The sequence below is a fragment of the Carya illinoinensis genome, chromosome 11 (assembly GCF_018687715.1).
Source record: "Carya illinoinensis cultivar Pawnee chromosome 11, C.illinoinensisPawnee_v1, whole genome shotgun sequence".
Lineage (NCBI taxonomy): Eukaryota > Viridiplantae > Streptophyta > Magnoliopsida > Fagales > Juglandaceae > Carya > Carya illinoinensis.
The window spans coordinates 28640730-28712818 of record NC_056762.1 but is presented as its reverse complement, the minus strand read 5'-3'; the positions used below and the strand labels follow the sequence as shown (position 1 = coordinate 28712818).

The 72089-nt window shown below is 34.4% G+C and overlaps 3 protein-coding genes across 19 annotated transcripts; all 3 read right to left on the bottom strand.

The window, feature by feature from the left end:
* Positions 1–33758: 33758 nt before the first annotated feature.
* LOC122282355 (transcription elongation factor TFIIS-like) lies at positions 33759–34427 on the bottom strand. Its single transcript, XM_043094314.1, has one exon. The coding sequence runs from the start codon at positions 34425–34427 to the stop codon at positions 33759–33761; it is 669 nt and encodes a 222-aa protein (XP_042950248.1).
* A 2584-nt stretch (positions 34428–37011) lies between these two features.
* On the bottom strand, positions 37012–48624 carry LOC122281155 (type I inositol polyphosphate 5-phosphatase 2-like). Of its 14 annotated transcripts, none has more exons than XR_006230166.1 (14): positions 48429–48624; positions 47320–47483; positions 47113–47218; positions 46919–47032; positions 46268–46355; positions 46076–46180; positions 44601–44639; positions 43685–44516; positions 42997–43181; positions 41312–41420; positions 40651–40796; positions 39392–39618; positions 37885–37994; positions 37012–37396 (listed from the first exon to the last, which is right to left on the bottom strand). XR_006230166.1 is itself a non-coding variant. In XM_043092458.1 (12 exons), exons 1-11 carry the CDS (start codon positions 47347–47349, stop codon positions 39417–39419), a joined length of 1956 nt encoding a protein of 651 aa, XP_042948392.1. In that variant the 5' UTR covers positions 47350–48414; the 3' UTR covers positions 37012–37396; positions 39392–39416. The 14 variants fall into 14 exon arrangements, 1 of the variants encoding a protein (XP_042948392.1); XR_006230168.1 differs by having other exon boundaries at positions 47320–47442; XR_006230170.1 differs by having other exon boundaries at positions 47320–47418.
* Positions 48625–55716: 7092 nt separating this feature from the next.
* Positions 55717–66105, bottom strand: LOC122281650 (tobamovirus multiplication protein 2A). Of its 4 annotated transcripts, none has more exons than XM_043093351.1 (8): positions 65961–66105; positions 65406–65520; positions 64998–65299; positions 59083–59182; positions 58757–58837; positions 58576–58680; positions 57088–57297; positions 55717–56136 (listed from the first exon to the last, which is right to left on the bottom strand). In XM_043093351.1, the coding sequence occupies exons 3-8, from the start codon at positions 65234–65236 to the stop codon at positions 56029–56031; spliced, it is 843 nt and encodes a 280-aa protein (XP_042949285.1). In that variant the 5' UTR covers positions 65237–65299; positions 65406–65520; positions 65961–66105; the 3' UTR covers positions 55717–56028. The 4 variants fall into 4 exon arrangements, with proteins under 4 accessions (XP_042949285.1, XP_042949288.1, XP_042949287.1 ...); XM_043093354.1 differs by having other exon boundaries at positions 65406–65441; positions 65961–66076; XM_043093353.1 differs by lacking the exon at positions 65961–66105 and adding an exon at positions 65677–65911.
* Between the last annotated feature and the right edge of the window lie 5984 nt (positions 66106–72089).

Genomic DNA, 72089 nt, shown 5'->3' with positions numbered 1-72089 from the left:
GTTTAGATTTTATTGCTTATGCCAAAATATATCATTCCAGATTCCATCATTAATTAAAATTATATAAATTAAAACTTTTAAAAATTAAATTAATATTATTTTATTATTTTATAATAAAAAAATAAATAATCTAATATGAGATTTGATGTAAATGGAATAGCCAAAATCTCCATTCACATCAAATTCATCTCATATTAGCTAAAACAAGAGTTTGGCTTTGGTTATTTCAATGAGTATGCTCTTAGACCTCGTTTTGTTACTCAATTTAAATAAGATGTGATGAGATATTTTGAATAGTAGTGAGATTTTTAAATTAAGATAAGATGAGATAGTTTGTAAAAAAATATGTATTTGGATAGTGAAATAAGATGAGATAATTTAACTTTTTTTGAAATTTGATAAAGTGGTGGGTCCCACCAATTTATTGAAAAATATTTTTAATTATTGTGTGAAAAATATTATGAATATATTAAAAATAAGTAATATATATTATTAATTTAAAAACTCATAAATATTTTGACTTTCCCAAAATATATTTTTATTTTATTATTTTATGACCTATTTACTACACTATATTTTATAAAATTCGAAATATATTTTTCTAATTATATCTTACAATAAAATAAAATAAAAAAACTTCTAATAGAGAATTATATATATTAAAAATATGGTAGTTAGCATTATTGTGGTGTTACTGTAGTGTTAGGTGAAAAATTAGATATGAGATAATTTGCATCTCATCTGAGCATCCAAATCTTACCTTATAGTTTATCTTTAGCCTGGAAAGACATGGAAAATTAACCATGTCATTTAAAATTTTCAAAATTTAGAACTTGCTTATTTTAGAATTCGTTTGGAGAGTTAGATCATCTCATAATTTTATAAATAGTAGTAAAATAATGAGAAAAAAATTCAATAAAAAAATATTATAGTGTTAAAAATTGTTTGTATATAATTTTTTATTTTTATTTTAAACTTTGTAAAAAGTTGTATTGATTTTCATGTTAGAATAATGATTAAATGAAAAAGTTAAAAATTTGATATTGAAAAATATTTTGTATTTAAGCGATATTTGATAATAAAATTATGAGAATGTTTGAGAATTCTGTGAGTGTCCAAACAAGCCCTTAGTCTCAATCTGAAATTAAAAACTATTTCACTCTCACATTTTGCACATTCATAATAGTTGTCCCTCAACCCGCGCCACCATGTAAAGCCCCTGTGCACCGCTTTGTAGTCATTGATAGATTTCATCATTGTTCAAAAACTCTCTAAAACTACTCTACAATGCCGCTTGCAACTCCAACGTTACTTAAAGAGTAATATTATATACAGTTATAGAGTGCGTAAGTGCTGTATAATCATTTCAAAAATAAATAGATCCATTATTAAAAAATTAATTTTTTTTCATATGGATCCTGTATTTACTCACTCTTTTCAAAAAGATTACACGGTACTTGCACACTCCACAATTGTAAATATCCTTTCTCTTACTAAAAATGATATATAGTCACCATGAAAAGGATGGCGTTAAGATGCATGATATCAAGGGATAAAGGTAAGGACGATAGCTAGTGGAGGTAACGATGTACAAAAATGTCAAACAATTGATGCAACATGATAATACAATTTTGAAAGAAAGTGAATTTTGAAATATGAATGGGTTTGCTGCATCTGATATGCTAGGGGCAGCGACAAGGTGCGTGGAAGGGTCCACCCTGCTCCACACCATGCTAGTAGCACCCTTCATTATTAGTACTACAAGTAGATCAAGTGATGTGCTCGCACAAAGTTAAAACAAGCAGATAAAATTGATAATCGTAACTCGATAAAATTTGACCGGGCCCAACCGAACTGAAACTTGAAAAACCAAAACTTTCTATTTTCAGTCCCACAAAATGTTTAAAATCAAATCTAATTAGATCCAATCAGGTTTAGCCTACACTCATCTTTCAATATGTCCTCTTATTTTATTATATTAGAAGGAACACTTTAGTTACAAAGTGATTAAACAAAAATAATCTTACAAACTGACGTGATTTAATATGATTTGTCAGATTGAAAGTTATTGTTATTCTAAAATAGATCTAATAGATCACATGAAGTCATGTTAATTTGAAAATTATTTTAATATAATTTCTTTTGTGGATATAGCAATTCCCTTACATTAGGAGTTTGAGAAGCCCTTTTTCTCTTTGTTTGACAAAAGTGACACCAAACTCTTCTCCCCAAAAAATGTCACAAAGCTTCTTGCTTGGTTTTAATTAAACTCTACAACAAAAATTTAAAATGAAATGATACGATTTTAACATGTTACATCACTTAATATTATATATTTTTTAAAAAAAAAAATTAGAAACTTTTTATACTCAATGCATGAACTTTTTATCATTATCATTAAAATACATTTATAACATTTATACTATTTTAAGCCTTATTTTATTTTTATTTTTAAAAATGTAACAAAAAACTTATAATTTTTGTGGCCTTACTCTTTGGGGCCTTAGCCTAACCTTTTAGCCAGCAATGATCCTCTTACTTTATTATATTTGGGAAAAGAAAAAATTTGTTTGCAGTCTCTCAGTGAGGACTACATTTGCACGCCCATTTAATGAAACGATGTGTTTAATTGAATGGAAAAAATGCACCATTTTGAGGAAAGCAAATACCACTGTCTTTTTGCTCTCTTCAAAATCGAAATGCTCTGGATCCCCTATCTATATTGACATGGTCAACTTGGTCCCTGATGCCTATCCCTACTTTTTTCAACCCTCTCCCATTGCTACAATTTGAGGTTTTTGTCTACTATTGGTCAAAATATTAAACCAAACATTCTGGTCACTATCAGAAGGGTGTCCAATTTATGCACCGTTAGGTTTTTTGTACAACTTCAACATTTGGATTTTATGTTTGGCCCTCAAAGTTTGAATTTTTGAACTGGGTTTTGTGTTATGGTCTGGAAGTGAGTTTCGTATTAGCGAGATAAGGTTTGTTTCTTCATTTTTGCTTACACATTCGGTTGTCATTTTGTTTTATCTCTATTTGGTTGCCGGGAAACCATGGTAAAGGAAAGTGGATTAATCGAAAAGTGCAATAGTTATCGAAGGGCAGAGATGAATTGCTTGAGAGGGGAAAAATAGACTCAGGGGCATTTTTGACGTTTGATCAAAATTCTAGATGAAATTTTAAGACCCATTTTGTGCGCATGCAGGCCGCCAACGAAGGATTGTACGTAGAATGACTCTTGGGAAAATGCTTAAAATATGTCCTCCTCCCTTTGAACGACAAAGCCGACTCTAAACATGTATGGAAAAAAGTGACACAAAACTTCTCATCCTCCTTAAGTAGCTCCAACCCTTTCTTTTGAATATGTCCTCTTATCTTATTATATTTGTCAATAGGGTGATATTAAACATATTGGATTTGATTACCATTTTGGCCTCCAATATAATATGTTGCGTTTACGAAATATTAGGGAAAAAGTTGATGACATTAAACATATTTCCTTTCACTTTAGAGTAAAATAAGTTATTGTGCTTTCATGTACTTGTAAACCTGAATTTTATTAATCTAATCATTGGGGGTATGTTTTCCTGTTATAGCTTTTTGTAATTAATCAACTCTCTCTTCCCAACTCCACTTAAAGTTACTAACATTGAGGTTACCACTTACATTGCGTTTGTTTCCCCTTAATCATATAATAATTTCCATAAATAACTTAGCTAACCTTGACAAAGTGATACAAAGGTCTCCCCCTTAATATTATATCAGTGTATTTGCTATACGACAAAAACTTTAATGCGACACATTCATACTACTTTTATTATTAAAAATTCTTTTACTAAAAATATTATTTGCAGCAAACAATGTTGTGAAAACGATACAATAAAAGTAAAGTAAAACAAAAAATCAATCATACGACATAAAGATTTATGTGATTCAGCAACTTGCCTACATCCACGGAGTTGCAAAGAATTTTATTATCTTGAGGAATGAAAAAATACGCTTTGGGGAAAAATTCACTATTTCAAATGGTCATACTGTTCATAATAAACATATATATATAGGGTTATATGACTGAAATCCTAATTTCACAATTATTGGGTTATTCGCTTGAGCGAGGAATTGAGCAAATCTTGAGCGAACTTTCTGCTTGAGCTTCGCTCGAGTGACTTGCCATGCAAACATCAAACGAACTTTCTATCTGGTGATTTCTGAGTCACAAATCACATTAAAAAGTCTTTCCAGGGGCTCATCGGCCCAAGCCTACACTCCATGGCCCAAGCCTCATTGAAAACCCGTAACAAATTCTCATCGAATTTAGTCTTCAAATCAAGCCGCCACAAGAATAAATTAAGCTCTACAAACCCAACAATTCTCCCACTTGAAGATTGGTATAGTGAACACATCATCATCTACCCCCAAAACTAAAATCCTCCACCTTTGCAACTCATGGCCCCTATCTTCAAACTAGAAGAACAACTGAACTTGTGCACAACTTCAACTTCTCAAATGTAATACTCTTTGTCAACATATCATCAAGGTTCTTACTTCCACAGATTTGCTCAAGTATCAGCTGGCAATCATCAAATAGAGATCAAATGAAATGATACCCAATCTGAATATGTTTGTTTCTAGAATGAAATGCAGGATTCTTGGCGACGAATATAGCACTCTGACTATCATTATGGAGAGTGTCGTTCTAGTTTTTTTGCCCAACTCCTCCAACAAACTTTGTAACCAAATCATCTCTTTTGAAACTTTTGACATGGCAACATACTCAGCTTCTTTGGTAGACAGCAAACTGTCTTTTACAAGTTTGAGCCCCAAAACATAACAGTATCACCCAGAGTATATATAAACTATGATACTCTCCCCTCTATCAGTGTTACCATTGAAGTCAACATTAACATAACCATGTAGTTGCAGATCTGCTCTAGTGAGAGACATTTATGAAGAGTCTCTCAAGCACTGCATAATCCATTCCTTTGCCTTCTAATGCTATCATTTGGGTTGCTCATGTGCTTACTCACAACTCCCACTGCATGAGCAATATCTAGTCTCGTGCAAACCATAACATACATGAGTGAACCAATAGTTGAGGTATAGGGAACCTTACTCATATAGTCATGCTCATCCTCTAACTTGGATGACTGATCCTTGCTAAGTCATAAGTGATTGCCCACGGGTTTTCCCATTGGTTTGGCCTTGTCATGTTGGATATGCTAAGTACTCTTTTCACATACTCTGCTTGTGATAATCTTAGTGTGCCTTTGGCTCTCTCTTCGAGTATTGTCATACCAAATGTTTGCTTCATAGCTCCCAAATCCTTCATTGCAAATTTCTTTGACTAATGCCTTTTTAGATTATTAGTCTTCTCAATGCTGGACCTTGCAATAGGTATATCATCCACATATAGCAACAAGATGATATAGGAGTTGTCAAAGTACCTAACATAGAAGCAATGGTTTGTCTGACATCTAATGTATTCTGAACTACACATAAATCTATTAAATTTCTTGTATCACTGCCTAGGAGCTTGTTTCAAACCATACAAGCTCTTCCTCAGTTTACAAACTAGGCTCTCCTTCCCTTGTACTATGAATCCCTCTAGTTGGTGCATGTAGATTTCTTTTTCTAAGTCTCCAGGATGAAAAGATGTCTTAATATATAACTACTTAAGATGTAAATCTTCTGTAGTCACCATTCTAAGTACTAGCCTAATAGTCATGATTCTCATCACTGGGGAGAAAATCTCAGAGTAATCAATGCCTTTTTTCTACTAAAATCCTTTTACAACCAATCTTCATTTGTACCTCTAGTTGCCATCGTACTTAGTCTTCACTCGGTTTGTGCAACACTTTCTTTCTTATTGGAAGTTCTATTGCCATCCATGTCTGACACCCTAACAGGGAATCCATCTTGTCCTTCATAACTGACTTCCACTTACTTAAGTTCTCATCTTGCAAGGTTTTCTCATAACTTTACAACTCACCACCATCAATTAGTAGAATGTAATTCAAGGTGGGTAAGAACTGCTACAGGGTTTGATGGTCCTGGTAAACCTACGAACTACAACTATAGGTGTGGATAGCTCTAGATCTGTCTACAGAATAATAGGAACAGCGTGCTGCGCCTACTCTCCCCAAACTCAAGAGAAGTGAAAACTATGCAATAAAAGTAAACTAAAACAAGAAATCAATCACACAACATAAAGATTTATGTGGTTCCGCAATATGTCTATGTCCACTAAGTTACAAAGGATTTTATTATCTTGAGGAATGACAAAATAAACTTTGGAGTGAAATACATTGTTCCAGATAACCATACTGTTTATAATAAATACATATATAGGGTTGTACGACTAAAACCCTAGTTTTACAAGTACTGATCTATTCTCTAAAGCAAAGTGTTGAGCGAGTCTCAAGTGAACTCTATGTCTGATGTTCGTTCTAGCGACATGTCGAGCAAGGATAAACTATTTGACATCCATTTTTAAGCTTGGCCAATAGAAGTTCCTCTTAACCTGGGGAATGGTCTTATCAAACCCTGCATCCACTGTGACGCCTCCAAATTCCGTTTGGGATCGAACGGACATTTGAAGCGTCGAGACATGCAACATAAGGTTACCTGCCCCCGTTCATGACATATAAGATGCAATGTTCCTAACATGCATCTAACAATATGCAATATTTGCAGCGGATAAATTTTTTCTTTAGCAATACTATGCACCAAATTGAAAATATCCCAAATGCTTAAAACATACTTCATACATAAAAACCTATTGAACAACTAAGATCACAACACTAGTCCAAAATAGTTATGATCCAAAAGTACTGGAGATGCAACTCCATCGTACAAGTAGTAATTTAACTACTATATTAACATTAACGACGCACAGTCATTCAGTCGACTGTGTGTGACGCCCCCAAATTCCGTTTGGGATCGGACGAACATTTGAAGCGTCGAGACATGCAACACAAGGTTACCTGCCCCCGTTCATGACATATAAGATGCAATATTCCTAACATGCATCTAACAATATGCAATATTCGCAGCGGATAAATTTTTTCTTTAGCAATACTATGCACCAAATTGAAAATATCCCAAATGCTTAAAACATACTTCATACATAAAAATCCATTGAACAACTAAGATCACAACACTAGTCCAAAATGGTTATGATCCAAAAAGTACTAGAGATGCAACTCAATCGTACAAGTAGTAATTTACGTTAATTACTATATTAACATTTATGTCGCACCGTCGCTTAGTCAAATATGTCTAGTTGATCAGCTTCTGATTCTCCTTCAGATCCTGTAACAAGATCTACCATTCGGGGGGAATGGTAGTTGGGACTACCGAAGTGAGATTTGATTACAAATCTCAGTAAGTTAACAAAAAACTTCCACACAAGCTAATAACGCATGGATGACAGTAAAAGTATAAATGCATAATCAAATTCATAAGTAATTAAAGTATAACTTGGCGTACAACATAGCATAATTGACATAACTTAAATTGAAACATGAACTGAACTTAACTTGACATGAACTTGATCTGAAACTTGACTTAGCATGAGCTTGCTTTGAAACTTGAATTAACATGAAAAATACATACTCCACAGTTGTTGTGGCCCCATGTATTCTACGTGTAAATACATACTCCACAGTTGTTGTGGCCCCATGTATTATACACAAACTTGACTTAACATGAAAAATACATACTCCACAGTTGTTGTGGCCCCATGTATTCTACGTGTAAATACATACTCCACAGTTGTTGTGGCCCCATGTATTCTACGGAAACTTATTTTTTAACTACTTAAATACATACTCCACAGTTGTTGTGGCCCCATGTATTCTACGTGTCATAATTGCTGTGTCTCACGTAGTGTATGCGCCACAATTGCTGTGACCCCATACATAAGTAATCAAAATGAAACGTGACTGGAATACGAAATAACTGAAGCCCTGACGTAACATAACTTGACTTGAACATAACTTGAAATACATGACTAACTTGAGATAGAAACATTTCGTAACATGGCATAACATATAATAGACAACATATTTAACATGACATACTTGCAACAGTGAATATTACATGACTTGACATACATGTAATAGATGGCATACTTAGCATGACGTACTTGTAAGGTACAGTAATACATGACAGAATATATTATGTAACAGATAAAAATTTGATGACAGAATAAATTCTGTATAATAGACAATTACGTGATAACTTGGCATGGCATGACATATATGATAACACACATACATACACTGTAGTTCCTTTACTTAGCACACATACACAGTAGACTGCTAGTAAGTTAAAAGCTAACTTACCTCGATCTCCGCTTTTCTTATAAAACTTCAAGTGCGATCACGAGGAACTGTAATTAGTAATTCTAAAAGTTAGAACTAAATCACTAATAATTTGAAATATGAAAAATACTAACTTAAAGAGTAAAATTTTTATTTTACTCTCTACATGTGGAAAAATGACCGTTTTACCCATCACATGGTTTAAAAAGATGTCCTAAAACATATATAAGCTTCTAATTCAAGATCACATGGTTAGAAATTAACCAAAACATAAATTTAGTCAAGAATATCCACACTTTGGCTTATCTGAATATCTCTTTGCATAAAATTTCATATCTTTAAAACTAACATCAAATACTTTCAAAATAATAATATAACATGTATATAAGATGCTTAGGATCCTCCAATAAAATTATCAAAGTCATTAGAATAGGTTTAGACCACCAAAGAGTTAAACTTTCTCAAAACAGAAACTGTTTTTCTTCTTCCAGTTTCTAGGTTTCTAAATCTAAGAAAATCTTTCATCAAAACCTTTAATCATGCAAAAATCCTCAACCAATAGTCACATATACATGTTAACAATACTCCATAAAAATTTCGGACCAATATCTATCCATTAGCTTGGTCAAAAACTCCAAACTATAACATATTCTCCAGTTTATCTCTTAGAATGACCTTTTTATAGTTTATATAATATTTGACTGACCAAATGATCTTTAAGTGGGGCAAATAAGATATACATGTAAACTAGACTAAAAAAGGAACAACTTATATGAAGGAGACTTTATGATAAAACACTTACAAAAGCTTCAAAATGGGCATGCAAAAAAACTTCTAAAAGCTGTCCGAGAGAAAGTATTTGATATTCTTTTAAAGGAACGTGTAAATGAAGATAAGTTTGTAGGTGATGGCTGAAGCTACTTATGGACGAGATAAGGAAGATGATAAGGCTGGAGTTGAGAGTTGAGTGTAGTTTTCTCCTACCCAAAATATCTATAAAAGATTATCTCATAATATTCTATCCAATAATATCTACAAAAAATCAACTTAAGATATTTTTATCTAATAATATCTATAAAAATCAATTCAAAATATTTTTACCCAATAATATTCACGAAAATTACCTCAAGATATTTCTTTTTATTTTTATTTTTATCCAATAATATCCACAAAATCAGCTTAGGCTATTTTCCAAAAGTGGAGAGTATACTTGGAAGAGTAAGGTGGCTAAAATCTTTCCATGTGTCCTATTAAAACTTTCTAACTATCTCCAATAATCAAAAACATATTTCTGATATCATAGTGAGTAATAACATTAACTATACGATTAATAGATTAGTGAAAACTTATCGGGTCTTCACGAGATTCCTAAAGCTAATAGAAATTTCACCGTTAAATTTCTAGCGGGCTGTTACAACCTCCCCAAATTTCTAGCGGGTTTGATGGTCCTGGTAAACCTACGAACTACAACTATAGGTGTGGATAGCTCTAGATCTGTCTACAGAATAATAGGAACAGCGTGTTGCGCCTACTCTCCCCAAACTCAAGAGAAGTGAAAACGATGCAATAAAACTAAAACAAGAAATCAATCACACAACATAAAGATTTATGTGGTTCCGCAATATGTCTATGTCCACTAAGTTACAAAGGATTTTATTATCTTGAGGAATGACAAAATAAACTTTGGAGTGAAATACATTGTTCCAGATAACCATACTGTTTATAATAAATACATATATAGGGTTGTACGACTAAAACCCTAGTTTTACAAGTATTGATCTATTCTCTAAAGAAAAGTGTTGAGCGAGTCTCAAGTGAACTCTATGTCTGATGTTCGTTCGAGCGACATGTCGAGCAAGGATAAACTATTTGACATCCATTTTTAAGCTTGGCCAATAGAAGTTCCTCTTAACCTGGGGAATGGTCTTGTCAAACCCTGCATCCATTGTGACGCCCCCAAATTTCGTTTGGGATCGAACGGACATTTGAAGCGTCGAGACATGCAACACAAGGTTACCTGCCCCCGTTCATGACATATAAGATGCAATGTTCCTAACATGCATATAACAATATGCAATATTTGCAGCGGATAAATTTTTTCTTTAGCAATACTATGCACCAAATTGAAAATATCCCAAATGCTTAAAACATACTTCATACATAAAAACCTATTGAACAACTAAGATCACAACACTAGTCCAAAATAGTTATGATCCAAAAGTACTGGAGATGCAACTCCATCGTACAAGTAGTAATTTAACTACTATATTAACATTAACGACGCACCGTCGTTCAGTCGACTGTGTGTGACGCCCCCAAATTCCGTTTGGGATCGAACGGACATTTGAAGCGTCGAGACATGCAACATAAGGTTACCTGCCCCCGTTCATGACATATAAGATGCAATGTTCCTAACATGCATCTAACAATATGCAATATTCACAGCGGATAAATTTTTTCTTTAGCAATACTATGCACCAAATTGAAAATATCTCAAATGCTTAAAACATACTTCATACATAAAAACCTATTGAACAACTAAGATCACAACACTAGTCCAAAATAGTTATGATCCAAAAGTACTGGAGATGCAACTCCATCGTACAAGTAGTAATTTAACTACTATATTAACATTAACGACGCACCGTTGTTCAGTCGACTGTGTCTAGTTGGTCAGCTCCTGATCCTCCTAGTAAGTTAAAAGCTAACTTATCTCGATCTCCGCGTTTCTTATAAAACTTCAAGTGCGATCACGAGGAACTGTAATTAGTGATTCTAAAAGTTAGAACTAAATCACTAATAATTTGAAATATGGAAAATACTAACTTAAAGAGTAAAATTTTCATCTTACTCTCTACATGTGGGAAAATGACCGTTTTACCCATAACTTAAGGATTTTGCATACTAACTCCAGAAGTTTCCAAAATTTACATTCCTCATGTAAATTTTATCCTAAACTTAAATATCAACTCAGAAAAATTTAAAACAAAACACAACTATGAAAAACACACTATGGCCGAAATATCCATAGGCCATTTCCCTTGATTTTTGTTGTAATTCCTTCCAACTTCAAAACTCATGCTTAAACCAAAATTTTGGAACAAACATCTTCCAATCCTAAGTTCAAAACCATACTTAAAACATCCATTTAGAAAAAGCTAATAATTAACACCAAACTTTTTTTTTGTAAAAAGATCCAAGCACTTGAATCACAAGTTTTGACCTTAAATCAAAACATCTCCAAAAATTTCAAAAAATCAAATCTTACTTCTAACATATTCATAATATCATTCTAACATCAACCATGCTTTAAATCATCAAACTAAAGTTACCAAAATCACAAAATAACATTTGGAGTTTTTGGTTTTACACTTAGTCTAAAAACATAAACTTTTTCATCAACTAGTTTTTATAAATCTCTTGATCTATGACTTATAAATATATGATCTTCAAACCAAACCATCACATGGTTTAAAAAGATGTCCTAAAACATATATAAGCTTCTAATTCAAGATCACATGGTTAGAAATTAACCAAAACATAAATTTAGTCAAGAATATCCACACTTTGGCTTATCTGAATATCTCTTTGCATAAAATTTCATATTTTTGAAACTAACATCAACTATTTTCAAAATAATAATATAACATGTATATAAGATGCTTAGAATCCTCCAATAAAATTATCAAAGTCATTAGAATAGGTTTAGACCACCAAAGAGTTAAACTTTCTCAAAACAGAAACTGTTTTTCTTCTTCCAATTTCTAAGTTTCTAAATCTAAGAAAATCTTTCATCAAAACCTTTAATCATGCAAAAATCCTCAACCAATAGACACATATACATGTTAACAATACTCCATAAAAATTTCGGACCAATATCTATCTATTAGCTTGGTCAAAAACTCCAAACTATAACATATTCTCCAGTTTATCTCCCATAATGACCTTTTTATAGTTTATATAACATTTGACTAACCAAATGATCTTCAAATGGGGAAAATAAGATATTCATGTAAACTAGACTAAAAAAGGAACAACTTATATGAAGGAGACTTTATGATAAAACACTTACAAAAACTTCGAAATGGGCATGCAAAAGAACTCCTAAAAGCTGTCCGAGAGAAAGTATTTGATATTCTTTTAAAGGAACGTGTAAATGAAGATAAGTTTGTAGGTGATGGCTGAAGCTACTTATGGACGAGATAAGGAAGATGATAAGGCTGGAGTTGAGAGTTGAGTGTAGTTTTCTCCTACCCAAAATATCTATAAAAGATTATCTCATAATATTCTATCCAATAATATCTACAAAAAATTAACTTAAGATATTTTTATCTAATAATATCTATAAAAATCAACTCAAAATATTTTTACCCAATAATATTCACGAAAATTACCTCAAGATATTTATTTTTATTTATTTTTATCCAATAATATCCACAAAATCAGCTTAGGCTATTTTCCAAAAGTGGAGAGTATACTTGGAAGAGTAAGGTGACTAAAATCTTTCCATGTGTCCTATTAAAACTTTCTAACTATCTCCATTAATCAAAAACATACTTCTGATACCATAGTGAGTAATAACATCAACTATACGATTAATAGATTAGTGAAAATTTATCGGGTCTTCACGAGATTCCTAAAGCCAATAGAAATTTCACCGTTAAATTTCTAGCGGGCTGTTACATCCACCCCCCCCCCCCCCCCCGGGAGGGAGCTGGCATGAGTTACAGCACCTTACTTTTGAAAGTTTCTTGGTTGGGAATGTAAAGCCTATTCTTCCTTTCATAGAAATATCACCGCGTGGGGGTGGGGGGATTAGTTGCTTCTCCTTAAACTATGATATTAAGCCTTGGAATTGGTCATCCTTGTCATAGGCTGCATTCAATTCCCCATCCAATCCTTAGTGGGAAAGGATATTAGGGTGAATACACACTCATCTTCATTGTCTTTTCTAGATAGGGAATCGGCCACCCTGTTTTCTGAACCTTTCTTATATTCAAGCACAAAGTTATAACCCAATAGTTTAGTAACCCATTTTTTCTGGACAGGAGTGCCCACCTTCTAATCCAACTAATATTTCAATCTCTGCTGGCTAGTTTTGATTACAAAAAATTGCCCCAACAAGTAAAGCCTCCATTTTTGCACTGCTGAAAGCATTCCAAAATATTCATTTTCATATGTAGACATAACCTAGCCCTACCTTTTAGAACTTTGTTGAAAATTGCTAAGGGTCTTCCCCTTTGTGTTAGGGCTGCCAATAGCTATACCTGAAGCATCACACTCTATTGTGAAGTGTAAGGAAAAATCAAGTAAGGCAAGGACTAAAGGCTGCATAAATATTTTCTTCAGTCCACTAAAAGTTCTCTTTCTTAAGCATTTTGGTAAGTGGGACAGAAATTCCCTCATAACCCTTGATGAACCTCCAGTAATGCCCTGTTAACCCCAAAAAACCCTTTAGACCCTTGAAGGAATTAAGTGCATTCCTTCATGGCTTGCAATTTTTTTGGGGCTGCATTTACTCCTCAGGCAAAAATTATGTAATCCAAGTAAGCAACTTTCATACTCCCAAATTTACACTTAATCCTATTGGCAAAGAGTTGGTGTAGCCTTAATACCTCAAGGGTTACCCTTAGGTGATCTAAGTGCTCTTGCTCACTCTTGCTATATACCAACATGTTGACAAAAAACCCCAGCATGAATCTCTTTAGATATGGCTTGAAAATCTCATTCATGATACTTGGGAAGGTAGAGGGGGCATTAGTTACCCCAAAGGACATCACCAAGAACTCATACCGTCTCTCATGAGTTCTAAAACCTATTTTTTGAACATCTTTGGGCTTAACCCAAATTTGGTGGTAACCTAACCTTAAGTCCAACTTAGAAAATATTTTAGCCTCGAATAGCTCATCCATCAGCTCTTCTACTACAAGAATAGAGAACCTATCTTTGATTATGATACTATTGAGTCCCTTATAGTCCACACAAAGGCACCAAGTTTCACTTACTTTTCTTACTAAGATAATAGAATATGAAAATGGGCTTTGGCTGGGCTGTATGACTCCTGAAGCCAAGAGTTCCTTTACAACCTTCTCTATTTCATCCTTTTAGAAGTATGAGTATAGATATGGCCTAATAGAGATGATTTTGATCTCGGAAATCAAGTTAATTTCATGATCATTTGCCCAGGAAGGCGGTAATCCTTTAGGTTCACTTAGAATATTAGAGTATGAGCCCTAAGTCCCTAAACCATTGGACACCCATGACCATATCACAACCAGCCAGAGTTAACACATGGACATCTAAGAGAAACTTCACATTCTGTATCCACACCCCAACCCCTTCACTTTACCTTCACTAAGAAACAATTCCCCATTAGCCACCCTTACTTTTCTTCACAATTGCAAGGTCTAAAATATTATAGGTTGAACTCTGGTCAATCAAAATTCTAATCCATGCAGGGTCTACTTTTCCCTTCACCCTCATGATCTTAGGGTTGTGGGACCCCATAATGGCGTGTAGGGAAATTTCTAGGCTCTCCTAAGTGAGGTCTAACATCAACACTTCAATATCTCCTTCCTTTCTTGGGTAGAACAACTTACTGGCCATTATCGGTTTCAGGTTCTTATAACACTTCTTCTTGGAGGTATAGCTTAGGGTTCATGCATGTATGACAACAATCCCTTATCCTTCATCTCTTTTCTTTGGTTTTAATTGATTTTATGGATTGGTATTGAGGATTTCTGTGGGTTTGGAATTTTCTATGTGTATGGATGGACAAATTCAGGTAAGTGTGTAAGGATGGGCTTGTTTGATTTTTTGGATAGGTTCATGTTCTCTTCTTGCAGCTTAGACAAACTATAAGCTATGGAAAGGTTTGAGGGATTAAACATTGGAAGCCTTATTTCAACTTTTAACCCACTCAAAAAATAACTAAGTTTGTATGTATCAGATAACCTCCTTAACCTATTAGACAACGTCTCAAATTGGGCTTTGTAATCCTCAATAGACCCCACTTGTCTCAATTTCCCAATCAATTATCTAACCTAACTCTTCTAGTCTTTGAAACCATATCAATGTTTTTCCCTTCATATGAAAAGAAACTAACTGAATATGATGGTGGGGTAGTGTATTGTGCAAAGCAACGAAGTGATTTACCTTGTATAGCCAACCAACAAGGTCCTCTTTTTGGAACATAGGAAAGTCCAAGCGGACAGGCTTGGTGTGTACCTCCCCCATTGAAGGGTTCCTGACATCTTGTTTCTGTAACTTAGAAGAGGATTCTCCTCGACTAAGACTCTGATTTTATTTTATTTTTTTTTTGTATTTCTAGAGTTAAGGCTACCAACTCTTATAACACGTTTTTTGTCCTTTTAGGGCTATCATCTTAGTCACCAAGCTATGATATTGACTTTCTAGTCTATTATACTAAGCATCAGTAGCCTTTTTAAGAGCTGTCAAGCCATCCTACAACTGATTTAGCTGTGTAGCTTCAGTCATGCCAATAAATTTTGTATTTGCATAGAGATCGTATCTGTTTGATACCAAAAAAATATAACAAATCTACATAATAAAATAGTATTAAATGCAAATCTCACTTCGAGGGTGAATAACTCCAAAAGAAAAGTTGAGAAGAAAATATAAGATTTTGGTGATTTTTGATAAAAACCTATTTGAGCAAGAATTGATCGTCCATACTAATGCCCACATACTAGGCCTAACAAGAACATGGATTAAAGTGCAACAAACCAATGTTACAAGTTGTGGCCCAATATAAATTACAATCCATATGAAATAGAACTAACTAAATAAGTAACATAAATGGCCCAAGGAAAGCCTTGTTGGTCCATGGTTGACTTATGGTCACCTTCTTCTCAACTCCATATCGCAAGTACATCTCTCGAACGCAAAGTACTCCACCTTTCAGAAACCCCATCTCAGTTCCATCTTCACCTCGCATAGCTAGGATTGTTACAAAATCAATATTTTGAATTAAATATGTAGTTATAAAAAAAGTATAGCATGAGCTTATAGTACATGTTTTGGCTGGGCTCTAAAGGTCCTCTCATGTGTGTATGGGATTACTTTGCAACAGTTGGGATTGCCCAAACACAATTAAAGTAAAGATTGTCAAAACTGAGTCTTCTTCAATGGAATAGGCAAGCTTATGAAAGAGTTATCAAATGTAGATGGTAATAGTTTCAGAAATACAAGGGGAAATATGGTGGTGATGGGTGGTCCGAGATGGTGTTATATGGCTCGAGTATTTAGGGCAACCATTCCAAGTGACTACTCTTTTGGCCAAACAAAGAACTAAAGGTATTACCCAGAATACCTTGAATACCACTACAAATGGAAACTAAAATGTTTCTTGAAAGTTGTCACTTCTCAGAGCTAGACTTCATGCTTGTTATTGCAAATGATATGGGTTTGCCCGAATAATCTATTTTGCCTAGAGTAATACTTACTAATATTTTGTATCAGCTTAATTGCTTTCTCATCAGCCAGTGTTGGCTTTGCTTTTGCATTTTCCACTCACTTCTGCTTAAGTTGTTGGTATAGGGATGACACTTTTGCATGGATTCCTAAGTGCTTTTTTTTAAGAATTTCAGTATTCGTATAATGAGAAAATCACAGAGAAAGAGAGAAAGTATTGGAAGAAGAAACAATATTTTTGTCTATCTTATTGTGGATATGAAGGAATTCTTATATACATAGTTATACGAAACTATATGAAATGACTATCTGCCACGTGGCAGTGTATACATACTTAAGAACTAATTGAACTAAGTTATGCTAACTAATTTGAGCTATATGGTCCAATACCCCCCATCAAGATGGAGCTATCAAATTATGAATGCTCATATTGTCTAATAAGGCAACAAAGAGTTCTTCACATAAGAGCTTGGTCAAAATGTCAATGAAAGTGTTCTAACAATCCCATCTTGGATTTTATCTCTAACCAAGTGACATTGATTTTTCAATGTACTTGGCTCTTTCATGAAATGTTGGATTTGCATCAATATGTAATGCAACTTGATTCACAAAAAAGTAATGTTAGTTGGGGATGAGAAATGCCAAGATCAGTGAATAAAGAAAGCAACCATGTGATTTCACAACAGGTGACTGTCATGGCTTGATATTTAAATTCTAAAAGACTTCTTGATATAGTACTTTCCTTCTTGGATTTTTAAGAAATTAATGAGCCTCCAACGAAGACATAATATCTAGTCAATGACTTGTAGGAATCTGGGCAACCAACCTAATCTGAATCACAAAAAGCTTTCAGATGAAGCTAAGAGGAAGTAGAATAGAAAACACCTTGTCCTATGGTGCCCTTAATGTATCAAAGCACCTTGTAGGCAACATCCAGGGGAGGTTTTTGAGGCTGATCCGTAAATTGGATGACAACTTGTGCAGAATAAGCAAGGTCTAGTCAAGTAATTGTCAAATAAAGAAGCCGTCCAGCTAATTTTCTGTACACAGTGAGATCATCAAGAAGAGGATAATCAATTTTGGTCAATTTAATTTTTTTGATCCATAGGAGAAACAATAGGTCAAGCACCAAGCATGCCTGAATCAGTAAGTATGTCAAAAGCATACTTTCTTTGACAATTAGAAATACCACGAGAAGATCTAGCAACTTCCAGCCCTAAGAAGCTCTTAAGAGAACATAGATATTTGAATCTTTGATGTGAAATTTATCATGAAGAAAAGCCTTCAATGAATTCACATAATCCACATCGTTGCTTGCAATGATAATGTCAGTAACATAAACTAAAAGAGCAATAAAGTAAGAACCATTATTTTAGTAAATAATGAATAATCTGATTGAGATTGGACATAGCCAAGGCTAAGGATAGAATCTAACAGCTTTGCAAACCATTGCCTTGAAGCTTGCTTCAGCCCATAAAGAAATTTGATAAGTTTGCTTCAGCCTTGAAGTTTGCTAGCTAGGAGACATCTCACAGTAGACATTTTAGCCATAGGGAAAAATTTCTCAAAGTAGTCTAAGCCCTCTTGTTGAGTGTAGCATTTGCTTGTTTATTGTTGAGAGGAGATGAGAGATGATGAGAAGAGATGGCAGTGATAATTTTGCTAGTAAGTAGGTGGTTTTCTATTCCTCTAAGATCTTCTAGGCGCAAGAGAATAAATAGAAGTAAGAAGAAAAGTAATAGTATCAACATATAAAAGATGACTAGCAAGAATAGAGTCAATAATGATATCAGGCAAAACAAAAGAATTAGTAGTGATAGTAGGTAAAGAATTAGAAGAGAAAGGAAACATATTTTCTTGGAATATCACATCTCGAGAGAGAAATACTTAATGAGATTCCAAATCATAAAGCTGCTTTAACACCAAAAGGGTATCCTATGAAAACACATGCTTGAGCGATCAAATTTGTGTCCATTATGGATTAATGTGGAAGCATAACAAAGGCACCCAGATACTCCCAAATGATTATAGCTAGTAGGAACAGAGAAAAGAACTTCATAGGGTGATTTGTTATAGAAAGTATAGGAGTAAGAATACGATTAATCAATTAAGCAATAGTCAATAAACAATTACCCTAGAATTTTAGTGGTATGTTGGCTTGAAACCTAAGGGCTGTAGCAACATTGAATATAAATTGATGTTTTCTTTCCACAACTCCATTTTGTTGTGGATTCTCAACACAAGAATGTTGATATAACGCACATTTAGAATTGAAAAAGGAAGAAAGATTAAACTTTGGACCATTGTCAATTTTGATTTGCTTAATCTTAGTATTGAATTGAGTATTAATATGTTAAAGAAAGAGATTAATAAAATAGGTGTATCATATTTTTGTTATATGAGATCTATATCATGTGCTTCTCAAGAAATCATTAACTATGGTCAAAAAGCATTTTAAAACATCTAAAGAAGGAACTGAGAAAGCCCCTAAATATCACAGTGAATAAGATCAAACAATGTTAAGAAACAGTTTGACTAGGAGCAATTAATAATCAGTACTGTTTGGATAGAGGATAAATGGTACAAAGATGATTATTATTATCATATTTGAGTACTAGTACAACATTGTATAACAAATTAAATCTAGCAAGTGATAAATGGCCTAATCTAAAGTGCCATATATGGTAATCTAAAAGACGTAAAATTGAAATTGTAAGAAAACATTGAGACGGAAGAAAAGGAATCTCGAGCCAAAGTACTTGAGGTGACCAAAACATTTTGCAGTAGATAGTATAGACCATCTTGTTCTTCACCCAATCTAAACATCTTCTAAGAACACATGTCTTGAAGGAGACAATGTTTAGATAAAAATATGAGACAAAAAGATATACAATGTGTTAATTTGCTTGCAAAAAGAAGGTTGAAGTTGAATCTTGGAAACAAAGCACGCTAGAAAGCAAAAATTGATCTAAAAACTTTACAGAACCAGCATGAGTGAAAGAAAGTGAATTGCAATCATGAAAATTTGATTATTGCATTAATCAAATAATCGATTTTCATGAAAAATTATGTGGAACAAAAAATATGGTCCGAGGCACCAGTGTTAATTATCCACAAGATCAATAAATTTAGTTGAAAATATAGAAGCATGTGTAGAAGAGAAAATAGAATGATTTGTATTTTGAATGCTAAAAGGTGAAAAGATTGAATTTATACCTGAGAAATTCAATGAGGATTCATTGGTAGATGGTTGAGAACTAACTACTTTCTTGGTTAATGGAAGAAGGAACCTCAGTTAATGATTTCTATTTCAAGAAAATCAATAATTGCTGGCATTGATCAAGAGTTGTTGGTAGTTGTTCTTGAGAGATGAGGTTCTGTGCATTAACTTGGTTAACTAATGGAGTCCTTGGCTTGTTACTGTGATACCCAAGTGGGTAGTCATGAAACTTGTAGCACTTGCCTACTGTGTGTCCATAAATCTTGCAGTGAGTATAGATGGGTTTGTCTTTTTGAGGGAAATGTGGTTTGCCATCATTTTTTTGTGCAGTTGTCAGGAAAGTAGTAGTTTCAACATTTGAAGAATGATTGATGGTGATTTCTTTGTCTTTCTTCTTGTAGCACCAAAGCAAATAGTTTATTCAAGGGTGGGAAGAATTCTAATGACAAGATTTGAGCCCTCGCATGGGAAAATGAAACATTCATTCCCATTAAAAACTACATCATATATCCACCTTGTTGATGGTCAACGAGAATCTTGTGGATTCCACACGTGCGTATTCCACAAAAACATCCTGGTAGGGGTTTGTAATTCTCCAACTCATCCCAAAATACCCCTTCAGCACTATAAGGTAATCACTAACCGAAAGCTAACCTTGAGAAAACTTTGAGTTTTCTTTTCAAACTTGGAAAACTCATGGTCCATTACAGTGAGAAAATCTATCTTTCAACTGATCTCATATATGTCCTTTGCAATTCTCATGTACAACACACTATTGGCTACATTCTTTGGAAATGAGTTCAAGTACCACGCTATGATCATGTTGTTGCAACGATGCCCTGCCACATATAGAGGATTAGACATAACAAGCTTTTGGATGCTTCCATTAATAAAACCCGTTTCATTCTTAGCACTAAGAGCTACAATAATTGAGTGATTTCAATAGTGGTAATTCTCACTCATTAGTGGTTGAGAAACCAGCATAGACCCAAGGTTTTCTCTATCGTGGAGTAAATAAGAATTTGAATAATCCTCAATAGAGGAGATTGTAGAAGAAGAAGTTGACATCATGAAAAGGATATAAGAGCCAATTCTCACAAAAATTGCTATTATACCATGAAGAGAAAATCAGAGAAAGTGAGAGAGAAAGGAGCGAAAAATGAATTTATATTTTCCTCTATTTAATTATGGATATCAAGCTATTCTTATAAACACAATTGTACACAACTATATCATATGATCATCTGCCATGGGGCATTGTATAGATACTTGAAAATTAACTAAACTCAAACTAATTTGAGCTATATAGTCCAATACTTATTAGAGTTGGTCACTTTAGTTTTGATTTTTATTTTCTTAAAATGTCAAGGTGTTTTGATTTGTAACTAAGGTATTTCTTCATCATAAGAAAATATTTTTAATCAAATATCTTTTACGGAACCATTTTCTCAAAAATAAAAAAAATAAAAAATAAAAAAACTGCATTAAATGTAAACCAAGATAAGATAAAGATTTTGTATGTATTGATCCAATTATTAGTAAAAACTATCAAATGGCATTTATATGAGCTCCATAAACAAGCACCTACAAATTTAACAAAAAAAACTAAAACTAAAACTATTAAAACAAATGGATAGGCCTTTACTATATACATTCACTTGTTTGTCCTACTTACTTAGTGGCTTGTATAACCTAAGGGAGAACTTAAATTCTAATCCAGGCTGCGACACTTGACATTGAGGATCACTTCTAATAAACTAATAGTCAGATAGTGATAGTTGGTGTGTACATCTTGAAACCATCAATCATCAACAATATACCAATCTTGCAACCTTTCCAAAATGATTTGCATGAAACGATAAGCTCATTAAATTCTTCAAAGTATAATTGAGCAAGCAACTTGATCTCTAAACACCATTCATGAGTCTCTTGAAAAGAATCTATTTGGTATTGAACTTTATCTATCGACAACCGTTAATAAATCTCATGGTCTAGGCAGATATAGGGATGCTTCATAGTTCTACAAATGCAAAAGGTTCAAACAATGACTTTAAAACGTGAACTACTCTTCAGTACTGCCAAGACTAGTTATTTCAGAATTAGCACTAGCGAGAATCTAAAATGCATGTTACCCCTTTTCAGATAAATGATGTATTACCTAGTCAAATACAAAGTGAATCAGTGAACAACTTGAAATAAAATTCCCCATTCAAAATGTAATAGATCGAGGCTGAAAATCAAGAGATAGAGAACCATTGTGAAGGTAGTTAATTCAAGTTCCGTCTTCACATATATCTAGAGTAATCTTTTTAAGTAATCTACAAATAGTAATGAAGTATTAAGTCTATAGTTTGAGATGCACATACATATATGAACAATTATTCAAAAAAAATAGAAAAAAAGGAACCCTAGAAATGCATGGTCATTAAAACAAACTATGCTAGTGAATGGATATCATAAGCAACTGTGGAAGGAGATAGGGACAGCTATGGGAGCAATTAGTAGCCCTTTAGAATTGTTTTCCTCACGCCTCCTAAGTATATTTCATTCCTACTATTAGTGTGCAATAAGTGTTATTCCCTTTTACCTATCCAAAAGAAAAAGTATTACTTCTTTTTATCATTCTCATTACCAAATTACTTGATTTAGATTTTTACATTAGTTTGTTTATTTCTCCCTTTTATTAGTTTAGTACTTCTTCTTCTTCTTTATTTTTACCTCTTTTGTTTTTTGTTTTTGCTTAAGATTAAACATATCATTCTCGTTATTGATTCTAATTTATTATATGTATTTTCTAATTGTTCAATAAAGGTTCTACATACTTTTTTCCTTAGCATATGTTGCATTGAAAGAAATACGAAAGATTAAAAAAAGGAGTGAGTGGAGAACCCAACAATCATCTTATAATCTCAGGCACGATGTATATAAAGAAAATGCAAACAAAGAATAGACTTCAATATTGGTGAAGTATGGGCTAGTAGATAATACTTGGCTACAAAATCTTTACATCCTACGAAATAAGTGGGTTGAGGCTTACTCATGAAATACATTTTGTGTTGGTATACCAACAACTCAAATGAGTAAAAACATGAACAAGTTTTCAAGGATTATGTTCGTTTAAGCACTATGGTAAGTTACTTTGTACATTAATATGAGAAAGCTTTAGATGCATGTTATTTTAAAGAGAAAGAAAAGAATGTGCAAATAAAATCTACACAAGTAATATTGAAAGCTTGTCACAAAATTGAAGAAGAGGTGGGCTTAGTCTATACAATAGTCTTTTATGATTTTGCAAGATGAGCTTTTCAGTAGCCAACGGTACAAATCAACCAAGTTTTAAAAAAGTGTGAAAGCAAGACATATGGAGTAGTACCTATTGGCAAAGAAACCTCTATTTATTATGTGACCTTAGAGAGTGGAGAAGAGAAGGTAACGTGTACATGCCATATGTTTGAGTTAATGAGAATTCTTTGTAAGCATTTTATGTGTCTTTGACAAGAAATTGAAATTAGTTAGGTTGCTACAACATTATATTCTAGAGAGATAGACAGTTAATGATAAGAGTTGAGTCATTCTTGACATACCAAATTTTGAAGCACATGTAATGACACGGAATGATCCAACTATGAGAAAAAGCAAGTTGATTATGCAATTTTACGACATTCCAAAACTTAGCTCACATTTGATACAAAAACTCAACCATCTCTCTCTATCTTAGATAAGGTCTACAAAGAGTTACTTCTAATTGAAGATATTTTGGAAAAGAATTTTGAAGGTGGAGATATATCAACCAATGATTCTCATATGTTAATAAGTCAAATTGTATCAACATTTTCACACAAGTGCCAACAAAAAGACAACTAAAATATTTGCAAACAAAGAAAGCAAAAGAGACTCAACGGGCAAAGAAAATGAATTGTAGCATTTGCAAGAATGAGGGACATGCTAAGAACAATTATCCTTCAGTGAGGTATAGTAAATTATAAATTTTTTGAGTTTTATTTGTTTTAATCTAAGAACTTTTTTTTTTTTTTTTTTTTTTTGTGTTTTATTTGTGTTTTGTTGTAAGGATCCTCAGCATACAACTGAAAACATATCTCAAAACTTGATCCTTAGTGCAAATTTGGTTGTACGTTGTATGTGATAATTTTATTGATTTTATTTTTATGTTATAGTGATAATTTTTTTCACTAACTTAATTGATTTTACTTTTATGTTATGGTGAATAACACTATAGATGGTGAAGCTTTTGAATTCTGGATGTATTTTGAGTTCTGAACATCTTTCAATTAAGGCTTTATGCAATAGTAAATTGTGGATGTATTTCATAACAAGGATGTATTTCTTTGTAGCTTTTATGTAACTGATGCAAGCATATAATTTCCTATGTAATTCTAAATGAGATTTTATGTTTTGATGAGATTTTTATGCATTTATATAATTTCGTTATAGCTTTCTAGATTTTGGTGAAATTTTATGCATTTGTACTTATAACAAATTGTGTTCAAAACATGTGCAAAAAACTGTCACATTCACAAGTTGTTCACAAAACGTTCAAAAACCTATTCATTACATTTATAAGTAGTTGTCTAAAACATATTAAAAAACATGACCATGACATCTTCATTACATTCATAATTTGTTCATTACAATAAAAGTTAGCTATTCAAAAAGTACCCTAAACATGGCAAGAGACAAAAGCCTTAAATATTCCAAAAAGTGCCCTAAACATTACAAAAAGTGTCATAAACATAACAATATTACGTAAGTCTTAGCACTGGCTAACATACATTATTGTTTCTCAGATACATAAAATTCTAGTACAAATCACAATAATAAACAAACATGATAAGAACAACACTTCAAGGTTTCCTTGTACTTCTTCTTCATGGCTTTTAATTTGGCATGTTCGATCTTTATATGTTCATCATGTATCCTACTGTTCATTCATTGAGCTAACTCTAACGTCATATTTTAGCAAGTGTTTAGTTCAATTTCAATATCAATCCATTCAAAAAATTCACCTTGTTTGTAGGTCATATAGTTTTGAAAATTGTAAAATCGTCTACCAAAACTATTAGTTTTGCCATAAATTGGTAGTTTCGATGGAATGCCATAGTAGCAAAATGGTCTCTCCAAACTAACTTTATCTTTCCCTCTTGCAGTGCAAGAACTTGAACCGGAATGAGAACTTAAACTTTTCATTTACTAGAAAATATAACAATATTAGTAAAGGGGTCAAATCGACAGCCTATAATTTAGCTAAGAGATACGGCTGAAAACAAGTTAAAAGATAAAGCCAAGAAGAGATAGGATAAGTTAACTCAGATTCTTAAAAGGAAAAAGGCTCAGACTTCTAAAAAGAAAATGTTTCACAAAACAAATTGGACTCATTTATTCCAAGGAAATAGACCTCTATATAAGGAGGAGATCCCCTACAAATCAGACGAATTCTCTATAAGAACTCTTTGCAAGCTTTTTAGAGAGGCTCTCCACAGAAGCTCCTTACGTACAAATTCCACCACACATAGCGATTACAAACGATCTCTCATAAATTTATCCATTGTATCGTGAGATATGTGAACCATGAAAGATTGTAAAATCACTCATTATAGTAGATTTCACCCCCAAACAACCCTTGGACGTAGGCTTTTATGCTAAACCATGTAAATTCATATGTCTCACTATATTTATTTTTATTTACTTATTTATTACATATTTTATGGATGAATGCAAAGAATACCATATTGAAGCTCGAATTATCATCGTGGGCCAGGGATGATTCTTTTCTCCCTTCCAGTCTATTGTGCAAATTAAGGCATTAACAATTAGATACAATTAGCATTATCAATGACTAGAATAGATGCAGGCTAGACAAGCTAGTACAAACACCTATGCACAATTCTATCAAAATCAAAGGAGGATCCTATAATAGAAACATACCTTTGTAAGAGCAATTTTATGTTAGAGGTAAGAAGGTTTTTTTCTCATTAAGTATTGTTGTTGGTGCTTCAAAATTGTCTACTTTTCAGATACAATATACTCTAAGCATGTTACAGGTAGTGTAATGCCTTGTATCCAAATGGGCCAGAGAGTTACTTCTTGTCACTTAAAATCATCAATACTAATATAAGCTCCAAATTGTCAATTACACATAGATCTCATTGTTTTAAACCAACCACTCCAAAATAATTAACTAGGAACACCACAAAGTTTAATATAAACGTCAATCTCTAACATACCACGCCATCAAAGCACGACAAATTTACTAAATAACATTCTCCAATAATCATGACATCCTTTTGTGCTTAATCCACTGTGCTTAAATAATTTCACGAATTTCACGCATGCTCCATAATATTAATCCTTAACTGAAACATTTAAATTATCTGAAAAATATTGTAGAGATAAGGCATGAGTTATTAACAACTTAGTAAACAGAGACCATATTCTAGTATATAAACATGAGCCATTCACATATTACAGAATGTAGAGCAAAGCATTTTTAGTTTCAGAATGCAGAACAAAATATATTATCAAAATATCAGAGCGACAGTTTCAGGAGCATTCATATACAAAAGTCATTTGGCATAGCATAACTAAACATTATCATATCATTTTATATCAGAGGTATCATATCATAACAAAGACCATTTTTAACCCCCATGATAAGGTTGTGATATCCCCGGTGGCCAAACCAAACAATATCAAAATGAATCTTCCTCTTATTCTTCTTGGAGCCTCGACTGTATACATAGGAAAGACCAAGGAGAAAAATAACTTTATTTTCAAAATGAGTGCACTCATAAACAAAAATGTTAGCTCCAACCATATAATAGAGGCCACAATTTGGTAAGGTCAGAGTAGAGTAGGAACAAAACCAGATACATAATCCATATGTCATGCCAAAACTTTTTCAAATGCCACATCTTATCAAAATAGAGTAGAAAACAAATTTAGATTATTTTCACATATTCAAAAATAGACTTAGAGCACCTTCATATAACTATGCATAGTTTATCAGATTTCATAATTACTCTTTTTATACAACAGAAAATTAAATGCCAAAAGTTGCTTATGTCTACACCAATCATGACAAAAAATACTTTCACTTTTATATAGATTTCATGAATAATTTAGGATACATAACTAAGGTTGTTTTTACATTTCTTTTCAAAACCAAACATGCATATTTTTCACAAATCAACCTTAGTCCATTTATTTTTATGCAAAATCTAGCATAGGAACCCCACTTACCTAACTCTTCAACTTTTCTAACTTTTCCTGCCCGAATATCGGTAGTCATCTATAAAATAGACACGTAATTTACTGAAATCTCTAATAAAATCCATATTTTGATATTTAAACCTGAAATAATAAAATAACTTACTTTTCTATAAATCTAAAATTCTAGCAACCCTTAAATATCATCACTCTCCCAATTAATTGACATCCACTAAATATCTCCAACAAATACATCAAAAATCTATATTATTTTCCACCTTCAAACACGTAATTTCTCTGGATTTACCACAATCTTATCATAAGATATAAATCCTACCGTCAACACTTATTGATAGGGGTATTTATGTAATTTCCATAGGTGAGGATCACACATGTTTAAACTATAGGAGGAACAAATCAAAGGCCTTACGAGAAGGGCATGCAATGTGGATTTGTGGTTGCGTTTTCCTGCAAAGTGTTGGTGGCAAGGTGGGACAACTGAGATGAGTGGGGGGGTCGCTTCCATGATGGTTGACTCCTATATGCGGTGGCTTTTACGTGGAACCTCGTGGCTTGGTTGCGTTCGGTGGTGTAAGGCAATAAAGGGTAGACAAGCAAGATGAGTTGCTCCTTTTCGCTTCATAAATAACATAGGGACCATGGTGGCCTTCGGTGGTAGTCACGGAGAAGTTCTTGGATGGTGGAAGGAGCTCGTCCATGGTTGTGTCGTTCAGTGACGCATGGTGGCAAAGGGAGGAGACATGCGGGTTGCGCTATTTTTGGTATAGAAAACAAGGTATTTCGAGAGGTTGGGGATGATTACTGCTGGTAGTGAGGTGGGGCTACTCTATGGTGGTTCTCGGTTTGGTTGCTGGTGCTTCAACCAGTGCTTGGCAAATTACAGAGGTGCAGGGGGTCATGGGCATGTTGTGTCCTCAGTTGGATGTGGGCTTTCACGGTGCACCTTCCTTGCGATGTCATGGAGTGCTCGGTTGTCTCATGGTGCAGCAGCGTGGTTCTTGTTAGAGGCTATTGTTTTGTACTATAGGGGTGCTAAGGGGAAGCCGTGAGGGTGTAAAGTCGTGAGACATGCGGGCTTCTTTGGCCATGATGAGAGGCTGTGTGGTGGCTTGGTTTCCTTTCACTCTACCTGAATAGGTGTTGCGGCTGAGGAGTATGGCAACATGGGGCTAGAGGCTTGTGGAGGTGCAACAACCCCAGGTTGAAGATGGTGGTCTTCACATTTTGCCGTGTGATCTATGTGGTTGGTAGATGGGGCGGCTACTGGTTGTTGTTGTGTTTGTTGGGTTCTTCCTAGATGTGGAGACATGGGAAATGGACGTGCAAACTGAGGGTGGTGGTGGCGGTGAAGTGTAACCTTCAGTATATGAATGTACATATATATATACACTGCTCTATTGAAAACGCTAGCTATATGAGGAAGGTAGAAATTTTGTGTGCAAGCATGGGTTGGGAATCACATTGGGCCTATGCCTTGGGCCTTCCTCATGGTTTGAGTCTAGTTAAGGGTTGAACTATGATATAGGGCTTGTATGAAATTTTATGGGCTAAGTCACTTAATAAGTCTAACAGGCAATCTTAAATTTCAAAATGTGCCCATTTGTCCGATAAAGTTTTTAGCTTATAAAATAATAGTTGTGCCTAGCATCAATTAAATAGGGTCCACTTGGTCTGTAAATATTAAACTTTTGCCCAATTATTGAGCCTAATAAAACTTTTATAATTTACTACAATAGTTTATGGGCTCGGCGGTCTTTCCAAATTTACCCAACTAATCTAATTTGGGATTCTAAAAATATTAGCCCATTGATATTCTCCTAGATCATCAATTACACCTCAACGACTTTAAAATAAAATTTCAGGCTTATGGGCCGAACTAAGTTTCGATAAAATTAATATGTGGGCTTATCTGAAATGGCCCATTAAACCTATTTTAAGCCCAATAGTTTATCCATCATTTATCCCTAATATATTTCGGGTCCGATTGTTATAATCTCTCCCCTAAAAAAAATTCCGTCCTCAGAATTTGCTAGTACTGCAAACAAAGCCTAAAAACATATCCTCCACATTCATTCCCTGTTTATTTTAATCCTTGATCATATTGTTGAACCTAATATTCCAAGATCCTAATCCTCTGATATTTATTTCGATGCCTCACATATTTCTCCGTAGGCATACATGTTCGCGCACATTGTATCGACTATTATATACTTTAGTGTCCAATTCAAATAAAATTAAAAAAAATGTAAACCTCCACAACATGCTCAATTAAAAGCATGCTAAATATTTCACCCAAATTTTTAGCTTAACTTCATCTAAGTTAGTACATACAACCCTTAACATAATATGAACCTCATATGGATATTAAAAATATAACTCTCTAAAGTTAAGTCCCAAGTGATCTCAAGTCACAAATTTCCAAACCCTCACCAAGTTTATTCTCAAACCATCATAATACTACCAAAAGCCACGCTTCCATTATGTACTTTGACAACCTTGCCAAAATATCTAAAACTAGGAATCTAATCCATTTTAGTACCTACCAAGATGACTCTTATCAGATGTTGTTAGCAACCCGACATCTTGTCTCCCAAATCCATGCTCACTCTCTTATACTCCTAAATCTGAAAAAGTATCATTTCTTAAAACCTATAAATTTAAATCTGAAAAGAATCATTTATTAAAACCTGTTGAACTTATAACCTCAAATATAGTAATAATCAATATTTAGAGGTAAGGGTGACTTCTTGGGGTCTTGGCTGCAATATTTAACAACATCAGGTGGTGACTTTATAATTTATCAGTCTAGTAGTTACTCTTCATTGGGATTCGAAATCTTTTAGCTAGGTTTAGCACGTAATACAATCACACAAAAGATAATCACAACTCCTAAACAAGGAAAATAAAGCAAATCCAAAACCATGGTTCGAGCACAAGACATCATCTAGATATAACTCAAAGATTTGTATTGCTGCTACTTTTTTCAATATAATATATATTTTTATATTAAGCACATGATAATCATATATGAGAGAAAAATTTCAAAGCACATGATAACAATCCAAATTGCCACGAAATTACCTATTTTAGTCCACGACATCAAGCAGCGATGTAGCATCAATGGGTAGATTTCTTGAGCTTTGCGGCATCAAGGAGCATTAATCAAACAGAGAGAAGGATCACAGGGTCTCTATGCTGAGGTTCACAATAGAGTTGTACAGAAGCCTATCAGACCAGCTGTCATCGACAGGAACCAACCTTTGGAGTTAGTAACCGGCTTAAATCGGTGGAGAACCGCTTAGCTGGGAGTAAGACTTTGCTCAAACCGACGTCGGCATGTTCGATCCGGGTTTGAACCAATGTCAAACAGCCGAACCGGCCGATAGTACATATATATATATATATATTTATATATACCTTATGCAAAACTACATCGTTTAACTTAAATGAGTTAAACAGCGTCGTTTTAGATTTGAGGTTTAGAAATATAAATATATATATGTTTGGATTTAGGGTTTATTACCCCCTGCTCCTCCTCCTCCTTCTCCCTCTTCTCTCTTTCTCAACTTCTCTTTCAGACTCTCACTCTCCTCTCTCATGTAGTATACACAAACTGGCAGCCACAGTGCCGCACATCCTCTCTCATCTTTCATGCCACCGGTGAGATCTAGCTTGCCCTAATGTCATCTCTGTAGCTCACATCCGATCTCTCTCTCTCTCTCTCTCTCTCTCTCTCTCTCTCTCTATGTCTATATATTGATATGATTTTGATTTTTTTAGTTTGTTTATTATGAAATTTTACAATATAAATCAATGAATATGTAGTATATTTTTGAAGTTTTCCATATTTGTTGCTTCTGTTACCAATTAGGGATTGTGATTGTGTTTGAAGTTTTGGACCATGGTCGTTTTTTGGGTTTGTAACTTTGTGTTTGTATTTGTGTAACTAACTAGAAATAGAAAACTAACCAGAATCACACAGAGACCAAAGTCACCAGTTTTCTCCCCCCTAATCTGTCGCTTTCGACCGGTTTTAAGCATGTATAAAAGTTGTTGATTCGGTTTCGGTTTGAGTTTTGGATCTAAACCAAACAGCATCTGTCAATTTTCACCCCTAGTTCATGGCGACAGATGAACAGAGAAAGGGTCACAATGGCATGGCATCTAGGTTCACAATGGGTAGGGATGGGAGAGATGGTTAGGGAGTCACGGTGTCGACATTCACAACAGGTGATAGAGAGAGAGAGAGAGAGAGAGAGAGAGAGAGAGAGAGAGAGAGAGAGGTCATAGTCGATAGGGGCACAAGATTTGGGAGAAAGGAGAGGTAGTCAAGTTCACAACAGGGGAGAGAGAGAGAGAGAGAGAGAGAGAGAGAGAGAGAGGGTCACAGTCGATGGGGGGCACAAGATTTGGGAGAAAGGAGAGGTAGTCAGGGGTATGTGTGCCCTGCGGTCTCATGGTTAGCCCCATGGGTGGGCTATGTGGCCAAAAAACCATTAGAGGTTGTTTTCAGCCCTTTAGCACTATGACCAATTAGAAGATTTATTCTTTATTAAAACTCAATGTCTCACACACCTATATCTCTATGGGTTTATAGTAGTTCAATTATATCACTTCATTAAGTGATATAGTGGGACACGAATACATCTAGATTTCATGATTGCCAAAAGTCGATTTATAACACTGAGAGATTAAGGGTTTTCACCTATAACATAATTATACCTCTAGCTATCGGAAGACATTCGGAGGTAATATTGTTAGGGTGATCCTTCTTTCATAGTTAGGTCAAATTCTCCATCGAATTACAATGGAGAAAGGTACTTTTCTAATTATTATTCTTTAATATGGTGGATCATAGAAAATCAAAGATCCAGTACTAATGTTTCATGTTCAAAGATTCAACAAATATTCCATCCAATTTTCCTGAGAAATAGTTTGTCTGTCATGGAGTTTTGACTTCCAAAATCGCTTCCATGTTTGAGAAGGGAGTGATTGTGAATGATCTCTTGACCAGAGAGTAAGGGAGAGCAAGTATGCAAATTTTATTGAGAACTTTCCTAACTGCTTCATATCCATTATAGAGAAGCTTGTTCACCATTTGTAACAAATTGAGGCAGAATGATGTTCCTTATGGCTGCTGCACTAAGGGGATCAAAAGTTGAGTTAATAAGAGGTTCATTCCATCTTTTGAGAAATTACATTGAAATAGTTAGGATTGCCCTAGGCTCAACTGGACTAGGGGTGGCAATATGTTACACGACCTGTTAACCCAACACGAACACAACACGATAATAGCGGGTTAAGATTTAGTCTTTACAGGTTTGGGTCAAAACAGGTTTACCCGTTAAGACACGATTGCTTAACAGGTTGATAACGGGTCAACCCGTTTTGACACGTTATGATACGTTAAGAAAGTTAAAGTTACAATTATACCCTTCTACCTAAAAGTAAAATTGTTGAAATTTTAATTTTGATATTTTTATTGTTTATATTGTAATTTTGGACTTGTAGTTAGTTTTATAATTTTTATAAATATTGTGATTTTAACATTTACAGAAAATTATGTTAAATTTAATCAAGTCAAATATGTTAATTTCAGGTATATTCAACTCATTTACATAAACAGTTTAAAACGAGTTATATTGTTTCGTATCAACCTATTTAGTAATATTCACTAATGGGTCAAAACGGGTTGACACGACATGACATGTTATGTTAATGGGTCGTGTTAGGGTTTGAGGTTTTGACACGATAAGCTTAACGGGTCGAGTTAGAGTTTACCTATATAGTATAATATACATGCTTTGACACGACTCGTTAACACGATTTGATATCCCTAAACTAGACTGCCAAAAATGAGTCTTCTTCAATGGAATAGGCCAACTTATGGAAGAGTTATAAAATGTACATTGTAGTAGTTTCAAAAACACTGCGGGCAATATATCAGCTTTTCAGTACTTCATAGAGAAGGTACACATACCATGGCTGAGGTAAAAGCAATATATTCTAGAAAATATCATTTCAGCTTCTCAACAACTTTCTGGCTCAAGTGTTTAGGGAAATCAATCTCACAGAAACATTCAGCACTTCGGGAATAATATTGAGTTTTTGTTATCTACAGCACTTTTAAAGAGTCGATCGACCAACTATATATAAAATATCAGGCTATGTAGTCTCACGAGAGAGAAGGAAATTAAGCACAAGGATGGCACAGCTCATAAACAGAACTATAACAGCCATAACATTACGATTGTAGCAAAAAAAGGTGCCAAGAGTTCTCATGCTGGCCAGAATATCTCTTTATAGCTCCAACTTCCGAATCTCATGCTAAGGTTTTATATTTGCAATGCAAATCAATATATATAATGCTGGAAACAATAATAAAATACAATTGAGAAACCAACAGAATTGGCAGTCAGATGAATACAAACTAATTACAAGCAGAAAGATAGAAACAAAATAAATTATTCTGGTGTAGTAAAACAACCTTCCCAAACATCTAAAAACTCAGTTTACAGCATATTAATCTCTCAAAGCTTCCAATGATTGTTGCAATTGACGCACGTGACATAGGTTGTCATTGGCTCATCAGCACTCCTTGCCTGCAATTGATAGTAACTGCACTTGCGCTCACCAGACCTTCCACACTTGAACATATCTGTAGAGGCTTTTTCTTTCTCGTCCGTTTCATGCATACATCTTTTCATTGTCTTCAACCGAATCTGGACGTTTTCACGCTCCCTTTTCTGGCTTGCCATCTCTTCCGCAGTCATGCTCACAAGCACCTCCGGCACGATCTGTCCAAGAAGTACCTTTCTCCTTAAATCCAGATTTTGGGTGTCCTTTAGGTTGAACAATACAGATTGGTACTTGGCCTCGCTAACCCCGTTACTCCAACCTATTTTCTCGAACATTGCAGATTCCACGGAGGCAGCAACCTGAACAGGGTCACATGCTTCTACATCAAGCCGAATGCCCTCATCGGCTTCACTTGCAACGCCGGAGAAGGCCTCCTCTAGTTGTTTGCGAACCCTTTCACGGTAAGCCTTAGCAGAGTCTGTTACCTTAACAACCTTATTCTTCTGATCTGACTCTGGTTCACAAACCTCCCTTCTCGCTTTTTTTGTTACCCCGGTGCAGCAAGCTGATGCTGAAATGATACCACTGTTCTTGCATCGTTTTGACCGAATCTCCACCATCTTGCACGAACCCATCAGAGAATATTGCTCCAAGATTGCAGAGAGAAAACTGAAGAAGAAGTTAAGAAGAGGTTTGGATTTGCAGCAATGGAAATTTGAGTTCTATCCATGGAGCTTCCTTCGTGGGTGCATATCATATATATAAGTACACATCTTACAGCGTTTCAATCCTAATCCTATACGTTGAAGGACTTCTTACGTTGAAGGATATGTTTGGTTGAAGTATTTGTTTTGGGCATTGACACTTGGATTCCAAGTTCTAATTTTGGTGTGCGTTCAACTTTCAAGTCTTTGGATAGCTTGAGAATGTTACAGGTTATAAGACACTATGAAGTATGAACTGGCTCGGACTCTTGGCCTTTAGGGGTTCTTAAACCTTCAATTATTTTTTATTTTTAAATTTAAGTGCATTCTACCACATAAATATAAAAACTAATTAAAAAATCCTTTAGGTTTTTTTTTTTTTTTAAATAAAAGAAGCATACAGTTGTATTTTTAATTTTTTTTTTCCTGCAATTTTCAAATATACTTTAGTTTATTGCTTGTAAGGTACTGAAGGCCGCATGATGGCTCCCAAAAATTATTTAAATGGTGACCAATTAATTAATTTTGCTTCATTAGAACTCAAATCGGCTTCAATGAGTTATCAATTAGACCATAGAATCAATAATTAAAATCGCTCAATCCATACTGATTCCAATTAATTCTACCAAATGCAGACCGATTCTAACACTTTAATCAAAAGTGAGTTTCCTTTTTGGATTGTTTTCCAGATGTCATATCTTCTTTCTATTTTTTTTCCTTGTATAAAAATATGAGAAAAATCAGTTTTTATTGGATAACAATAGTAGAAAAATTGAATGATAAAAATATGAAATTATTTAGTTTATACGGTTGAAGAGAGAAATCAGAAATTTGTATTAAGTTTGTAATTATACAAAAATTATAGCATGGGCTTATGAAAGATGTTTTGACTAAGTTTTAAAGGTCCTCCCACGTGCACATGAGATTATATTATGATACTGAGGGTTAAAAGTATAACCAAATTAGTATCTAATAGTCCTAAGACTTTTAAATCAATGGTTGGATCTTTAACAATTAGTATCAGAGTAAAAATCACATCACAATTTTAAGTCGCGAAGGGGGCGACCTATAGGCTAAATTAAAATGCCTTAGTACTATGTATGGGCTTGGTGTTAAGACATTAAATATTGATAGATGAGTGAAACGGCCAAAAGGGAAAGAGCTACCATCTTGTTAGTGTCAATAGAATGGGTCATTGTGAACGTCAAATTCGGAAGTATAGTATGATGTTATGATCCTAAAAGTTAAAAGTTTAACCAAATTAATATCTAACAATCATAGAGCTTTTAGATCAATGATTGTGTCTTTTAACAATTTATCACTGCCCAAGGAAGAAGCTGAGCTTTGGGGGAGAAGGCCACGGGCCATGGGCAAACATTTATTTTTCTATTATGTTATTAGTTGCTTTTATTTATTTGGGGTTGTAAGTTTGTAACAGATATTGGGCCTCAGCTTGTGACATTTAAACCCTTTGCGTTTAATTTCCTATTCTCTAGCTAGTCCCTTTTTGGGATATCACTATGTAAGAAGCACTCCCTACTGAGAGTGGATCTATCGAGAGGGTACAAAATACCATGACTGAGGTAAAAGCAACATATTCTAGAACAAAAATGATAAGCACACGGATGTGATCATTTCAGCTTCTCAACAACTCTCTATTAGTGTGACTGATCAAAAAACAACTCTCTATTAGTTTGGCTTGAGTGTTTAGGGAAACCAATCCAAGTGATTGATCTTTTGTAAATGAGGTCATATTCAATTTTGTAATAAGGCTTGGTGCAATAGTTGAAGTTTGTAACCACGTTTTTCTCCGCCATAAGTGAGGTTTTAATAATTATCTTTCATTAAGAAAAAAGTGATTGATCTTTTGACCAAGCAAGGAACTGAAGGTATCATCCCATAATACATTGAATTAATATCATACCACTACCAAAGAGGTTTCTTGAAAGTTGTCACTTGTTAGAGCTAGACTTCCTGCTTGTTGCAAATGATATGGGTTTGCCAAGAGTAATAGGTACTACCATTTTGTATCGAGCTATGTTTAGACCTATCTCAAATCAATCATTCATAGGACTTGCTATTTTTTTAACTTTCCATATAAAGTTAAAACCCATCTCAACCTACTTCATATATTCAAACACATATATCAACCTATTAACATTAAAATACATCTCAATAAGATCCACAAAATATTACTATTTATAGATAAACTCAATCATCTAAGATCACCTTAGCATCCAAACACAACCTAAATTGCTTTCTCATCACCTATGTTGGCTCAACTCTTGCCTTTACCACTTCTGCTTAAGTTGTTAGTATAGGATCACACTTTTGTATTGATTTCTAGTTGTCCTGGTCACTTCAGTTTTGATTTTTATTCTCTTAAAATATCAAGGTGCTTTGATTTGTCACTACGGTATTCCTTCATCATAAGAAAATATTTTTAATCAAGTACCGAGGAACAACTTTCTAAAAAAAATGCATTAAATGTAAACCAAGATAAGATAAAGATTTTGTATGTATTAATCCAATTATTAGTAAAAACTGTCAAATGGCATTTATATCAGCCCCACAAACCAATCGAACTACAAATTTAACAAAACAAGACTAAAACAAAAACTATAAAAACAAATGGATAGGCCTTCAAAAAAAAAAAAAAATAGGATAGGCCTTTACCATATACATTTACCTGTTAGTCCTATTAACTTATTGACTTGTATAACCTAAGGCAAACTTAACTTCCGATGCAGACTGCAACACTTGACAGTGAGGATCGCTTCTAGTAAGCTACTAGTCAGAAAGTAATAGTTGGTGGGTGTATCTTGAAACCAACAATCATCAACCAGATAACAATCTTGCAACCTTGCCAAAATAATTTGCAATCCCTGTTGTAGAGAGAATTATATAACGTTATTATATGCATGAAACAACAAGCTCATTAAATTCTTCAAAGTATAACTGAGCAAGCAACTTGATCTCTAAACACCATTCAGGAGTATCTTGCAAAGAATCTATTTAACAGTTGATGAATTTTAAAATGCCAAAAGACCAAAATGAAAAAGATGAAGAACAAGAAAGGGACATGTAATGGTGGGTCACATATTATTTGGTATTGAACTTCATCTACTGTTAATAAATCTCATGGTCTGTGGCACATCTATGGATACTTCATAGTTCTACAAATGCAAAAGGCTCAAACAATGACTTCAGAATGTGACTACTCTTCAGTGCCAAGACTAGGCATTTTCAGAATTAGCATTGGCGAGAATCTAAAATGTATGTGGTTCCTTTCAGATAAATGATGTAATTAGTCAAATACAGAGTGCATCAGTGAACAACTGGAAATAAAATCCCACATTCAAAATTCATCTACCTTATGGAAAATGTAACAGAGGCTGAAAATCAGGAGATAGGGAACCAAGGTAGCTATAGTTAATTCAAGTCCCGTCTTCACATATATCTGGAGCAATCTTTTAAAGTAATCTACAAACAGTAACGAAGTATCAAGTTTATAGTTTGAGTTGCACATATATGAGCAACTATTCCCAAAAAAAAAACAACCCTAGAAATGCATGGTCATGCAAATAAACTATGCTGCTGAATGGATATCACAAGCAACAGTGGAAGGAGGCAGGGTCAGCTATGGGAGCAATTAGTAGCCTTTTAAAATTGTTTTCCTCTTGCCTCCTAAATATATTTTATTCCTACTATTAGGATGCAATAAGTGTTACTCTCTTTTAACTATCAAAAAATAAAAAATAAGTGTCAGTCTTTTTTATCATTCTCGTTACCAAATTACTAGTTTTAGATTTGTACATTAGTTTATTTCCCTTTATTAGTTTAGCACTTCTTCTTCTTCTTTAATTTTTTACTTAAGATTAAGTTTGTCATTCTCATTATTGATTCTCATTTATTATATGTATTGTCTGATTGTTCAGTCCTCTACATATATTTTTTCCTTGGCATGCAATGCATTGAAAGAAATACAAAAATACAAAAGGAGTGAGTGGGGAGCCCAAGAATCATCTTATAATATCAGACACGATGTATATAAAAAAAAAAAATGCAAACAAAGAAGGTGATATACGCTCATGATAAATTGGTCCTAAACCCATCCCCATATTCCCTGGTCAAAGCAAGCGGAAACTGCCTTATGGACACTTTCAATATAGTCCAGAAAACTAAAATGACATGCTTGTAGACCATTGGTGATTGGCGTGCACTGCAGTTTACCATTTTCGAGTGAGAGATGGGAAGACCCAATCTCTGTTCCTCCAGGTCCTTGACAAAGGAGACGGTAGATAACTATTTCTCAAGGAAAAAAGAAAATTGACCAAAGAAGCATTGATATGGGCTTCGCATGTGATCCCTGTGGCGCCAGAGAATTTTCCAATCATTTTGATGGGATGGAAGACTGGCCCATGCTATACCTTGTGGGGTGGTGCATGGGATCTGATAGTGGACGGTTGGCACTAAATTGAGCTTCTTCCTTACAGAAAAACTGGGAGAAAAATGGAGGCAGCTTCTTGGTACCGAGAACAAAGGCTGGATAGGCTTTTGATCATGGAAGCGGCCGGAGAGGGAGATTTTTCCCTCCCTTTGGCATCGATGGGTATGGGAGGCTCTTTTTTCTCTAATGCCTTTTTTGTTCATATGGTAGGCCAGTTGACAGTTATGGGATTGCCTTTGCTCTCTTAAGAGTTTACATGTGCTGCATTTATAGGCATTTCCCATTGATTTCCTCCTGGTGATTATAAAACCTTAGAACACAGCCCAACATGACTTTAATTATTTTAAACTTACAATGATTCTGGTTGCAAGCCTTTGCTAAAGTCTGTCTTTCATCATTACTTATTTTCAATAACGAGCTAGGCAGTTACCTGGTATCTGCTAAGATTTCTCATTCTAACTCTCTTCGTCGGGGAAAATTTCAGGATGTACAGCTGCACTATTGTAATTGATAGCCCTTTTCAGCTTCCGATGGTCTAGGACTTCAACTTCAACCAAGAAATTTGAACTAACTGGTCGATGATCTGAGAGCCTTATTTCAGCCCTTTCGTACGAAAGTTGTTTTATACCTTTTCCTAACCACAGCACACGATCACACCTGCATAAAATATCAAATACCCAATTAGCAAGTAGTCTATCATTCGTTTACAATCCAAAAATTTGCATTCTGTATGTGTCTAAAAGAAAAGGCCACACTAACACCGTCGAAGGTCAGTATTTGTTGAATATGCGCAAACTGACTAATAAAGCCTCAAGGTTTGAGGGATCAAGCTCTACCAACAAGATTTGAACAAATCAGCCAATCTCATGTTAAACACTGTAGTGTTGAGTCAACTTGGTGAGATTAACAGTGCAAGGGTGTGCAAAGAACTGTTAATACGGCCAACCAACCCGTACCAATGTGTTCTGATTGGTTCTTTACAGGCTGGTTAGTTTCAGAATCAGAAAACTCAACAGGAAAGGTTTTGTGTCAGGTTCAATGTCTTGACAAACTAATGAATCCGAACAAATATAACAATCATGTAATATATTTCCAGATGTAATATTTTATATTGAATGCACTTGTTCATATTTTAGGCCCAAATGGGCATTGCTTCCAAAATCTCTGCTTAACCAAACTTTTAACAAAAAGTTTGATACAGGCGTCTATGGGGTTTTGGCCAAAAAGAGAAACAATGGAAATGAATGAATGAAATAGATGGAATTTATATGGTTAAATGGAGTATTGGAGTGCTTAAAGAACCAAATAATTTAACATTCTGGCAAAAGTGATTCAAGCTATCGTTGAACTTAAAGGGCTGAATGGACATGATAGAACTAGCCTAAAGAGATGACCTAAAATAATCCAAAGTGATCACTTGCACACCAAAACCAAACAAACCCAACACATGCACGTCCATAGGCACCATGAAAATTAGAAACTTCAAAGAAAATATATGAAAAAACTAAAAAAAAATATGCAAAATTATAAATGAATGAATTAAATTATATACCCTTGTAGTGAAATAAAAAGCACATCAAACTTGTTACAAAAGGACAATCTGACATACTTATTACATCTCTCCTCACCAGTCCCTTCTCATCAACACCAGGTTTGTGCTCTCGCTAGTCCCAAGAAAGTAGTACTTACCAGGCTGGAGATCTTTTCTCCCCTTCTTTTGGGTTCTCGCCAACATATCTATCAGAGCTGGTTTCATACTTGTAAGTAGGTGGAAAGTCTATCACGCCCTCGTTCCATCCATCAAATACATGTCCACTCTGGAGTTCTTTGCTTAGCTGCAGCATCAATTATGTGATTAAAATCATTTGAAATGGATTGGGGGTGGGGAGGGGAAAGCAGCAACATTCCTGAGAAAATTGATAGATACAATGACTAATTGGTGTCTTGAAATGAGAATCATATTTAAGATTTTCAGAAAATATATTTCCATTAATCCGTCTACATTGTCTTCTTGAGATGAAAGAAAAGAAAATTACATACTTAGAAAGCAATTTTGCTTTTGGTTCAGAATAAACTGTATGCCACAACATTGCATTATATAATAACAAAAAAAAAATCTGCATGATCCAAAGTTCTGAAAGTAAGTAGTTTCTGTTAAGGTCTAAAGATCAAATCTATAGCACACTTTTAAATCTTAGGTAGATTCACATTTGGGTTGGTGTAGGAGACAGATATTTGCCACTTTAGTTGATCTGGCAAGCTGGAACAGGTATACGGGCAGACAAGGTCCCAATAATAAGACCAAGGCTAACCATATCACAGTCATGTAAAATTATAGTAGGAGTCTCACCTGATCGTTTTTGAGAAGTTCATCCCACCTTCTAAGAGCAACCAGTTTCCTAACTTCCGTATCCAACATATTGATACGATAGTTCAAATCCCCAAACCAGAATATCTGACTGTTTACAATGGGATCCAATCACAAATTAACATTCAAGGTAAAAATAAAGGCAGAAAATTACCGGAGATTCTAAAATGACCATATGAAACAGTTGGGCAATTACATGTTAGTAAAGTCAAAATATTTTTCGCACTAAAACTCTACTCAAAATTTGACCATAAACATTATAGAATCGCTTTATCTTCAACTCATAAAAAGTCTCCAAAATAATATCATCTGAACCAGTTTTTCTATGTAATTTTTGTAATTAATCTCTATACAAATCAAACAAAACCACTATTTTTGCATATAATTTCTTCTTTTGCTGCATTGAACTCAAAACTATTTAGTTCTTCAAAGTTATTAGATATCCACTTTCCCGGGTTTAAAGTGTATATACCTAAAATCTGTTTTTTGAAACTTGGGACAGTCTCAAACCAATGTCCTCAAATGTTCAAAGTTGAGCAGCATGCTACCTTCTTTCAATTGTTCTTCTTGGCGTAAGAAACTATGTCATGATATTTCAAAAGGTAGCAATCAGTGTAAAAGATACAAATATGAGAACATGTGCTTGAAGATAAAATTGAAAATTTGAAGTTGCTTCTCCATTGTGACAGGTTTTCCAGATTTCTGCTATTTGGCCTCAAGCACAAAAATACATCCAGCCCATGAATTTTGGTTCCTTTTGTTTTGCCATGCCGATTCATGGCTAGGGGTGCTCAACAGGCCGGGTAAAATCTGCCCGTTCACTAGGCTACGCCCAGACGCAAGGGTAATAGGTAACCTTTTTGCACATTACCCAGCCAGGCGTGGGCACCTTTTAAAAGTCTTAAAGAGTATTCAATTTTCTTTTCGTCCTCTTATTCTCTTTCCCACAATGGTCAGAACACTCTCATTTCTTTTTTGCTCTTCATACAGACACCACACAGCCTCCCTATCCAACCATCTCCCATCTCTCTGTCTGTGGATTAAACTCTTAATCCCAACTTACTCACTTCCAGCCCACACCATCATAGCCACACCACCACACTGTCATCCTCTCTATCCACATCAGCCAATGACCATGGCAAGTTTTCATACTTTTATTGTCTTCTCTGTTTTTTATTCCACAAGAAGTTGATCAAGATGCTCCACAGCCCTTGGACTGATTACATGGCCAGGAGCCCAAGTGATACCCATCTTGTGGGCACGGATATGACCAGTTTCCATCCCCCTTGGATGAGTAGGCAGTAAGGGAGACATGGGGCTGAAAAAGGGGTGAGATCTGCAGTAGGGGGAGGATATGGGACTGAAGAAGGGACAAGATCTACCTATGGAGCTACAGAGGCTTTTGGAAACAACTCTTGCACTTAAGTTTGTAAGTTACGAGGGAAGCATGTGTATTTCCACTCGAAGTCATACTATTAATCCTTTCTGTTACTCAAAATCAGCAAAATCAAGTCTCAGAATGAGGAAGGTTTTGAATAATGCAGAAACATAGGCATGGTACCAAATCTGAATTCTGTGCTCCAACAAATTTCAATACAAAATAAAACTCATGTGAACATATTGTGCAATGCATGAATATGGAATTTCAAATGCCAAATAATGCTTACTCATGAGAAGGAATAGTCTGTGGTTGATTTGTTTCAAAGAAAGATGAGAAACAGGTACGTCGCATTATTTCATAGACATCAGAATTACGCCTCTGCTCAGCCCCATCCTTCTGACCAGAGGTCAGATGAGAACAAACAAAGCACATTCGTGATTGAAACAGGGACATGCTAACAGAAACAGAGCCCTACATCAGCAACCACAAACCATATGTTGGTTATGACATCCAGTAACATACAAAAACTAGGTTTGACAATCATCACATACGGTGACATGTCTTCTCCTCTACAATTACTTGAATCACAAGCATGTTACCAATCCCATTGCAACATATCAAAATATGGAGGGCACTGTTTCCGTGCCATAAAAGTACATAAATCAGGTGGATTAACCAAACAGTACTTCACATTTAGTGGTATGGAATCAGCGACCCTCCATAGCATGATGCAGTGTGATGTAATTCTGTACTGACTATTACAATGATGTAATACAAATAATTGTAGAGGCTATGAACCTTCAATGTTAATTCCTCAAATTTTTTTTTTTTTTTTGGGTCACCATATGTATTGGTATATTTAAATGATAAAACAATGTCAGCACAACCAAGATGTGTGTTTTGCATATACATGCTTATGTTCAGGAAGAGGAACTCAAGGTTTTCAAGTTCTAGCATGAAAGTACAAGAACTACCTTGTTTCCCATGTAGCCCATCAGACCGACTCCAACAAGAGAAACTTCCAAATTGTTGATATGCCTTCTCAACCTCTTTCGAACCCAAACTGATACATATATCCCTACCATCTGCTTGCTGACAACTCGCACATACCTAGGACATGACTTCACACCATTTTCAGTTACATCAAAATTATGCTGCTCCTCTGGTAATTCAAAAAAACCATCTTCCTCATCAGAAAAGGTGTCAGAAACATCAGAGAGAGAATCGAGAACTTCAGGCTTCTCTTGCTGCTCCAACCACATCAAGCCTAGATCACCAGAACTATTATGCATTCGTTTCAATCTACTACCACCTAATGCAAAAGTTTGTGGACTCCCTCGTAGAGAATTCTCTGTCAAGTTATATCCAATTCTTCCCGAACTGCTAAATACTCTCCGCAACTTTGAATTGGAGGAGATTGCCTGAGGGGTTGCATCTAATGAATGCTCAGGCCAGTCTAATCTACTGGTGAAATCAATGCCATATATTCTCCTCAATTGAGAATGCATTCCAATATCAATTCCTTCATCCAGTGTCTCTTGTTCCATGTCATAAAAATTTTTCTTCCTGGTGTATCCCTCACACATCATCTCTAATGGATGAACATCAATCTCAGATGCAAGAACATCAGCAACAGAAGAAGTCCTTAGCACTGGGGAGGGTGGGGCACTATAACTCTTGTGTTTGCTTTTAGGTTCCAAAGATTTGTTGAGAGTTTTTCGAATTATTGCCTCCCATTTTCGAATAGGCCGGCTATCCTCTGCTCCCAGAACATTCCCGGCATTCAAAGGGACTACCTCTTGAAAACTGGAACAGGCACATAAATCGATATTAAATAGACTACTAAACCATCTCAGCAGCCTAAAGCTTCATCATAACTAAATAACCCACCCTTGTAGAGAGAGAGAGAGAGAGAGACAGATTTTAGCACTGAGTTTGCAAACAAGGCAGCAATGTCAACAGTCGGCAAATCATGAACAACAGCACAAGGTCTATTAGTTTTTCAGTTTAGATTGAAATAATATATAAGTAAATGGAAATCCTTGCAGCTTAGGCAAACAGGAATATATGAATATGCAAGATGCTGCTTATTGAAAAGTGGGAAATTTGACACCATCATTTAATCATTAGGAATCTGTTTGTTTTCAGAGTGCTCAAAGAATCTGTGACAAAATTCAATATGAACATGATTACTCCAGTTCAAATATCTTTTAACTATTTTGGGCCTGAATTTGGAGGAATTGTAATGGAAGTGGGTTACCATGCTGATAGAGCAGATGCATAGAGATTATTTGTTTTTATTCATAAAAATCCATGGTCGATTTTTAAGTGTAATCCATCAAGATTTGAAACATTCCAGAACAAGCTCTCAGACCCCAGGTAAAGAGTTATGAGTGGACTGCCGAAATCATGGAAAGCTTGGTAGCAGAACCTTCGCCGAGAACAATTGAGCTAGGAAATTTAGCATATTTTTGGTTCAAACTCCTGTAACTAATAAGCAAAAGTCGACAATCTCCTTAGAATATCATGCATATAGGATAATCATGAAGAGAAACCATGAAGGATAATCCTGAAGAGCAACCACGATCTCCCATGGTAAAAGATTCATACAATTGTGTTCTGCATAGCTATTCAGAGACAAAATGCTTGTTTAATGTAGAAAGAAGTCCTTGACTAGAAATTAAGTATGCATGTACTATGAGCGCTTCAGATTCTGGAATCAAATAAGCCAAGAATGCAGATGAAGTACAAGTGAAACGAGAAAAGGTTGATTCATACTTGAAATGCAATTGGCATGTATTTGGCTTACCTGTTATCCAGTCAGGAAAAATTGATAAAAACCTCACTAAGCATCAGGTCAAGTGTCATATACTATGATACAAAATGCACATGGGTTCCTAGCCCATTTCAGAGTTTTGGAAAATACATTTCTATTTAGTTTACATGTATACTGTCCTCTAATAGCATATCGTAAACTTTCTTTTCTCCATGTGCAGTACTTGGAAAATTAAAAATGTAAATACCAGAAATGATATGAAAACAATCCAATGTAAACGATCTATTATCAATTCAATCAATGTTTATGTGACATCCAAGCTATTCATTACAATATTGTCATTTTTATTAAGTCCATTATTCTACCGTTCTTCACTGTATTCCGTGAGGTGGCCTTCAATATCAACTTTTTTTATGAGTGAAGTTTATATTGAAGACCATCTCATGGAATATGGCCTTCAATATAAACTATTCTTCGACAATAATTTCTTCAAAACACATCGTGAAGGCACTATGAGCCTCTGTAATCTAATGTATCTAAACCAATTTCTTTTAATAAACCACCGATCAAGGGGTGAGTAATCACTCACCCAATAATGTAAATATCTGCTGGCTCTTCTGTACAAAGCCAGTCATCAATCTCAAGATCTTCATTTGGAAGTCTTCCAGCAACATTCCAAGTCCCAATTGTCACCCTACAGTAAATTAACTTTCGTTACAAAATTCCAATAAGAACCAAAATATTAATAGCTTTAGATGGTGTACACAGGTCAACCACAAACCTCACATCCTTTGTATTAATGTACTGCGCACGCAAAGTTTCAGATTTTCCTCTCCTGTGCCTTAACCGATAATCCGTGGAAGATGTACCTGGATGAGTGGAAAGCAAAACCACAGAGGAAATCTATCAGATGACAAGCTTTAAAAAAAAAGGAAATCATGCTAAAATTTAATGAGCTAATTGAGTAAAATGTTACTTTGCCTCCACTCAGATCTCAGAAAGTATAAAGGAATTAGAAGACAATTACTTTAAATGCTTTAAATATAGTTTCTGTTTTGAGCAAAGTTGATCTTTCTCCTACCTTTTCTCGCATGTTTTTCCACAAACCACAAAATGTTTTGGATCCAAGGTCACATCAATGATATAGAAAAGCAAAACAGATTTTGACCATAATTGCTTCCAAATTAGAACAAATAATTTCTATGTTCAACTAAGAAACAAAACCAGGAGGCAGGAACATTAAACAGATGAGAGATCCACAATATAATATAATCAAAATCTAAAGGAGCTGCACCACAAATGTTCTTAGAAGAAATAAGCACATATAAATGGCAAGAAGTTCCAGTAATATTAAATATGACAACAAATATGCACAAGTGTAAGCAGGAAATAGAACTTGAGAAAGCAATCTCATCCTAATAGGATCAATCACCCATAGAAATCAAAGTACTGCCTGAAGTTTGACTGGGCCGAGTGAAAAGGTTCCCCTGTGTCCTCTGGGCATGATCCTCAGGCACGTGCATTCTTTCATCTTTAAGAGAGCAAGCTGTACAAAATTTGAAGAAACAAGATCAAGCAAAGAAACAAAATGGATTAACATGTCATGATAAACATGCTAAAACATACCATCATCTTCACTTTCAGTTTCAGTGTCAACCTCATCTTCACTGAACTCATACACCTTCGGCTTGATATTTAGCCACTTCTTCATCACAATGGAAGGCCAAAAGGCCTGCAATCAAATGTAATTGGCAAAACACATCTTCAATTCATATATATAATTTTGATACATAAAAATGGGTTAAAGAAAGACTCGTTGACATTAAAACATACCTCAGAGCGTTTCCCTCGATTGGTTCTCATAGTCTCAAGATAACAAATTTCCACTTGAGGCCAGAATCACCAATATTTTGGACTTTCAACGGACGGGTCCTTGAATATAGGAACAGTAGCAAGCTTGTAATCGCCAGTTAAATAAGAGGTATGTCAGGCATAACCTGATGAGAGAGTCTAAGGGTAGGCTTATTTTGATGCCAAATAGAAGGAAGATTCATATCACCACCAAATAGAAAGGACAGAAAAGGTATGGACATATCAAACAGACATCTTCAACCTCAACTTGCGAAAAAAAGAATACATAATGGTCCTTCCACCATGTTGCAATTTTCTAATACATAAACATAGATGGGTGATATTGTTGAAAATTCAATAACGACCCAGAATTGCTGAAAAGCCAAAATTTCATTTTCATAACAAATCTGTAGTACTGAAACTATTGGCACTGCGGCTATTTCTTTCATCAAGGCGGCCGGGCATGATAGCCATTGACAGAAGAGTGAAAAGCAAAACATAATCTAATAAATAGGGACTCAAATATCAAAACACTACAGCTAATTGCATCTAAGCAGTGACTTACGGTGATCAAGCTCCTAGTCCACTACAGCTAACACCCGCCACAAATCTAGAATTCAGAAACTTTAGAGCCCACAATGTACCTCCAAAACAGAAACACTGACTAAGACTAGCAACTAAAATAGAAATAGTATTTCATATGTTAAATTATAATAACAAAAAGTTCAGAATTGCAGTGACCCCACTGGACGGTGTTGACACTTAAAAATTAAGAGATCAAGTCAAATGGGATAATCAAGAAGTAGATTTAAGAAGAACAACATCAAGGACAGCTGTAGATCAACCATGGGACGTAGGGCGGTCCGCCTGATCAGTTTGCTTTTCTGTACAAATTATGACTACATACAAATCTAATTACCGCGTAACCTTGTTCAACCATTTATGTTTATGTAATAACATATACCGATCGAGGTGTGAGAAAATGACCCACGACCAGAAATATTTGGACGTGACGCAAGGTGTGGACCCGGTGCTCCACTATATGTGAATGTGATCATCCATTGCGGTTTCCACTGTAAAAACCTACCCACCTTTTCGCTGGAGAACCAAGTAAGGCCAGGCAGTGCACGCACATAACCGAGAGAGAGGGAGGTTAATGGAAAAGAGAGAAAAGACCAACAACAACGACGTTGAAGACTTTCGACGACAGCCATTCAATTGCCAATTGGTACTGTAACACCGAAATGTTGGCAAGTTTGATAGAGAGAAGGTAGGAATTTCTTCATAGCGCGTGGGCGTGTGTACGTTAGCTTACCAAATGTGAGAGAGATGCGTGAAATAGAAGTTGAATAATATTAAAATATATTTTTTAATATTATTTTTATTTAAAAATTTAAAAATTTTAAATTATTTATTTTAATTTATTTAAAAATTTAAAAAAATTATAATAATTAAATAATGTGATGACCCGCTTTTAAGTGTATTTTCGCTGAAATAATTGTTTTTATTTTAATTAATATATCAGATATTTTATTTTATTTTAATTGCGTTTTTAAAGTCGGTTTTTAATTTATTTTAATTTATTTGAGGTTGTGTTTTATTTCTTTTAGTTGTTTTTGTGGTTTTAATCTTTTTGGCGATTTGTTTCTTTTCCCGGAGTGGGGACTGGACCTCATTTCTTTTCACATCTTTTTTTCTTTTCTCTTTTTCCTTTTTTTCTTTTTCCCTTCTTTTCTTTTTTCTTCTTTTTCTTTTTTCTCTTTCTTTTCTCTCTCCTCTCTCCCCCGACTCGGACCCCCCCTGCACTCTCTCTCTTCTCTCTCTCTCCCTCACGCCGGCGTCAACCTTCCCCAGCCCCTACCGCCGCCGTCCGGCCACCGTTCGGCCTCCCACCGGTCCCATTCTCTTCCTCTCCTTCCGGTCTACCTTCCCTCCAAAACCCACCCCCAACCGGCCGGCCATTTGGCCGGAAAAAGCTCAACAAAGGCGCACGGATTTTGCTCCGATCCGCCGCCGTCGCTCCACCTCCGGCCACCATTTCTTCACCACTTCATCACCGTTCCCTTGCCGTCCTAACCCACCCATTTCCGGCCTCCATCGACCACCGGAGCAGCTCCCACGAGCTTGTTTTCCGATTTGCCATTTTCGGCCATTTCCGGCCATTCCGCCGTCACCCACGGCCGTCCGTCACTTCCAATAGCTTCACAACCACCTATAGACCATTCCCTATCAATCCCGTGTCCTAGTTTGTCCCCGTTCAAAAGTGGGTTTTTCGGACCCACGGCCACAGTGAAATTTCACTGTGACGTTGCTGTTTTTCCGCCGTTTGCAACGCCTCGTGTTTTCTAAAATTGCCGTATAGCGCTGTAAGTATTTTCCAAACCCTATTTTCAGATTTTAATATATATTGCTCATTCAATTATTTACTGTTGTTGGTTGTTGATTCCGGACTGAGTCCGAGGAGTTTCGGGGGTCGGATGGATGGAGGACGGAGTTACTTGTTTTATTGATTTATATTGTTGGATTATTTTAATATGCATTGATTTGGCATTTCATGGTGCATGCACGTGTGTTTGTGGGATTGTGTGAAAAGCCTGTGTATTGGCGTGACTGGTTTTACGGGTGCGTGTGTATCACGAGCCCAAGCCGGGATGGGTTATTATCTCGGTGGAGCTCCTCTGGTCACTCGGGAGCGGAATAAACTGAGTGATGTCCCCTGAGTTATCGAGAGAGATGACGGGAGCGGGACTAGGGGATGCTTGGCTACGAACGTGCCGGGCATGGAACCGGGCATCGCCCTACTCACCGACTCCGTGGCCCTTCGCTGGCGAGGGCTAGAGGATGCTTGGCTACGCACGCGCGGGGCGCGGAACTGGGCATCGCTTGTTAGGTGTCACATGCGTGGTGGTACTCTGCGGTGTGACACTGGAGCCAGGGTGTGCGGATGACTCCTAGGGGAGGTCATGGTGCATACGGTTAAAATTGGATAATGGTTTGTGAGGCCAAATGTGACTTTTGGCGTGGGCCAGATGGACTTCTGGCGAGATATTGGGCCGGATGGACTTCCGGCGAGATGTTGGGCCAAATAGACTTTTGGCGGCCAAATGTGACTTTTGGCGTGTTTTTCGGAATGGATATGTTTTTGGGCCAAGTGGGTTTTTTTGGCGTGTGTGGAAAACTGGTGTTTTTGGGCTTTGTGCATTGGGCATGTTTCATGCATCTTGTTTGAGTTATATGTGTTTTTATCTGGTAGTGTTTGGGGTTTTACTTACCTGCGGAACCATTTGTGGTTCCGTAGCTTTTGGTGCAGGAGTTGAGGATGAGGAGGAAGAGGCTGAGCCCGAGGATGCGGCTCCGCCGGGTTGCTGATGTTATCTTTTTATTTGTTTAAAACTGTATTTGTGTTTTGTAATATTTTATCTATGTATGTTTTAAACAGCTTGTATTACGTTAAGAAAAATTCTGGTACTTAGTTATGACTTTCTTATCCGCTGCGTGTCTCTCTGTACACAATTGCTGCCTTGCACACACTCGGCACCCGTCGATGGGATGGTGACCCGGGGTGTCACCATCCGGACGTCTCAATTTCCCCGTGTTCGGGCGTGGGGATTTTGGGGGCGTCACAAATAATGTAAGATAAAATGATAATAGTTAAAAAAAAAACAAATTAGGCCTAATTAAGCGGTTACCATCTATTTAATTATAACAACAAAGAAAAAAACAAAAGACCTAATATTTAATTAGGGAAGAGAGATTACGGATCAAGTCATGTAAGATACGTATGTGAGAGGAAAACGAAGGAAGAAAAAAGAATAATATATTAATTATATATATAAAAAAAACCCTTTATTTAATTTTTCTAAAAATAATAATTTGTTTTCCATAAACCACTACATATATATATATATATATAAATCTAATCGTAAGTATAACTATATACTAATATGTGTATCAATCTAATATGATTGATCAAAAAGTAAATTTTATTAAAAACAGTATCAATTTAAATTTATAATACGAAAGAATCAATATTAATATATAAATTAATATGTGACTTTATTTCTATATAACAAAATTATATATATATATGCCCCTTTTTTCTTAAGGTAAAATGGTAAATGAAGTTAATTTAATATCAAACCCCTTCTCGGCCTTCTTGTCTTTTGATCCACTCATACTTTTTGTTTTTCCTAGTCAAAAATGTCTGTTTGAGTTTAATTTATCAGTGCTAGCTGTCAAATTAGACTGTGTTTAAATGTAAAATAATTTTAAATAATTTAATTTATAAATAATAGTATTTTATAAATCTCATTTATTTATATATATATATATATATATATATATATATATATAAGCTGCAATTAAATGGTGGATCTCTAATATATATTACCTATATATTAATTCTAATTAATTATAACAAAAAAGCAATATCTTTATAATTTCCTATATATCATCATGTAGTCCATACAAAACTTTCAAAAAATAATATTTATAATCTTAGTTAATTAAGATGTATAAGTGTCGTGCATTTTTAAAAAAATAAATAAATAAATCTATAACTCATATTAAGAAATTAGTTTTTTGAAAAATTTTATTTATTATTTTAATTTTTATTATCTTATGATATAATATTAAATAATAGGTTTAAAAATTAAATATAATAAATAATTATTATTTTTTTTTAATGATATCACCTATATCTTTAAGGAAGTCAAAGGCGCGTGATTTGCCGACTATATATCCATTACGTATAGCTTTCCACCTAGAGACAGGGGAGGGATCAGAGGGTACTTTGAATTATTTACGTGCCAAACAGTAGTGCCACATGAGCTGTGCGTACAATATTATACGTTGATCACAACCAATACTCATTTGTTGCGGCGATGCTTAGCTCACACGTACACACTATTGTTACATATATGAATTGTTAATTGGTGGTCCTGCATGCATGCATGCCTGCCTAGCTACCTATAGCTAGCTAGCTCATTAAATAAATAAATAAACAAAATTCTAGGATTAAAGGACCAGCAATTGGCCACGATGCGCGCTCTAGGTACAATATGGTGCCAATAAATAATAATAAAACGCATGCACATGCACCAGATAGCACAGTACTGTTGGACGGACTGCATGCATGCGTACGTACATACGTGGAACCAACCCAACGTGGTGTGGGTGTATATACATATAATATATCATGCATGATATTATATATGGTTGAATTGACTTAAAGAACATTTGCATGCCGACATATATATATTATATATATTATCATGCCTATAATATGTATATATATATATATATATCCCCAGCCGTATGGATCAGTAGCTAGTACCGGATCTAGTGATCATAATTAATTAGAAAAATTTTAAAAAGAATTACAAATATATATATATATATATATATAATATAATTGAAGTGGATGGCTAGCTAGCTATGAGTAGTCATTTGCGATGATGAGCATGAATGAAAGGTATATTGATGATCATGCATGTCATGTAACTATCAATGAAAACAAAAACCAAAAGAACTCTGAATTAATCACTCAATATCCCTAGCTATTAGCTTGCCTCTTGACTCACGATTTGGACCATCATACATATATATATATATATATATATAGCTGGCTAGCATATGTATGTAGTCTCCATCCGAATGATACTGGACGTAAACAACTCTTTAATAACTTTTTTATAACTCCTTTTCAAATTAGTGGTATTTTTAAAAGATATATACTGTAAATATAAAAATATTATATAAAAATAAATTTACAAACTGATGTGAATTTATAAAATTCATTAAATCTTATTTTATTTTTAATAAAAATAACTTCAAAATCTAACGTATAAAATCATCACATAAGTCATTTTATGAGTTTATTTATATATAATCGATCACTTTATATCTAAAATATGCATTTATAAAATAATAATATAATTCATACCTTAACTCTTACAAAAATGGCTAATTCAGGCCAGTTACTGAAGCTGGTAAGAGTTCTAATTCTGAGAATTACGTGCATAGTATACCATCATGGACCGTTATTGATCAGCTAGCTCCTTCTAAATGGCGACGAATTAAAAAATGGGTGAGTGTTGTTTATTTGAAACGGTACGGTACGTATATTAAGAAAGTGAAAACATTTTCCAAGGAAAAGAAAATTATGAAACAACACACTCTATGATCCTAATAATGGAATAGTTCTACCTACATACCTTGAAGCGAATGATCATGTTGTCATGATTGACGATCATGATGATTCAATTTTTAGATTAATTGACCAATTATATATGATCATGAGAGACTTTTTTTTTTTTGTTTTTTGTAAGAAAGGGACACCCATAGTGGCCACCCATTCACATTTTCTTGAGGGTTATGAAATAGCTCTTAAGCCACTTCATGAGTCTTGATGGCTGGTCCTTAATAGCCAACTGAGAGTTAGGTTTAGAGAGGCTATTTACATGCTTAGCCCCTCTCCCCTTTGGATATGTGTGTGTAGAAATCACAAGCAATCTCTCTCTCAAATGATTTTCTCTAGTCTTGGCATCTAAGTTGTGAAATTCTTGTGTGTTGCTCTAGTATTACCACATAGCACACTCCACTGTTAGGAGGATCTTGGATAAACGATGTTGGAGGATCTGCAGAACAACTACAGTCTTGGCATCTAAGTTGTGAAATTCTTGTGTGTTGCTCTAGTATTACCACATAGCACACTCCACTGTTAGGAGGATCTTGGATAAACAATGTTGGAGGATCTGCAGAACAACTACACTAGATTTGAGATATTTCCGTCAGGGTAATATCGTTTCTGCTATATATTTTGATCTAGTTCTTCTAACATTTTTATTTAATTTAGGCTATGTTTGGATAATGAGATAATATCAGATGATCTGTGAATAGAGTAGTAAAAAAGTAATAAAAAATAATTATAAAATATTAAATAGTAATGAAATACGTAAAATCAACCTTAGTGATCAAGTGGATGCTCAATACATAACGTCGATTATATAATTATATGTTTCGATAAATATTAAGTGGACTGTAGTAAAAATTATGACATGATCATGGTTATGTGTATTAATATCAGTTTAGATTCGAACTTTTAAGATCATTTTGTTTTAAAAAGTCATAGAGACACAAAGAAATTATACCACAAAGTGGCCTTTTAGAATATCCTATATCTATAATGTTATCCAGAAACCGGCCTTTTACGTCTCAATCAAAATTGTTGCAGAATCTTCAAATCTTGTGTTCAAAGCAAAGAAAAACGAAACACGATGAGGAGACTAATGGGACTCATTCAAAGTTTACAATGAAGATATTTTAGTCATGAGTACATTATGTAGTGATATGATCATTAAAGGTGCTCTTACCAAAGTTTTATTTATGAAAATTAAACGAAGTGGCATGATCATCCGATCGATCTTCTAATGCAAAACTCATGTTTTCCCATCAGATCATGATGATCAGCAAACATATATGGGAAACCCAAATATTTATCTTTGAAAGAGAAAACGTATCGTTTTTTTGCACCACAAAGTCAGTTTCCTTAGTGCTCTTCTATGAGATGCAGCTAGGGGAATTAGAGAGAAAAGGGGTGTCTTGAGTCTTCAGCAAACCATAATATATAAATATATATATCTTTATTTATTTATTTTTTTTAATTTTCTACTCATTTTTGTTTTATAAAAAATATATTACTTAAGATTTTTAAAAATATTACCTTACTTAGAAGAGTAACTATTATATTCCAAGGATCTATTGCACAAATGATCTAATGCCTCTTAGGTCTATCTTTTCTTCCATTTAAAGTCTCGTTTGAATACACAAATGAGATAAAATAAAATAAAAAATCTATAAATCGTAACTAGATAATATGTAAATAGAAATAAAATTATTTGAATTAAGATATTTTAAGAAATTTTAAAAATTGAGTAAGAAAAGTTTAAATAAAGAATATAAAATTAAAAAATAGTTAGAATATAATTTTTTAATATTATTTTTATTTTGAGATTTGAAAAATTTAAATTATTTTTTATGTTTTGTTTGAAAATTTGAAAAAAGCTTTGATGATTAATTAATGATTATATTAAAAAGCTGAAGATTTGAAATAAAAAAAATATTTGTATTTGTGATATTTAGATGTTGAGATAGAATGAGATAAAATAAAATAGGATGAAATGATTTAAAAAATTTGTGAAATCAAACGAGGCCTTAGCCTCCAACGGGCCTCATAAAGCCCAACACAGCACCACATGATAAAACCTTCAAATGTGCTGGGATCCAAATGGAATCAACACCAGTGCATGCCATTGATCAGACAATTTGTTGAACAATGCATAAAGGCCTGCAGATAATCAATACTTTCCTTTCTTCAGATTAAAGAAACTTAGTAGAATCTATTTATTATTCCGTTAATGAAATTTTGTTCATCAGCAACTCAATAAGAAAAACCTACAATGGCAGAACAAGGTTTAGACACCAGACGGTAATGCATCTGACAAGAAGAAAAACAACATCATAACAGCAGATCTAGAAGGTAGGGAAAGAAGAAAGATACTGAAAAATGTGTATTGTACCCAAGCTCAACAGAAAGAAAAGCTCGGCTCAGCTCGGAGAGATTTGAAATTACAACACAATTGTCCAGGACAGATCTCTTCAGAGACCAACACAACAAAATTTATTAACTCATTACATGATGCTGCAACGGCTCCTTTCCTCCGCTGGCTGGGTGGCAGCTTGCTGGAACCTGTGTGACTCGGATGGGTTGTAGGTGAACTCTGAAGTATCGAGCCCATACTGGTTTATGTAGAGTTAAACGGTAAAGCAGTGGCATTAGCTATGCAATAGGTAGTCATTACTGGAAAGAATTAACAACAATGAATAAAATCATACATAAGTGGGTGACCATGTTATCGTTCTATACTGTGATGATCGTTGCTTTGTGAACTACAAGGCAGGAACAACTCAATTAAGTCAACCCTTTACCTCTCTTTTATTTTTTCTTCTATTTATTGATAAGATTTTACCATAAACCATCCGTGCTTTATCCTCTGTTTACTACTGGATGATAGGTCACAAGGTATATATTTGCACCGCACCAAGTATAGTCTTATAGAAATGATATTTACTATGCACAATCATTTTGAAAAAAATGAATAAATATGAGACCCACATGAAAAAAAATTAATTTTTTAATATTCGACTCCACTCTTTTTCAAAAGTATTGTGCAACGCTTGCACATTCTACGACTGTATCTAGCATTCGTCATAGTTTTGATGGGACAATCATCATGCAATACACTTCTAGATTACATTGATATTTAAGAATCAGACAGTATATTTAGCGGCCTAGGATTATTTCACAATGGGTTTAATGAAGTACTGCAAATCAATAAGTTGAGAACAGTGTCAACTAACAATGGTAAATTACACAGTTCTTCGAAAATATAATATCAGAGAAGGAATTTGACAGGAGCAGCATATCAGAAAAACAATATTAATGGCAAAAGAAGGAATTATATGGAAGAAAGCAAGAATCAGACATAACGAGAAAACTTTTCAGAACCATCAATGAGATTGACTCCTAACTACTTCATGATAAATCAGCTAGGGAACATCCTTCAAGATCTACTTATGATGGTTGAGAGTTGTTCTGCTAGGCAACATCCTTCAAGACCGCCAGATGAATGCCCCAAAACATAAAAACTAAAATATTGGAAGAAAATCTTCTGCTCAAACAGATCATACCTTTTCTCTCATGCGTGCACTCCAAGCATCATTTCTACTAGGACGCTGATCAAGGGCACCAGCAATAGGTACACCTGTAGCTGGAATTGGTGGCCTATTGATCAATGGCTGCCTGATCTGTTGCCTTGGGGCAATGAGCTCATCGTCGCTGTCATATTCTACTTTTCTGTTTGCTGCCCTGACCACGAGCGCTAATAAGAATAGAAGTGCCTGCAATTCCATGGTAAATCCTAATAAAGGATCCAGTTGTCCATCACAAGAAATGAACAGTTATACTAACTAGTGCTTTTCACTTTTGTGTGTGTGTGTGTGTGTGAGAGAGAGAGAGAGAGAGAGAGAGAGATTCAAATCACATTTTTTTATTAGTAGATTCAAATCACATTTCAAGAACACTTCCATCTCAATGTTTCTTTGTTAATTGATCCCAACATGCCCAACACAGTTTCCCTTCCTCAAGTCATGGTAGAGGCTGAGGGAATAGATCAAGATGGCATGCAAGTCCACAATTGAACTTTAAACCAGATATAGAATATTAAAATCACGACTCTACCAGCACATCATCAGGCTTTGGTCAGTGTTGTTAAAAGTGCCAGGTCCGCTGAAGGACAAAGGCTTCATGGGGTCTAAGTGCAAAGCAGAAAGCGTGTGTGGCTCATTGAAGTTCAGCACAAAATTCTAAAATGCATGTCAAACCGTTTTTGTTGTTCATGTCTACTTGATAGTCACTACCATGCATATCAAAATGAAAAAAATACAAAGTGGTAAATTAAAGACAGGTACAAAATCTGGTGAAAAAATTATCGAATGTTTTAGTAAAACAAAGGCCATGTTCGGCGAGTCAAAATTATTAAAAATAATTTTGAGATGTGTCTTGTATGGGGTATTGTGAAAGTGGGAAAGCAGAACAAGAAGTTGTTTGTATAAAAATTGTAAGATATATTTTGTTTTGGGGTTTGTGAAAATAAGTATGCCGAACGAGAAGTTGTTTGGATAAAATTGTCCTGGGGGGAGCACACACTCAAGACCAAGGCCTTTACTAGTTGAGTCACCCGCTAGGGATTAAAAGTGCATTGAACTTTATAACCTTTCTTGGGTCAAGGTCTATACACTAATAGAATGAAACAACTCAAATAAGGTTTTCAACATAGTTAAACAAATGTCCAGCATATTTATTTTACTCCTTTTCTTTTCAAACCTGAACCACAGATCCACAAAAATTTCCCAAATAATATTTCATCCTAAGAAAATGAAATGACATAGAATACCAAGGTTAACTTAAATATACTACGAAATCTTCCAAATTTACACTGAAAAAAAGAATCTGAAGCCCCAAAAAATAAGACTCCTAGATTTTCCAAATTCACACTCAAATTTACACTTGTGCAAGGAAAAAATAGAAAAGGTAAATTGCTTGAATTTTGAAAATATAAATATTGCATTCCAAAGTTCTTCACATGTTTATGTTAAAGGTGACAATGTTGTGCTTACCTCCAAAACAGCAGCACCAAGAGCAACCCATTTTATAATTGTCCAGTGCTCTTTCAGAAAAGCATATATCATGTCAAAATCTCCAGTTCTGTCGGTTGGAATTTCCTACGAACAAACTCATACAACAAATTAGGTGACTAAACATCTTAGATTTCGAGAAATCAATTAAAACAGCACTCACTTCTTGCCAGCTTTTGTCAAAAAATATGAAGGCTGCACATCCCAGCTCTACCAAGATCAAGAGGATCACCAATACTGAGTACTATCTTGGTTTAAGGAAACCAATAATTACCACGAAGAAAAGAAGCATGACACAATAGCAATCTATCAACCATCCAATATTTATGACATTTCATGATGCATGACATTACTAGTATGCATGGCTGTGGTGCACACAACAGTTCCATGGCAGTTACCCTTGAAGGAAAAGTTAATATAAATAATATATTTTCTTTGAATAGATGAATACTATCAATTTTAAGAGAAATGCATCAGGTATGAGGATACACAACTCAAGCAGCACCCATTCCGTGTTACAGCTCCAATACAACCAAAACAAGAGATGGCAAAGAGAATCACCCCTATACCAATAAATAAGTATATGAACCTGAAAATACATGATATAAATAAGTTCAGTCAATTGGTTTGATGCATAAAGATGGAATTTTTTTATTAACAAGTTTAAGACATATGAATATGAATATATCGAAGACTTGGTACTAGCTCTTTCAACAAAATATATACATATAATAAGAGATAGCAAATACCTTATGGTTGCAGAAATATAATTTTGAAGATTTTAGAGACAAAAAGAAAAGGAACAATAAATACTACCACCCAATGCTTAATACCAAATTCATTAAACTTGGTATGATGAGTTTTTTTAAACTTAACTGGAAAGCAATTCAAAGACCCCACAAGACAAAGCTATGACCATGCCTACCATTAATTAATGGGACTAGAGATGCCATTTGATCGAGTGGCCATCGACTCTTGACCTGGGAAAAACACAAGGGTGTAGAAATAAGCCTAAGCCAATGCTTTCTGCTAAGGAGTCTTTTGAAGCAATTGACTTGATTTAGAGTTTTTATTCAGATGTGTCACGGCCACAAAAAACAAGTCAAGACAAGAAGATAAGACATAACAGGCCATAGCTATTAAAAGAATTAAAATAAATAAATAAATAAATAAAAAATCAAATCAGAAATCAACTAGTTCACAAATACCAAGCAGTTCAGAGTACCAGTTTTGTTAAATTCAGTGTGGGTAAAAACGCTAGGCACACTTAGGCTATGTTTAGATGTTGAGATGAGATGAGTTGAGTTGTGAATAGTAGTATTTTGTGGGTCCCATTAAGAAGGATTTAACATTTTTAGGTTGAGATGGGTTTAACTTTTTATGTTGAAATGTATGAAGTAGGTTGAAATGAATTTAACTTTTTTATAGAAAGTTGAAAAAGTAGTGGGTCCCATCAATGATTAGGCTAAGATGAGTTGAGATGCCAAACACAACTTTAATCGCAAACGTTGTCTAGAGGTTAGAGCCTAGGTGCAAAGTGAAAGCTTGCGCCTAACTAAAGTAAAGCACGCATTTTAAAAAATGATGTGTAATAATAAAAAATAAAAATAAAAAATACCAAAACAAGCTTTAGAAACAAAAGTGGTAACATATTTAGCCTATTAACTCAATGCATTAGAGTATTATGCAACACAAACAAGTAATAAACTAATGACATAAAAATTAAACATAATATTTTATATAATTTAAATAAATAAAAAACAGTTTACAAAAGCACGCTTTTCTGCACTTTAAGCTCACACAAAAAGGGCATTTACACAACAAAGTGTGCTTTTGTAAATGCACTTCGTTTTTGTGTGAGAAGAGCTTCGGCCTTGGTGCTTTAGGCTTCACCCTTAATCACGCTTTTACCAACACTTAATTTGAGTTGGTTTATTTGGGGCCATTCATCCATATGCAATATACATATAGCAATTTTACTTATATAATTGTGATACCCCATATTATAAGGATAGGAGTAAGTGGTGTAGGGATCCCACATTACTCTTTATAATGTGTTAATAAAGCTCAAATTGTATCATTGGCTAGTCCTTTTAAAGTATAGGTCATGTGGTTAGGGTCTTCTATTGAGGCGTTACAAATGGTATCAAAGCATATCCCAACCAAAAATGTTGGACTTGAGCCATGCCACTTATGATGGACTGGCCAGATGATGATGTCGGGAATTTAAGGAGGGGAGATTGTGATAGCCCATATGATAAAGATAAGAGTAGGTGGTGTATGAGATCCCACATTATTTGGGAAAGAAAAGTTCTTACTCTTTATAATGTTTCAATGAGGTTGCAATTGTATCATTGACAAGTCTTTTTGGAGTATAGGCCATATGGTTTGGGCCTTCCATTGGCGCGTTACAGTAACTTTAAAAGATCAACACCCAAAATAAAAATAAAAAATAAAAAATAAATAAAGATTGTGAGTGAATACAATGAGAAATGAACGATGGAATGTATAGCACCCATAGTCTAAGGATACATGGAGCTGCCTATAACATAATGGGCAAAACAATACTTTATGCCAAAACCTTTGGTAGTGTGACATCTTGATAAGTTAAATCTAAGTTCACAAGTCACATCCTACTCTATGTAATGGCATACATTAATCATAATGGTGTTATTCTTAGATGCTAAGAATAATATAAATAAATAAATATTTTATTTGCAATTATTTTTGTGCACTCTACTAATGTGATTGGTTGAGTATTAAAAAAATTTGATGCAGCCAATCACATCAATGAAGTGCGTAAAGAGTATGCAAAAGTGATTGTATGTAACATTACTCATAAATAAAACACTCCTAAATAGTTCTACACAACTTGGAATGCTATCAACTATAGTGAACAAGGGTCTCTCATCAAGTTTCTCAGTGGGCTCCAGAAGTAATGAAAAATAGCAGATTCTATCACATCTTCTTTTCACCATTGATACTCTCATCTCTTGTGGGGCTATCCCGGAACATGCCATATTTATTATTTTTTGTTTATTTCCATGTTCCAAAAGTATCTCAGGGTTAAAAATCAATTTGGCTAAGTCAAAATTAGTACTGGTTGGAGAGAAGGACAATATTGGCAGTTTGGCACGCATCCTTGGCTGTAGGATCCTTTCTACCAATGAAGTATATGGTCTTCCATTAAGGGCCAGTTTGAGGTGAATTTCATTTAGGACGGTGTCATGGACAAGTTGACTGTTCAGAACAGCTCACAATTTTCCAGCCTAATATGTTTTAAGGATTTTTGCTCTTTTTCTTCTTCTTGTTTGTTGCGTATATCCATATACTTGGATCCTACCCCTCTGCACTTGAATAGGATTTCCAAAAAATAAAAAAAAATAAAAGCATCAACCATGGCCAATAATTATCAACATCCCCGAAAGCTCAAATCTGCCATCATCAATACGAAACTTGACTATATAAACATGACTGCATCAAAAACCTTACTGCAAAATGCTTTTCAGGATGCCTCAGTACATTCATCTAGGGTGTAATTGGTCCAGTCCAGTTGGTCTTAGAGGAGAATTTTGGACCAAACCGAATTTCTCAGTCCACCAAAAGTTCGGATTGAACCAGTCTGCTTTGGTTCAGTCCAATCGGTCTTATTGGGGTGTTTCAGTCCAAGTCCTTGTATTCTTTTTCTTTTTTCCAAGTTTTTTACTAAAATAATTATATAAAAATAAAATAATAATTAAGTAAATGATTTAATCTAAGTTGTCTAAGGGGATGTTTGGCAATATTTTTCATCTCATCTCATCTCAAACATCACTCAAATACAAACACTTTCAAACTAATTATTACAAATGTTTCAAACTCATCATTACAATTTTGCCAAACTTTCAAACAAAATAGAAAAAACAATTCAACTTTTTTAAATCTAAAAAAAAAAAAAATAATATTAAAAAATTATATTCTAACAATATTTTAACCTTATAATATTTTTATTCAACTTTTTCTCTCTCATTTTCCAAAACCCCATAAAACATCATAACTCAAACCATTTTACTACTATTCACAATACTATTTACAGATTTATCATCTCATCTCATTTCTCAAGCATTCTTTAAGTATGTAGTTAACTAATAAGTATTTTAATTAAGTAAAATAAATTAATAATGTTAATAGTAGGGCTGTATCGGAAATGATGAAACCGGCCGCCACCGACGAGAACCGACAGGCCGTATTAGGAACTGGCCAGAACCGATGGAGAACTGGTCAATGTGCGGTGAAAAATGGGGGAAACCGACATTCAACGGTTTGGTCTCGGTTTGAGGCTAGACCGAACTGCTGAACCTGCCGATGTTATAAATCCTTTTTAAATATACCTTCTCAAAACGACACAGTTCCATCTAAGTTTAAGTGGAACGGCGTCGTTTTCTGCCTATAGTATACAACATATAACTAAAACAGTGGCGTCGTTTCATGTAAGACATAAGGAAAAAAAATATTTGAAATGACGCCGATTGATTTTAAACCAAACAGCATCGTTGAATATGGGATCGTCTTCTACCTCTAGTTTCTTCTTCCCCGCATTAGTTGCACCAGCTCTCTCTCTCCTCTACAACACTCTCTCTCTACACTCTTTTAGGCTTAGATCGCCTCTAGGGGAACCAAGAACTGACAAAGAACCGCCGGAGTCAATACGGCCAGTTTTCCTCCTCCCTATCGACCAGTTACAATCTATGGCTCCTCCCTCTTACACGGCGCCGGTTTTGCCCAAAAACCACACTGAAGGCGTCAGTTTTCACTCCTAGTTAATAGTATGCATATTATCAATAATTAATAGTTAATACCCTATCTTAAAATTCTTAACCTTTAATATTTTATATAATCTAAGCATAAATAATTAGGTTAGAAAAAATTACATAATTACTTATAATTAGATAGAAGAAAATTATATAATTACTTGTTTTCAATTCATATAACTACTTTAAAAAATTATAAAATATCATATAAAAATTATTTAAATGTTTATATAATAAATTAGGTCGGTCTGAATTTGTTTTAGTATTTTTCTTGCTTTCTAGAGTATAGTAGGTAATTCCTTTGTATATATCTTATGTACTTGGGCTTTGCCTATTCTAGGTAATAAAATTTCTTATTAATTATAAAAAATAAATAAATTCGCTCGGTTTGGGGTAAAAAAACCCCACCCCAAGACTAGACCGAAAACTGAATTTCCCTACTTTCTTGGACCGAGACCAAAAAATTCCTTAATTGGTCCAGTCAGTTTTTTCAGTCCGGACCAAAATTCTTACACCCCTACATTCACCTATCCAGTAAACAAGGAGAAGTTTGCAGGCCAATGGAACTTTGGTATAGAGCAGCCCATGTATATTTTTAGTAGGCGTTGGAATTTCTTAAAGTGATGGTAAGAATATCTAATATCTCATGCCAGTATCAAGAGTCACTTCCAGGAATTAAATGCGACCACAAATTTTAAGCATGGTAAAACATAACATAGGGTACGTATGTGTCACAGACCCTGTGTAACAAACAAGTTTAAGCACTTGTGAGGTAGATTTTGCAACAGGCTATCACTAAACAATGTAAGAGTTAAAATTGAAATAAGAGTATTGCTATCATTTCTATTAAAACAAATATGGCATGTTAATGCCAAGCAAGGACCACATACTACATTAATAAATAAGAAATGAAGTAAACCCATTCATATGTATTCCTCTTCTCATTTTTTCCTTTGCTTTGAAAGCATGATGAAAGAGAAAAAGAATCTCAAACATGGCTTTCCTTCATGACCATATTTAATTATGTTTCTTCGGCTTCCCTTATTCCCTCCAAAATCCAAATATCAAATGAAACTCTAGAAATATACAATATAAAATATATGTTCAATGGAAATCAGGCACAAAGACTTCAGGCATGTTCAATGAAGTATTTGAGAATTGTGAGAACTTGTTTGAAATTAGGTTTTGGGAAGGGGGAAAGAGAGAGAGACAGAGACAGAGACAGAGAGAGTTGAATAAAAACATTTTTTTTAAAAGTATTGTATTGGAGTTTGTGAAAGTGAATAGATAAAGTTAAAAAGTTGTTTGAATATGATTTTTTAATAATATTTTTGTTTGAAGTTTGTAAAAGTTGTATTGATTTTTGTGTTTGAGTAATAATTAGGTAATGATTAGATGAAAAGTTTAAAATTTGAAATAGAAAAGTATTTTGTATTTGAGTGATATTTGCGAATTTTGGTGTTACCCAAACACGCCATTAGTTTTGCATTTTCTATGAAGTCAAATTTTGAAATCAAAAGATAAGACAGTTATTCAACCAAGTTCAACAATGCCAAAACTATCAACAAATCAGAAAACCATAACAAATTTATCCAAAATATTCAGCAGCCATACCAAGCTTTCGACAGGTCATCAAAAATACTACTGGACAGAGAGACACCCATGAGCAGCGGTCGGCCAAGCTGTATCAAACTCTCATCACCTCTCACGGGTGATGACACTAGGGTGTTACTTGTAGATCTTTGGTACTCAACCAGCAAGTAGATCCCATAGCCAACCATAGCAAGACCCACAAGACTCAACAAGAGGTTAAGAAGCTTCAATAGGCACTCCAAGCAACCTCTGCATGCCATTCTCCACAATTCTTTCTCTTAAAATCCAAATGGGTCGCTACTATTCAATCCAATGGCCAATATCTATTAAAATATACACCACATTTACCCAAAAGATCAATAAATTAAACATCTAACTTCCACAATATCATTAAAACTCGGTTAAAAAAATTGAGCAATGAATCAATACATCAGAAATTAAGCTCCAATTGCTTTTGAGAGAGCCTTGGAAAGAAGATGGACAAAACTTCAGCAACTTCAGAGTAACCAATAAAACGAATTTAACTCCGTCTTGGCCATAATACCTAAAGTAACCATTTGGCTTGGATGAGTTTCAATCATAAGCAGCCAAAAAAATAAAAACATTTAGTTTCAACTGCCAAAAACTACATTCAATTTCAATATCCAGTTTGGGTTATTATATTGTTTTTACCTAGCTGGATTATTATTATTGTCTTTACCTTTCCCCACTTTTTGCAAATACGTTTGGAACTCCACCAACCCATGCAAATCAAATATCGTTGAATGAAAGTTTTGACTCCAAAAGGCCATGATCATCCAGCTCACGATAGAATTTATGTGAATTCCCAATTTAATAACCCATTGACCGAAAAGGAAATCATAGAGCATAACTAAATAAATAAATAATGAGAATTTTTAAAGAATAATCTAGCTTAGATCTTCTTAACCAAACCAGATAAATACGAATAAAGAAGAGACAGGGATTGGAAATCTGAAAACATACAGATACAACCGCCAGTTCCATACAGATATAGGATTGCGAGCTCCCCTATTTTACCCTTCCAGTTCTGAAGACAGAGAGAGACAGAGAGACACAGAGAGTGAGACAGTGAGACAGTCTAGAAATTTGAAAGTGGAACAAAGAGAGGCCCCCACATTGTTATGGCCAGCTGGCAATTTTCTTGGTGCACTCATTTATTTTTTTTAGTTGTGACACATTTACATTCATGCCCTCTAAGGAAGCTTTTTGTTACGAGGAAATTATTCGGTTTAAACCGTATTTTGCAGTTAATGCTGTCCATTTTTTTCACGGATTTCACAATTTGGGGGCGGGGCGCTCGGATCACTTTTTCGGGGGAGAGAATCTTGCCACGTACTAAACGACGGCGTGTTAGGTTTGTTCTTTTCCTACTTTTTATGTAATTTAGAAATCCCTACAAAAATTCATTTGCCTTTAATGTCTTTTCCTAATCAATTTATGCTAAAATAGTTGGAAAATATTCTTTATTCTAAACTTGATATTGTAAACTTAGGTTCTGCTTGGCCACTAAGATAAGATAAAAATTTTGTGAATAATATTAAGCTGATATGAGTTTAAAATTTTGAATTAAGTTGAAGATTTCTGTGTGGGTCCCATATAGATATGTTTGGAATAAAAGTTGAGATAAAAATTTTAAACATCTTGGAAATGGGAAAGTTGTGGATCCCACAACTATTATATTGAAAATATATAATAAAACACTGTAGAAAATATCACTCGGGGTACCATCGGTGTAATAAAGCACTGAGAAAAGAAAGAGTGTTGCAGGCCATAATTCTCAAACGCTGATCTTATTCCCGACGGAGACAAAAAATTTTTTCGAAAAGCTCCTCCTCGCCCCAACCAACGAGCTGCTCCGATCCCAAGCCAAAGATCGAGGTGCTTTGATCCCCCTCACCAACGACCTGCTCCGGACCCTTTGCCCAATGAGCTGCGTCCGAAACAGCTTGACAAATCCAGCTCCTCACCGCCTATGAGTCAAGTAGAAATTCTCTTCCCTTAACTTCATTCTTGCAGCAACCCATTTGGCTACTAATAACAATCAAAATTTCCATTTCATTTTAATTTCGTGCTTGTTCTGTTTCGGTACCCCTAATAATCTATTTTTATTATTTCCCATATTCCTAACTACCTTCATTTTTCTGCATATATCTTCCTCATTGCCCCCTTTTTTTGTCGAAATGATGATCTGGGTATGCCCAGTCTGAGTAGACTTGGTCTATGGCAAACTCTGTATGAGTGTTTCTAGATTATATATAAACTAGTTTTTTTTTTGTCTTTCATGTTTTGTTGCCGAGGAAAAATGTCCCAAATAGACCAAGGGATTTATGCGTATTGCTGGTCAACGATCCACCAAGTGGTGTGACTCTTTTTCATATCCAAGTGGATCTCAGATCTCCTTCGTATCTTCATTTTGGGGGTATATATGGTTTTTCAATTTATGTTGCATAACACGTTTATGTGGCCGCAGGAGTAACAGAACCATATCTGGATGGATCACTCCTGTTGGTTTTGTTAATAGTCTCATTTATGTTCACTTCTTTTCTTCAATGTTGGAAAATAAGATGAGTTCTCGAGCAAATCAAATCAATTCCTAAGCCATAGCAATAAGAACTGAATGAAAAATATTTTGGCCTTCTTCTGTGCTGTTATCATTTCTCATTTTTTGATAGATTTAGAAATAATAATCTTATTGCTCTTTAATGTTGAGAATGTGGAGATTTTTTTGATAGATTTATCACATCTAGAACAAACCAATTCTAGGATGTTTTATAGACTGTTATGATGACTCTATGTACTATAGTGTTGGTTGGTGAAGATTGAATAGTCAATTGTGTGAAAAATTATATATGTGAATTCCCTCTTGTTTTATCCAAACCTTATTTATTTTGAAATCCCTTACGGGTTTTTCTTTTGTTAAAAGTAAAATAAAACTATATGATAGAAGTAAACCTATGTGTTTGTTCATTTCCTACTACCAAGGGGTCCTCAAATAAGTACATTTAATAGATAATAAAATAAAAACAACCACTGGGGCAAGATTATAGTTCCTTTAACATAATGTGCTAGATTTGATATTTTGTTTTATTATCCTTTTTCACTTTTGTCTCTTTGGTTTTGATAAACATATCTCTGCCACTGGTCTTTCTTCCACCCATTCGACAAAATTCTTTTAGACTATTTGGGATTTGTTGATTCTTTTGACTGGCCAGGTGGCTGAGATATGTAATTAAAGAGCGAAAAAGGCCATAATTCTAAAACAATGTCCTCCGTTTAAATCAATTATAAGGCCTTGGCGTTTTGCTTGAATGTAGTAGTGCTCTATGTGAGTAGTTTTGTTGATGAATATGCCCTCCTTGTCTGATTTAGGATTGTCCATTTTTTGTAAACTTGAATATCATTATAAACTATATGATTCAAATTTGGTATACTTGGAAAATATTCTTTATTCTAAACTTGGTATCGATATTTTCTTTAATTTTATCATGTATGAAAATGTCTAATGTTGTTTTATAAGATGGACAATTATAAGTTCTGGAAGTGTATAATGTCGTCTTATCAGATGGGGATTATAGGGTTGGTTTTATCATGTTAAAACGTATTCTCTTCTCTCTCGACTAGACAATACGTAATTATATATACTCCTTCATCTCGTTACACCCTATTTGACGTTAATGTCAAATAATCTTGTTCTCAACCACGATCGTGCGTATTGGTGTGAAAACATTTTTTTTTTAATGATCACTCAGATTTGTGTGGGCTCGGCAGTTTTGGGGCAACTTTCTAGCAATACTTGGCTATAAGTCCAAACTTGCTTACCACCACAAACCGCCCCAAAGGTTCAGAACTATAGCCGTTTGGCTATACGTCCAGTTTCAAATCCACAAGAAAAAATTTATACATCAAACATTTTCAGTAGATATATCTAGCAATACCATATTCTAACCATATCAAACACATACATATATCGCCTTGGGCCTAACCATATCACACACACACACACACTTTCAACCCAGATATTGTTACACAAACGAGTTCAGCAATATCAATAACAAGAATAAAGTGATCAATCTCTTTTGTGAGAGAGAGAGAGACAGAGACAGAGACACAGAGAGAAGAAACAAGAGGATTCAAGATAGGCATGTCGATATTGTGTAAGAAAATCTTCTTGTAAATCAATTCCTAAGCCAACCAAATTTCACCAAAAGTTCAAAATTCTCTCAAGTAATAGGGACCAAGAAGGTTACCTGGTAGGACCTTGTCCTAGGACCTGTGGTGTTCCAGAACTGACGGCGATGACGGAAATGAGATTTGTGCGCACCAGTGTCTTTGTTCATGGAGTTCATGTCTGTTTTTCCCCTCAGCTTGGGGTGATGGCTTTTATACACTATTTGGGATTTTACAATTTTGAAAATCTGCTTTGTATCGTACAGAGAAACCACGCGTGACTATTGTGTGCATAGAGGTCAGATCACTCACCCTCAAAATTGATCGAAACAGTCTTTACGAAGAGATTCCGCTCTAGCTGGAGGAGAAGGTGTCTGTGACTCTGCATTTTTGTATGTTTATTCGTACGGCCTCACAATTTCTAACCAATCAAGGTGAGTGATTCACCGATTTTGGGCGGATATTCGCACGACCAAACGATTTAACATTCAATCAAAGTGAGCTTCCAACCGATTTTGGGCATGTTTTGTAAAAACCGAATGAAATGAAAATTACAAAGGAAAATCTTGTGTTTCAGTAATCTCACCTTCAACCAGTCGATGGGCTCACTTTTTCGTCACCTTCAACCTCCATCCCATGCATATATTTGGAAACTACCAAGGGTTGCATTGTGACCAAGAACAACTAAGGAAATCATTCTCACTTTGGCATGATTTCCCTATTTTTTGCTGAGGAATTTCATCTGACTCCGGGATAAAACCATAGGTTGCTAAGGTTTTTGGTGTGACTCTGGGAATAAACACAACAACTAGCCTTTGAGGAACACGAAAGGATTGTGTAATTTTGGACTTATCGGTGAACTCTGTCAAATGCAAGTCCATCAAGCTACAGTTTGAAGATAAAAAATTATATCTTGAGTTGCATGACCTTTGACTGTTTGGTAATACGGTTTCAGCTGAGATGGAAAACTGGGATAAGAATTTCGTATCTTATCTCAGTGGCCAAACGGTACCTTAGACAAATAGAATGGCTTTTCAAAGACTTGGAGGATTTGTGTTCACTTGGAAGGAAGACGCTAACTTTAAGAGATTAATTTATTTTAGTTGGGCAAACAGTTATTTTATAAAAATAATATATTTTAATAAAAAAAATTTAATTAATAAATAATTTAATGCATAGAAAAAAGAATAAGTTTTAACAAATATTTTTAAATAATGATAATTTAGTAAAGTATAATAATTACATGTTTAATAGATTAGAAACTAAGAAGATTAGTTCAAAATACACTATACTAATACAAGTTTAGCAAATTGATCATAAGAGTTAAGAGTCTCCTTTTACTTTTTAAGTTATATGATTGTGGATAATATCACCATGGTAGAAATTATCAATACAGATTACAGATTGAGGCATTGATAGCATATGCCTAAAAAAAAGAATTGTTAATCACCAATGTCTACTATTCCTTGATCTTACTAAATACAACTACATCTAATCCACTAATACAACTGTTGCCAAACCTTATTCTAGGCAGCTATAATTAAAGGAAGAGGTTTAAATCCATATAGAAAAATTTATCAATTCACTCTCAAATTGCTCAAAGATTATTATCATTAAAATATAGACACCAGCCTCAAAACTAATAAAAGTTATATACAAAAGTGATTGTACATAAAATTTTTATAAATCCAAACAATATAAATTGATTTAGTGATTTTTTAAAAAATAATTTAAATCCCTTAAACATTTTTAAAAGATAAATAAAATCATAAGTCGGTTTACTCATTTTAAAAAAACTGCAAATGAGAAACCAATAATAAAAAAGACAAACAGAACCAAGAAACAAAATCAATAACAAAATATACAAACCCAACAAAATATATAAAACAAAGATACCTTTAATTTTTAAAATAAAAAACAGCAATTTCTATCAATGCAACAACAAAAACTTTAATCATAAAATAAAATAGTAAAAGCCATCTTTTTTTTCCGAGAAGTTGCATCAAAACCGAACAACAAACAAGACGAATGAAACCAATAAACCAAATCAATAATAAAATATACAAATTTAACAAGAGTTTTGTTATATATAGTCATTTTTGTGTATTCCTTGCAGACTCTACTGATGTAATTAGTTAAAGTAATTATTTTATATTAAAAAAATGATACAATCAATTATATTAATAGAGTATACAAGAAGTATATAAAAGTGACTGTATATAGAGTTTTTATCCAACAAAATATATAAAAGAATGATACCAACTATTCTTAAAATAAAAAACACAACAACTTCTATTAATGCAACAAACAAAGATATAAAAGCATCTATTTTTCTCATACCAAAAAAAATATCTACAATAACATACAAAAAAACAAACAGAAATACATGTTTTTTTCAAAAATCTAGAATTCAAAATAATCACATCAAACCAAAAAACAAAAAAAGAGTAGGACTCAGTAGATCGAGACACATCAAACATCATAATAACAAAAAAGACAAACCAAACCAAGAAACCCAATTGATTAATGCAAAAAAAAAAAAAAAAAAGAGTAAATCAGACAGATACAAACCTCAAAGCAACATAAACTTCAAGCCAGACAAAACAGATTCCCTACAAAAACCAAACCAACAAGTTTTAAAACAAAAAAGACCACAAATTTAAAATTCAAACCATAGAAAGTCGCCAAGGAAATCAAAGAGAAACACCAACAGACCACGAATTTAAAAACAAAATAGAACATGCATCTTCTATTAATGGAAGAAAAAGAAGTAAACCTACATGCGAAGGGATAAAAAAATTTAAAAAATTTAAAAAAAAAAAACAACCCTCAAAGGCATCCATTGTTTTCAAAAAAGTACATATGAGCGAGGATGAAGTAAAAAGTCACTATCTCTTTTGCACTCCAATAATCTCTCTTTGTTAT

What these genes read in the sequence shown, in the direction of transcription:
- LOC122281155 (XM_043092458.1), bottom strand. Translation starts at nt 47,349, where the DNA reads ATGAGAACCAATCGAGGGAAACGCTCTGAG. An exon ending in AACTTCTCAAAAACGATCAG is followed by an intron (nt 40,797 to 41,311) that starts GTGAGACTCCTA and finishes TTGATGCTGCAG; the next exon opens with CTAAGCAAAGAACTCCAGAG. An exon ending in GAGAAAAGATCTCCAGCCTG is followed by an intron (nt 39,619 to 40,650) that starts GTAAGTACTACT and finishes TATTTTATGCAG; the next exon opens with GTGTGATCGTGTGCTGTGGT.
- LOC122282355 (XM_043094314.1), bottom strand. Translation starts at nt 34,427, where the DNA reads ATGGTGGAGATTCGGTCAAAACGATGCAAGAACAGTGGTATCATTTCA.
- LOC122281650 (XM_043093351.1), bottom strand. Translation starts at nt 65,236, where the DNA reads ATGGCATGCAGAGGTTGCTTGGAGTGCCTATTGAAGCTTCTTAACCTC. An exon ending in TTGACAAAAGCTGGCAAGAA is followed by an intron (nt 58,681 to 58,756) that starts GTGAGTGCTGTT and finishes GTTTGTTCGTAG; the next exon opens with GAAATTCCAACCGACAGAAC. An exon ending in GTGCACGCATGAGAGAAAAG is followed by an intron (nt 56,137 to 57,087) that starts GTATGATCTGTT and finishes TACATAAACCAG; the next exon opens with TATGGGCTCGATACTTCAGA.